At 42.1% G+C, this 72,089-nt stretch overlaps 1 protein-coding gene across 1 annotated transcript; it reads right to left on the bottom strand.

Moving 5' to 3' along the window:
- Nucleotides 1-17,731: 17,731 nt before the first annotated feature.
- On the bottom strand, nucleotides 17,732-68,306 carry tubgcp6 (tubulin gamma complex component 6). Its single transcript, XM_080760763.1, has 28 exons — nucleotides 68,019-68,306; nucleotides 65,909-66,274; nucleotides 65,517-65,684; nucleotides 64,674-65,003; nucleotides 63,517-63,674; nucleotides 61,350-61,560; nucleotides 58,622-58,780; nucleotides 57,647-57,768; nucleotides 56,480-56,543; nucleotides 55,117-55,226; nucleotides 53,933-54,024; nucleotides 50,713-50,852; nucleotides 50,235-50,384; nucleotides 48,632-48,713; nucleotides 47,777-47,865; nucleotides 46,630-46,745; nucleotides 46,338-46,476; nucleotides 45,700-45,792; nucleotides 43,642-45,363; nucleotides 42,875-43,187; nucleotides 42,476-42,652; nucleotides 41,027-41,198; nucleotides 27,904-28,045; nucleotides 27,274-27,468; nucleotides 23,372-23,504; nucleotides 21,468-21,681; nucleotides 19,479-19,672; nucleotides 17,732-18,260 (listed from the first exon to the last, which is right to left on the bottom strand). Exons 2-28 carry the CDS (start codon nucleotides 66,248-66,250, stop codon nucleotides 18,169-18,171), a joined length of 5,919 nt encoding a protein of 1,972 aa, XP_080616889.1. The 5' UTR covers nucleotides 66,251-66,274; nucleotides 68,019-68,306; the 3' UTR covers nucleotides 17,732-18,168.
- Between the last annotated feature and the right edge of the window lie 3,783 nt (nucleotides 68,307-72,089).

The raw sequence follows: 72,089 nt of genomic DNA, 5'->3' as shown, positions 1-72,089 counted from the left end.
CGGCATACTATAGCGCGCAGTTTTTCATCATTTTTGAAGATTTGAAAAAAATGACGAAATGACAAAAACGATGGGTTATAGCCCATGTTTTTTGAAATTTTGAAAAAAAAAGTTAGCCTCGTTTCTCATCATTTTGGACCGTGGGCTATAGCCCATATCATACGGCATACTATAGCGCGCAGTTTTTCATCATTTTTGAAGATTTGAAAAAAATGACGAAATGACAAAAACGATGGGTTATAGCCCATGTTTTTTGAAATTTAAAAAAAAAAAGTTATGCTCGTTTCTCATCATTTTGGACCATGGGCTATAGCCCATAATCGTACGGCATACTATAGCGCGCCGTTTTTCATCATTTTTGAGGATTTGAAAAAAATGACGAAATGACAAAAACGATGGGTTATATCCCATGTTTTTTGAAATTTTGGAAAAAAAAGTTAGCCTCGTTTCTCATCATTTTGGACCATGGGCTATAGCCCATATCGTACGGCATACTATAGCGCGCCGTTTTTCATCATTTTTGAGGATTTAAAAAAAATGACGAAATGACAAAAACGATGGGTTATAGCCCATGTTTTTTGAAATTTTGGAAAAAAAAGTTATGCTCGTTTCTCATCATTTTGGACCATGGGCTATAGCCCATATCGTACGGCATACTATAGCGCGCCGTTTTTCATCATTTTTGAGGATTTGAAAAAAATGACGAAATGACAAAAACGATGGGTTATAGCCCATGTTTTTTGAAATTTTGGAAAAAAAAGTTAGCCTCGTTTCTCATCATTTTGGACCATGGGCTATAGCCCATATCGTACGGCATACTATAGCGCGCCGTTTTTCATCATTTTTGAGGATTTGAAAAAAATGACGAAATGACAAAAACGATGGGTTATAGCCCATGTTTTTTGAAATTTTGGAAAAAAAAGTTAGCCTCGTTTCTCATCATTTTGGACCGTGGGCTATAGCCCATATCATACGGCATACTATAGCGCGCCGTTTTTCATCATTTTTGAGGATTTGAAAAAAATGACGAAATGACAAAAACGATGGGTTATAGCCCATGTTTTTTGAAATTTTGAAAAAAAAAGTTAGCCTCGTTTCTCATCATTTTGGACCGTGGGCTATAGCCCATATCATACGGCATACTATAGCGCGCAGTTTTTCATCATTTTTGAAGATTTGAAAAAAATGACGAAATGACAAAAAAACGATGGGTTATAGCCCATGTTTTTTGAAATTTTGAAAAAAAAGGTTATCCTCGTTTCTCATAATTTTGGACCATGGGCTATAGCCCATATCATACAGCATACTATAGCGTGCAGTTTTTCATCATTTTTGAAGATTTGAAAAAAATGACGAAATGACAAAAACGATGGGTTATAGCCCATGTTTTTTGAAATTTTGAAAAAAAAAGTTATGCTCGTTTCTCATAATTTTGGACCATGGGCTATAGCCCATATCGTACGGCATACTATAGCGCGCCGTTTTTCATCATTTTTGAGGATTTGAAAAAAATGACGAAATGACAAAAACGATGGGTTATAGCCCATGTTTTTTGAAATTTTGAAAAAAAAAGTTAGCCTCGTTTCTCATCATTTTGGACCATGGGCTATAGCCCATATCGTACGGCATACTATAGCGCGCCGTTTTTCATCATTTTTGAGGATTTGAAAAAAATGACGAAATGACAAAAACGATGGGTTATAGCCCATGTTTTTTGAAATTTTGGAAAAAAAAGTTAGCCTCGTTTCTCATCATTTTGGACCGTGGGCTATAGCCCATATCATACGGCATACTATAGCGCGCAGTTTTTCATCATTTTTGAAGATTTGAAAAAAATGACGAAATGACAAAAACGATGGGTTATAGCCCATGTTTTTTGAAATTTTGAAAAAAAAAGTTATGCTCGTTTCTCATCATTTTGGACCATGGGCTATAGCCCAAATCGTACGGCATACTATAGCGCGCCGTTTTTCATCATTTTTGAGGATTTGAAAAAAATGACGAAATGACAAAAACGATGGGTTATAGCCCATGTTTTTTGAAATTTTGAAAAAAAAAGTTAGCCTCGTTTCTCATCATTTTGGACCGTGGGCTATAGCCCATATCATACGGCATACTATAGCGCGCAGTTTTTCATCATTTTTGAAGATTTGAAAAAAATGACGAAATGACAAAAACGATGGGTTATAGCCCATGTTTTTTGAAATTTTGAAAAAAAAAGTTATGCTCGTTTCTCATCATTTTGGACCGTGGGCTATAGCCCATATCATACGGCATACTATAGCGCGCAGTTTTTCATCATTTTTGAAGATTTGAAAAAAATGACGAAATGACAAAAACGATGGGTTATAGCCCATGTTTTTTGAAATTTTGAAAAAAAAGGTTATCCTCGTTTCTCATAATTTTGGACCATGGGCTATAGCCCATATCATACGGCATACTATAGCGCGCAGTTTTTCATCATTTTTGAAGATTTGAAAAAAATGACGAAATGACAAAAACGATGGGTTATAGCCCATGTTTTTTGAAATTTTGAAAAAAAAAGTTATGCTCGTTTCTCATCATTTTGGACCATGGGCTATAGCCCATATCGTACGGCATACTATAGCGCGCCGTTTTTCATCATTTTTGAGGATTTGAAAAAAATGACGAAATGACAAAAACGATGGGTTATAGCCCATGTTTTTTGAAATTTTGGAAAAAAAAGTTATGCTCGTTTCTCATCATTTTGGACCATGGGCTATAGCCCATATCGTACGGCATACTATAGCGCGCAGTTTTTCATCATTTTTGAGGATTTGAAAAAAATGACGAAATGACAAAAACGATGGGTTATAGCCCATGTTTTTTGAAATTTTGGAAAAAAAAGTTAGCCTCGTTTCTCATCATTTTGGACCATGGGCTATAGCCCATATCGTACGGCATACTATAGCGCGCCGTTTTTCATCATTTTTGAGGATTTGAAAAAAATGACGAAATGACAAAAACGATGGGTTATAGCCCATGTTTTTTGAAATTTTGGAAAAAAAAGTTAGCCTCGTTTCTCATCATTTTGGACCGTGGGCTATAGCCCATATCATACGGCATACTATAGCGCGCAGTTTTTCATCATTTTTGAAGATTTGAAAAAAATGACGAAATGACAAAAACGATGGGTTATAGCCCATGTTTTTTGAAATTTTGAAAAAAAAAGTTAGCCTCGTTTCTCATCATTTTGGACCGTGGGCTATAGCCCATATCATACGGCATACTATAGCGCGCAGTTTTTCATCATTTTTGAAGATTTGAAAAAAATGACGAAATGACAAAAACGATGGGTTATAGCCCATGTTTTTTGAAATTTTGAAAAAAAAAGTTATGCTCGTTTCTCATCATTTTGGACCGTGGGCTATAGCCCATATCATACGGCATACTATAGCGCGCAGTTTTTCATCATTTTTGAAGATTTGAAAAAAATGACGAAATGACAAAAACGATGGGTTATAGCCCATGTTTTTTGAAATTTTGAAAAAAAAGGTTATCCTCGTTTCTCATAATTTTGGACCATGGGCTATAGCCCATATCATACGGCATACTATAGCGCGCAGTTTTTCATCATTTTTGAAGATTTGAAAAAAATGACGAAATGACAAAAACGATGGGTTATAGCCCATGTTTTTAGAAATTTTGAAAAAAAAAGTTATGCTCGTTTCTCATCATTTTGGACCATGGGCTATAGCCCATATCGTACGGCATACTATAGCGCGCCGTTTTTCATCATTTTTGAGGATTTGAAAAAAATGACGAAATGACAAAAACGATGGGTTATAGCCCATGTTTTTTGAAATTTTGGAAAAAAAAGTTATGCTCGTTTCTCATCATTTTGGACCATGGGCTATAGCCCATATCGTACGGCATACTATAGCGCGCAGTTTTTCATCATTTTTGAGGATTTGAAAAAAATGACGAAATGACAAAAACGATGGGTTATAGCCCATGTTTTTTGAAATTTTGGAAAAAAAAGTTAGCCTCGTTTCTCATCATTTTGGACCATGGGCTATAGCCCATATCGTACGGCATACTATAGCGCGCCGTTTTTCATCATTTTTGAGGATTTGAAAAAAATGACGAAATGACAAAAACGATGGGTTATAGCCCATGTTTTTTGAAATTTTGGAAAAAAAAGTTAGCCTCGTTTCTCATCATTTTGGACCGTGGGCTATAGCCCATATCATACGGCATACTATAGCGCGCAGTTTTTCATCATTTTTGAAGATTTGAAAAAAATGACGAAATGACAAAAACGATGGGTTATAGCCCATGTTTTTTGAAATTTTGAAAAAAAAAGTTAGCCTCGTTTCTCATCATTTTGGACCGTGGGCTATAGCCCATATCATACGGCATACTATAGCGTGCAGTTTTTCATCATTTTTGAAGATTTGAAAAAAATGACGAAATGACAAAAACGATGGGTTATAGCCCATGTTTTTTGAAATTTTGAAAAAAAAAGTTAGCCTCGTTTCTCATCATTTTGGACCGTGGGCTATAGCCCATATCATACGGCATACTATAGCGCGCAGTTTTTCATCATTTTTGAAGATTTGAAAAAAATGACGAAATGACAAAAACGATGGGTTATAGCCCATGTTTTTTGAAATTTTAAAAAAAAAAGTTATGCTCGTTTCTCATCATTTTGGACCATGGGCTATAGCCCATAATCGTACGGCATACTATAGCGCGCCGTTTTTCATCATTTTTGAGGATTTGAAAAAAATGACGAAATGACAAAAACGATGGGTTATAGCCCATGTTTTTTGAAATTTTGGAAAAAAAAGTTAGCCTCGTTTCTCATCATTTTGGACCATGGGCTATAGCCCATATCGTACGGCATACTATAGCGCGCCGTTTTTCATCATTTTTGAGGATTTAAAAAAAATGACGAAATGACAAAAACGATGGGTTATAGCCCATGTTTTTTGAAATTTTGGAAAAAAAAGTTATGCTCGTTTCTCATCATTTTGGACCATGGGCTATAGCCCATATCGTACGGCATACTATAGCGCGCCGTTTTTCATCATTTTTGAGGATTTGAAAAAAATGACGAAATGACAAAAACGATGGGTTATAGCCCATGTTTTTTGAAATTTTGGAAAAAAAAGTTAGCCTCGTTTCTCATCATTTTGGACCATGGGCTATAGCCCATATCGTACGGCATACTATAGCGCGCCGTTTTTCATCATTTTTGAGGATTTGAAAAAAATGACGAAATGACAAAAACGATGGGTTATAGCCCATGTTTTTTGAAATTTTGGAAAAAAAAGTTAGCCTCGTTTCTCATCATTTTGGACCGTGGGCTATAGCCCATATCATACGGCATACTATAGCGCACAGTTTTTCATCATTTTTGAAGATTTGAAAAAAATGACGAAATGACAAAAACGATGGGTTATAGCCCATGTTTTTTGAAATTTTGAAAAAAAAAGTAATGCTCGTTTCTCATCATTTTGGACCATGGGCTATAGCCCATATCGTACGGCATACTATAGCGCGCCGTTTTTCATCATTTTTGAGGATTTGAAAAAAATGACGAAATGACAAAAACGATGGGTTATAGCCCATGTTTTTTGAAATTTTGAAAAAAAAAGTTAGCCTCGTTTCTCATCATTTTGGACCGTGGGCTATAGCCCATATCATACGGCATACTATAGCGCGCAGTTTTTCATCATTTTTGAAGATTTGAAAAAAATGACGAAATGACAAAAAAACGATGGGTTATAGCCCATGTTTTTTGAAATTTTGAAAAAAAAGGTTATCCTCGTTTCTCATAATTTTGGACCATGGGCTATAGCCCATATCATACAGCATACTATAGCGTGCAGTTTTTCATCATTTTTGAAGATTTGAAAAAAATGACGAAATGACAAAAACGATGGGTTATAGCCCATGTTTTTTGAAATTTTGAAAAAAAAAGTTATGCTCGTTTCTCATCATTTTGGACCATGGGCTATAGCCCATATCGTACGGCATACTATAGCGCGCCGTTTTTCATCATTTTTGAGGATTTGAAAAAAATGACAAAATGACAAAAACGATGGGTTATAGCCCATGTTTTTTGAAATTTTGGAAAAAAAAGTTAGCCTCGTTTCTCATCATTTTGGACCATGGGCTATAGCCCATATCGTACGGCATACTATAGCGCGCCGTTTTTCATCATTTTTGAGGATTTTTAAAAAATGACAAAATGACAAAAACGATGGGTTATAGCCCATGTTTTTTGAAATTTTGGAAAAAAAAGTTAGCCTCGTTTCTCATCATTTTGGACCGTGGGCTATAGCCCATATCATACGGCATACTATAGCGCGCCGTTTTTCATCATTTTTGAGGATTTGAAAAAAATGACGAAATGACAAAAACGATGGGTTATAGCCCATGTTTTTTGAAATTTTGAAAAAAAAAGTTAGCCTCGTTTCTCATCATTTTGGACCGTGGGCTATAGCCCATATCATACGGCATACTATAGCGCGCAGTTTTTCATCATTTTTGAAGATTTGAAAAAAATTACGAAATGACAAAAACGATGGGTTATAGCCCATGTTTTTTGAAATTTTGAAAAAAAAGGTTATCTTCGTTTCTCATAATTTTGGACCATGGGCTATAGCCCATATCATACGGCATACTATAGCGTGCAGTTTTTCATCATTTTTAAGATTTGAAAAAAATGACGAAATGACAAAAACGATGGGTTATAGCCCATGTTTTTTGAAATTTTGAAAAAAAAAGTTATGCTCGTTTCTCATCATTTTGGACCATGGGCTATAGCCCATATCGTACGGCATACTATAGCGCGCCGTTTTTCATCATTTTTGAGGATTTGAAAAAAATGACGAAATGACAAAAACGATGGGTTATAGCCCATGTTTTTTGAAATTTTGGAAAAAAAAGTTAGCCTCGTTTCTCATCATTTTGGACCATGGGCTATAGCCCATATCGTACGGCATACTATAGCGCGCCGTTTTTCATCATTTTTGAGGATTTGAAAAAAATGACAAAATGACAAAAACGATGGGTTATAGCCCATGTTTTTTGAAATTTTGGAAAAAAAAGTTAGCCTCGTTTCTCATCATTTTGGACCGTGGGCTATAGCCCATATCATACGGCATACTATAGCGCGCAGTTTTTCATCATTTTTGAGGATTTGAAAAAAATGACGAAATGACAAAAACGATGGGTTATAGCCCATGTTTTTTGAAATTTTGGAAAAAAAAGTTAGCCTCGTTTCTCATCATTTTGGACCATGGGCTATAGCCCATATCGTACGGCATACTATAGCGCGCCGTTTTTCATCATTTTTGAGGATTTGAAAAAAATGACAAAATGACAAAAACGATGGGTTATAGCCCATGTTTTTTGAAATTTTGGAAAAAAAAGTTAGCCTCGTTTCTCATCATTTTGGACCGTGGGCTATAGCCCATATCATACGGCATACTATAGCGCGCAGTTTTTCATCATTTTTGAAGATTTGAAAAAAATGACGAAATGACAAAAACGATGGGTTATAGCCCATGTTTTTTGAAATTTTGGGAAAAAAAGTTAGCCTCGTTTCTCATCATTTTGGACCGTGGGCTATAGCCCATATCATACGGCATACTATAGCGCGCAGTTTTTCATCATTTTTGAGGATTTGAAAAAAATGACGAAATGACAAAAACGATGGGTTATAGCCCATGTTTTTTGAAATTTTGAAAAAAAAAGTTATGCTCGTTTCTCATCATTTTGGACCATGGGCTATAGCCCATATCGTACGGCATACTATAGCGCGCCGTTTTTCATCATTTTTGAGGATTTGAAAAAAATGACGAAATGACAAAAACGATGGGTTATAGCCCATGTTTTTTGAAATTTTGAAAAAAAAAGTTAGCCTCGTTTCTCATCATTTTGGACCGTGGGCTATAGCCCATATCGTACGGCATACTATAGCGCGCAGTTTTTCATCATTTTTGAAGATTTGAATAAAATGACGAAATGACAAAAACGATGGGTTATAGCCCATGTTTTTTGAAATTTTGAAAAAAAAGGTTATCCTCGTTACTCATAATTTTGGACCATGGGCTATAGCCCATATCATACGGCATACTATAGCGCGCAGTTTTTCATCATTTTTGAAGATTTGAAAAAAATGACGAAATGACAAAAACGATGGGTTATAGCCCATGTTTTTTGAAATTTTGAAAAAAAAAGTTAGCCTCGTTTCTCATCATTTTGGACCGTGGGCTATAGCCCATATCATACGGCATACTATAGCGCGCAGTTTTTCATCATTTTTGAAGATTTGAAAAAAATGACGAAATGACAAAAACTATGGGTTATAGCCCATGTTTTTTGAAATTTTGAAAAAAAAGGTTATCCTCGTTTCTCATAATTTTGGACCATGGGCTATAGCCCATATCATACGGCATACTATAGCGCGCAGTTTTTCATCATTTTTGAAGATTTGAAAAAAATGACGAAATGACAAAAACGATGGGTTATAGCCCATGTTTTTTGAAATTTTGAAAAAAAAAGTTATGCTCGTTTCTCATCATTTTGGACCATGGGCTATAGCCCATATCGTACGGCATACTATAGCGCGCCGTTTTTCATCATTTTTGAGGATTTGAAAAAAATGACGAAATGACAAAAACGATGGGTTATAGCCCATGTTTTTTGAAATTTTGGAAAAAAAAGTTAGCCTCGTTTCTCATCATTTTGGACCATGGGCTATAGCCCATATCGTACGGCATACTATAGCGCGCCGTTTTTCATCATTTTTGAGGATTTGAAAAAAATGACGAAATGACAAAAACGATGGGTTATAGCCCATGTTTTTTGAAATTTTGGAAAAAAAAGTTAGCCTCGTTTCTCATCATTTTGGACCGTGGGCTATAGCCCATATCATACGGCATACTATAGCGCGCAGTTTTTCATCATTTTTGAAGATTTGAAAAAAATGACGAAATGACAAAAACGATGGGTTATAGCCCATGTTTTTTGAAATTTTGAAAAAAAAAGTTAGCCTCGTTTCTCATCATTTTGGACCGTGGGCTATAGCCCATATCATACGGCATACTATAGCGCGCAGTTTTTCATCATTTTTGAAGATTTGAAAAAAATGACGAAATGACAAAAACGATGGGTTATAGCCCATGTTTTTTGAAATTTTGAAAAAAAAAGTTAGCCTCGTTTCTCATCATTTTGGACCGTGGGCTATAGCCCATATCATACGGCATACTATAGCGCGCAGTTTTTCATCATTTTTGAAGATTTGAAAAAAATGACGAAATGACAAAAACGATGGGTTATAGCCCATGTTTTTTGAAATTTTGGAAAAAAAAGTTAGCCTCGTTTCTCATCATTTTGGACCATGGGCTATAGCCCATATCGTACGGCATACTATAGCGCGCCGTTTTTCATCATTTTTGAGGATTTGAAAAAAATGACAAAATGACAAAAACGATGGGTTATAGCCCATGTTTTTTGAAATTTTGGAAAAAAAAGTTAGCCTCGTTTCTCATCATTTTGGACCGTGGGCTATAGCCCATATCATACGGCATACTATAGCGCGCAGTTTTTCATCATTTTTGAGGATTTGAAAAAAATGACGAAATGACAAAAACGATGGGTTATAGCCCATGTTTTTTGAAATTTTGAAAAAAAAAGTTATGCTCGTTTCTCATCATTTTGGACCATGGGCTATAGCCCATATCGTACGGCATACTATAGCGCGCCGTTTTTCATCATTTTTGAGGATTTGAAAAAAATGACGAAATGACAAAAACGATGGGTTATAGCCCATGTTTTTTGAAATTTTGAAAAAAAAAGTTAGCCTCGTTTCTCATCATTTTGGACCGTGGGCTATAGCCCATATCATACGGCATACTATAGCGCGCAGTTTTTCATCATTTTTGAAGATTTGAATAAAATGACGAAATGACAAAAACGATGGGTTATAGCCCATGTTTTTTGAAATTTTGAAAAAAAAGGTTATCCTCGTTTCTCATAATTTTGGACCATGGGCTATAGCCCATATCATACGGCATACTATAGCGCGCAGTTTTTCATCATTTTTGAAGATTTGAAAAAAATGACGAAATGACAAAAACGATGGGTTATAGCCCATGTTTTTTGAAATTTTGAAAAAAAAAGTTAGCCTCGTTTCTCATCATTTTGGACCGTGGGCTATAGCCCATATCATACGGCATACTATAGCGCGCAGTTTTTCATCATTTTAGAAGATTTGAAAAAAATGACGAAATGACAAAAACTATGGGTTATAGCCCATGTTTTTTGAAATTTTGAAAAAAAAGGTTATCCTCGTTTCTCATAATTTTGGACCATGGGCTATAGCCCATATCATACGGCATACTATAGCGCGCAGTTTTTCATCATTTTTGAAGATTTGAAAAAAATGACGAAATGACAAAAACGATGGGTTATAGCCCATGTTTTTTGAAATTTTGAAAAAAAAAGTTATGCTCGTTTCTCATCATTTTGGACCGTGGGCTATAGCCCATATCATACGGCATACTATAGCGCGCAGTTTTTCATCATTTTTGAAGATTTGAAAAAAATGACGAAATGACAAAAACGATGGGTTATAGCCCATGTTTTTTGAAATTTTGGAAAAAAAAGTTAGCCTCGTTTCTCATCATTTTGGACCGTGGGCTATAGCCCATATCATACGGCATACTATAGCGCGCAGTTTTTCATCATTTTTGAGGATTTGAAAAAAATGACGAAATGACAAAAACGATGGGTTATAGCCCATGTTTTTTGAAATTTTGAAAAAAAAAGTTATGCTCGTTTCTCATCATTTTGGACCATGGGCTATAGCCCATATCGTACGGCATACTATAGCGCGCCGTTTTTCATCATTTTTGAGGATTTGAAAAAAATGACGAAATGACAAAAACGATGGGTTATAGCCCATGTTTTTTGAAATTTTGAAAAAAAAAGTTAGCCTCGTTTCTCATCATTTTGGACCGTGGGCTATAGCCCATATCGTACGGCATACTATAGCGCGCAGTTTTTCATCATTTTTGAAGATTTGAATAAAATGACGAAATGACAAAAACGATGGGTTATAGCCCATGTTTTTTGAAATTTTGAAAAAAAAGGTTATCCTCGTTTCTCATAATTTTGGACCATGGGCTATAGCCCATATCATACGGCATACTATAGCGCGCAGTTTTTCATCATTTTTGAAGATTTGAAAAAAATGACGAAATGACAAAAACGATGGGTTATAGCCCATGTTTTTTGAAATTTTGAAAAAAAAAGTTAGCCTCGTTTCTCATCATTTTGGACCGTGGGCTATAGCCCATATCATACGGCATACTATAGCGCGCAGTTTTTCATCATTTTTGAAGATTTGAAAAAAATGACGAAATGACAAAAACTATGGGTTATAGCCCATGTTTTTTGAAATTTTGAAAAAAAAGGTTATCCTCGTTTCTCATAATTTTGGACCATGGGCTATAGCCCATATCATACGGCATACTATAGTGCGCAGTTTTTCATCATTTTTGAAGATTTGAAAAAAATGACGAAATGACAAAAACGATGGGTTATAGCCCATGTTTTTTGAAATTTTGAAAAAAAAAGTTATGCTCGTTTCTCATCATTTTGGACCATGGGCTATAGCCCATATCGTACGGCATACTATAGCGCGCCGTTTTTCATCATTTTTGAGGATTTGAAAAAAATGACGAAATGACAAAAACGATGGGTTATAGCCCATGTTTTTTGAAATTTTGGAAAAAAAAGTTAGCCTCGTTTCTCATCATTTTGGACCATGGGCTATAGCCCATATCGTACGGCATACTATAGCGCGCCGTTTTTCATCATTTTTGAGGATTTGAAAAAAATGACGAAATGACAAAAACGATGGGTTATAGCCCATGTTTTTTGAAATTTTGGAAAAAAAAGTTAGCCTCGTTTCTCATCATTTTGGACCGTGGGCTATAGCCCATATCATACGGCATACTATAGCGCGCAGTTTTTCATCATTTTTGAAGATTTGAAAAAAATGACGAAATGACAAAAACGATGGGTTATAGCCCATGTTTTTTGAAATTTTGAAAAAAAAGGTTATCCTCGTTTCTCATAATTTTGGACCATGGGCTATAGCCCATATCATACGGCATACTATAGCGCGCAGTTTTTCATGATTTTTGAAGATTTGAAAAAAATGACGAAATGACAAAAACGATGGGTTATAGCCCATGTTTTTTGAAATTTTGAAAAAAAAAGTTAGCCTCGTTTCTCATCATTTTGGACCGTGGGCTATAGCCCATATCATACGGCATACTATAGCGCGCAGTTTTTCATCATTTTTGAAGATTTGAAAAAAATGACGAAATGACAAAAACGATGGGTTATAGCCCATGTTTTTTGAAATTTTGAAAAAAAAAGTTAGCCTCGTTTCTCATCATTTTGGACCGTGGGCTATAGCCCATATCATACGGCATACTATAGCGCGCAGTTTTTCATCATTTTTGAAGATTTGAAAAAAATGACAAAATGACAAAAACGATGGGTTATAGCCCATGTTTTTTGAAATTTTGAAAAAAAAAGTTATGCTCGTTTCTCATCATTTTGGACCATGGGCTATAGCCCATATCGTACGGCATACTATAGCGCGCCGTTTTTCATCATTTTTGAGGATTTGAAAAAAATGACGAAATGACAAAAACGATGGGTTATAGCCCATGTTTTTTGAAATTTTGGAAAAAAAAGTTAGCCTCGTTTCTCATCATTTTGGACCATGGGCTATAGCCCATATCGTACGGCATACTATAGCGCGCCGTTTTTCATCATTTTTGAGGATTTGAAAAAAATGACGAAATGACAAAAACGATGGGTTATAGCCCATGTTTTTTGAAATTTTGGAAAAAAAAGTTATGCTCGTTTCTCATCATTTTGGACCATGGGCTATAGCCCATATCGTACGGCATACTATAGCGCGCCGTTTTTCATCATTTTTGAGGATTTGAAAAAAATGACGAAATGACAAAAACGATGGGTTATAGCCCATGTTTTTTGAAATTTTGGAAAAAAAAGTTAGCCTCGTTTCTCATCATTTTGGACCATGGGCTATAGCCCATATCGTACGGCATACTATAGCGCGCCGTTTTTCATCATTTTTGAGGATTTGAAAAAAATGACGAAATGACAAAAACGATGGGTTATAGCCCATGTTTTTTGAAATTTTGGAAAAAAAAGTTAGCCTCGTTTCTCATCATTTTGGACCGTGGGCTATAGCCCATATCATACGGCATACTATAGCGCGCAGTTTTTCATCATTTTTGAAGATTTGAAAAAAATGACGAAATGACAAAAACGATGGGTTATAGCCCATGTTTTTTGAAATTTTGAAAAAAAAAGTTATGCTCGTTTCTCATCATTTTGGACCATGGGCTATAGCCCATATCGTACGGCATACTATAGCGCGCCGTTTTTCATCATTTTTGAGGATTTGAAAAAAATGACGAAATGACAAAAACGATGGGTTATACCATGTTTTTTGAAATTTTGAAAAAAAAAGTTAGCCTCGTTTCTCATCATTTTGGACCGTGGGCTATAGCCCATATCATACGGCATACTATAGCGCGCAGTTTTTCATCATTTTTGAAGATTTGAAAAAAATGACGAAATGACAAAAACGATGGGTTATAGCCCATGTTTTTTGAAATTTTGAAAAAAAAGGTTATCCTCGTTTCTCATCATTTTGGACCATGGGCTATAGCCCATATCATACGGCATACTATAGCGCGCAGTTTTTCATCATTTTTGAAGATTTGAAAAAAATGACGAAATTACAAAAACGATGGGTTATAGCCCATGTTTTTTGAAATTTTGAAAAAAAAAGTTAGCCTCGTTTCTCATCATTTTGGACCGTGGGCTATAGCCCATATCATACGGCATACTATAGCGCGCAGTTTTTCATCATTTTTGAAGATTTGAAAAAAATGACAAAATGACAAAAACGATGGGTTATAGCCAATGTTTTTTGAAATTTTGAAAAAAAAGGTTATCCTCGTTTCTCATAATTTTGGACCATGGGCTATAGCCCATATCATACGGCATACTATAGCGCGCAGTTTTTCATCATTTTTGAAGATTTGAAAAAAATGACGAAATGACAAAAACGATGGGTTATAGCCCATGTTTTTTGAAATTTTTAAAAAAAAAGTTATGCTCGTTTCTCATCATTTTGGACCATGGGCTATAGCCCATATCGTACGGCATACTATAGCGCGCCGTTTTTCATCATTTTTGAGGATTTGAAAAAAATGACGAAATGACAAAAACGATGGGTTATAGCCCATGTTTTTTGAAATTTTGAAAAAAAAAGTTATGCTCGTTTCTCATCATTTTGGACCATGGGCTATAGCCCATATCGTACGGCATACTATAGCGCGCCGTTTTTCATCATTTTTGAGGATTTGAAAAAAATGACGAAATGACAAAAACGATGGGTTATAGCCCATGTTTTTTGAAATTTTGAAAAAAAAAGTTAGCCTCGTTTCTCATCATTTTGGACCGTGGGCTATAGCCCATATCATACGGCATACTATAGCGCGCAGTTTTTCATCATTTTTGAAGATTTGAAAAAAATGACGAAATGACAAAAACGATGGGTTATAGCCCATGTTTTTTGAAATTTTGAAAAAAAAGGTTATCCTCGTTTCTCATAATTTTGGACCATGGGCTATAGCCCATATCATACGGCATACTATAGCGCGCAGTTTTTCATCATTTTTGAAGATTTGAAAAAAATGACGAAATGACAAAAACGATGGGTTATAGCCCATGTTTTTTGAAATTTTGAAAAAAAAAGTTAGCCTCGTTTCTCATCATTTTGGACCGTGGGCTATAGCCCATATCATACGGCATACTATAGCGCGCAGTTTTTCATCATTTTTGAAGATTTGAAAAAAATGACGAAATGACAAAAACTATGGGTTATAGCCCATGTTTTTTGAAATTTTGAAAAAAAAGGTTATCCTCGTTTCTCATAATTTTGGACCATGGGCTATAGCCCATATCATACGGCATACTATAGCGCGCAGTTTTTCATCATTTTTGAAGATTTGAAAAAAATGACGAAATGACAAAAACGATGGGTTATAGCCCATGTTTTTTGAAATTTTGAAAAAAAAAGTTATGCTCGTTTCTCATCATTTTGGACCATGGGCTATAGCCCATATCGTACGGCATACTATAGCGCGCCGTTTTTCATCATTTTTGAGGATTTGAAAAAAATGACGAAATGACAAAAACGATGGGTTATAGCCCATGTTTTTTGAAATTTTGGAAAAAAAAGTTAGCCTCGTTTCTCATCATTTTGGACCATGGGCTATAGCCCATATCGTACGGCATACTATAGCGCGCCGTTTTTCATCATTTTTGAGGATTTGAAAAAAATGACGAAATGACAAAAACGATGGGTTATAGCCCATGTTTTTTGAAATTTTGGAAAAAAAAGTTAGCCTCGTTTCTCATCATTTTGGACCGTGGGCTATAGCCCATATCATACGGCATACTATAGCGCGCAGTTTTTCATCATTTTTGAAGATTTGAAAAAAATGACGAAATGACAAAAACGATGGGTTATAGCCCATGTTTTTTGAAATTTTGAAAAAAAAGGTTATCCTCGTTTCTCATCATTTTGGACCATGGGCTATAGCCCATATCACACGGCATACTATAGCGCGCAGTTTTTCATGATTTTTGAAGATTTGAAAAAAATGACGAAATGACAAAAACGATGGGTTATAGCCCATGTTTTTTGAAATTTTGAAAAAAAAAGTTAGCCTCGTTTCTCATCATTTTGGACCGTGGGCTATAGCCCATATCATACGGCATACTATAGCGCGCAGTTTTTCATCATTTTTGAAGATTTGAAAAAAATGACGAAATGACAAAAACGATGGGTTATAGCCCATGTTTTTTGAAATTTTGAAAAAAAAAGTTAGCCTCGTTTCTCATCATTTTGGACCGTGGGCTATAGCCCATATCATACGGCATACTATAGCGCGCAGTTTTTCATCATTTTTGAAGATTTGAAAAAAATGACGAAATGACAAAAACGATGGGTTATAGCCCATGTTTTTTGAAATTTTGAAAAAAAAAGTTATGCTCGTTTCTCATCATTTTGGACCATGGGCTATAGCCCATATCGTACGGCATACTATAGCGCGCCGTTTTTCATCATTTTTGAGGATTTGAAAAAAATGACGAAATGACAAAAACGATGGGTTATAGCCCATGTTTTTTGAAATTTTGAAAAAAAAAGTTAGCCTCGTTTCTCATCATTTTGGACCGTGGGCTATAGCCCATATCATACGGCATACTATAGCGCGCAGTTTTTCATCATTTTTGAAGATTTGAAAAAAATGACGAAATGACAAAAACGATGGGTTATAGCCCATGTTTTTTGAAATTTTGGAAAAAAAAGTTATGCTCGTTTCTCATCATTTTGGACCATGGGCTATAGCCCATATCGTACGGCATACTATAGCGCGCCGTTTTTCATCATTTTTGAAGATTTGAAAAAAATGACGAAATGACAAAAGCGATGGGTTATAGCCCATGTTTTTTGAAATTTTGGAAAAAAAAGTTAGCCTCGTTTCTCATCATTTTGGACCGTGGGCTATAGCCCATATCATACGGCATACTATAGCGCGCAGTTTTTCATCATTTTTCAGGATTTGAAAAAAATGACGAAATGACAAAAACGATGGGTTATAGCCCATGTTTTTTGAAATTTTGAAAAAAAAAGTTATGCTCGTTTCTCATCATTTTGGACCATGGGCTATAGCCCATATCATACGGCATACTATAGCGCGCAGTTTTTCATCATTTTTGAGGATTTGAAAAAAATGACGAAATGACAAAAACGATGGGTTATAGCCCATGTTTTTTGAAATTTTGGAAAAAAAAGTTAGCCTCGTTTCTCATCATTTTGGACCGTGGGCTATAGCCCATATCATACGGCATACTATAGCGCGCAGTTTTTCATCATTTTTGAAGATTTGAAAAAAATGACGAAATGACAAAAACGATGGGTTATAGCCCATGTTTTTTGAAATTTTGAAAAAAAAAGTTAGCCTCGTTTCTCATCATTTTGGACCATGGGCTATAGCCCATATCGTACGGCATACTATAGCGCGCCGTTTTTCATCATTTTTGAGGATTTGAAAAAAATGACGAAATGACAAAAACGATGGGTTATAGCCCTGTTTTTTGAAATTTTGGAAAAAAAAGTTATGCTCGTTTCTCATCATTTTGGACCATGGGCTATAGCCCATATCGTACGGCATACTATAGCGCGCCGTTTTTCATCATTTTTGAGGATTTGAAAAAAATGACGAAATGACAAAAACGATGGGTTATAGCCCATGTTTTTTGAAATTTTGGAAAAAAAAGTTAGCCTCGTTTCTCATCATTTTGGACCGTGGGCTATAGCCCATATCATACGGCATACTATAGCGCGCAGTTTTTCATCATTTTTGAAGATTTGAAAAAAATGACGAAATGACAAAAACGATGGGTTATAGCCCATGTTTTTTGAAATTTTGAAAAAAAAAAGTTATGCTCGTTTCTCATCATTTTGGACCATGGGCTATAGCCCATATCGTACGCCTGTAGGCTACCACAAAATGGTTAAAGCACTTTTTATTTACTTACAATGAAACCTTATTTTACATACAGCCCACAGGCAGGGTTGGCATGGCGCAGAGCAGAGGGCTGTTGACATTTACATATACTGTACATACATCAGCCTAGTGTTGGCAACATATTAATTTCATTTTCTAATCATCTGTCCATCCATCCAGGTTGTCTATGCCTACAACCAACCACAGAGCTCACACCTAAAGCTCCACTATGTCCCTTTTTTATAACTATAATAGAAACATTATGTCCCATACAAATAAAACAAGAATGACTCAGTCATAATTGCCAGCTGCAGAAAGCTCTCGTTTATGAACATCTATAATCAGTGTGTGTGCCGCAGCCTTTGTCTCAGTTCACGTTGCAGCGTTCAGAGTGTGCAGCCAATACGGCATCACGTTGCGGAAATGAAGGCAAGAAAGCATGACTGTATTTCACAAGCTTAATGTCCAACGTTGTTGCTTTCTGTCAAACTCAGGAGTCTTTGTAGTAGTTGTTGAAGTTGATGCGGAGCAGGAAGTCCTCTAAGTGAGGCTGGTAGCCTCTGTTTACCAGCTTGGTTACCACTGGAAGAAAAAAACTAACTTTAGTCACTACTAAGCATGAAAAACTAAACAAAGACTCACATGTACTGCCTATAAACCAACTGCAAGACGTTCGCCAGTTTGACACCCCTGATCTACTGTATACCTTGTTTTTTTTATTTTTCGAGGGGCGCTAGCCCCTCCTATATACAGGTTTAATGTTTGTTTTTAGTTCAATGTTTGTTTTAAAAACGCCATTGACAATAAAGATAATTTACTGTTTGTTTTGTCTCAATGTTTGTTTTACATCATCATGTTGTAAGATGATAAGAGCGCCCCTCACTTCACACAGGTGTGATTCTTTAAATAGCAAAAGTAGCAGATCTACAAGCTCAAAACATGTAGCTTTGTGCTGCATTTGGAGCTTGTGGATCTGCTACTTTTGATACTTGTGTGACACTGTAGTATGATCAATCAAGCCGGGCGTTACGTTACCAAAGAAAAGGGAAAATAAGAATATGGAGATAAGAGGTTTCTGCCTGACAGCAACAATATGTTCGATTTTTCGAAAACAAGCAGGGCCTGAAACTGCTCTCATCAGTAACCATAGATCTTCCACTTGAGAGAACTTCTCCTGTTTCATGTGTTTATTTCTTATTGGGCACAACAGTAAAATGTTTTATTTTGGTTTGCATTTTACCCTTTTTCGTCAACCAATTTAGTTGTTATGCCAATCCCTCCCATGATGAACACGGGCCAATTTTGTCCGTGTAGATTCTAGACGCTCGACAAAGTCGGATGCACAACGGTGGATTCAAACCCTCAGACTCTGCGGTGGTGGGTAGCTACTTTAGCACTGCGACACCCGATTTCTAATCACTCGTACCATGTTTTATATAATTGACAAAATGTAAATCACAGCTCTCTTCAGTGCCCAATTCACCCTTATCCCTTTAATCTGAGCCCAAGTGCAGTAACTACTGTACGTTTGGTTTTAATTTGTGTATCCTCAAATGATTCAAGATTTGGCGGGATAAACAGGATCAAGAACATACAATTAATGTAATATCACTTGTATAACCTATTTGGCTCACCAATTGAAACACTAATTATTTGCGTAGTTACTGCACTTTGGCTTTGTAGGGCTGTATGCTGCAGTCTGTACATAAATAAATACAAAGTTGGTTCAATGGAGAACAAACAAACAAACAAAAATCAAGTATGAATTCCAGTGAAATAAGCAGTTCAAGTGTCCTTTACCTTTGAAGAGGAAGTGAGAGTAGTACTTGAAGGTGTTGTAGGACTGCTGCATGGCAATGAAGCTGGGGTGTACTGCCTCCCCCTGCTGGCGGTCCCAGGGCAGTGCGATCAGCTGAGCGCGGAACTTGAGGATGAGACTGAAGATGCTGTGGATGATGTTCATGACGGGAGCAGCCTTCTCTGTCAGCAGACCCCTGGGAAGAGGCCGGGAGAAAGGGTGCAGATTTTAGACAACTCGAATGCTGAAATTAGAATGCCGAACAGTAAGAATTTTGTACATGATATGAGGTTTCCACTCGACAAAGACAATATTCAATTCAATTAGGGGGACCATACTTATGTTATAATTTAGCAGTGAAGTGCAACTTGGAAACTCACCTAAAGTCCCTATAAACCTGCACACACAGGATACTTACACCATCAATATACATTTAAATAAAACATTTACAGTAGAGAGGCTTCCAGAGCTTGGGAAACAATATCTAGTTATTTTGAATGCTAGACATTTGCAATATAAATTTATAGGACAATATTATACTCAAAATACTGGCGATGCAGTGTGTACATTTAGCAGCTTTCTCTGTTAGTAATGTCATAATTGTGAAGTTCCATCATAATAATGATATCTCTGCTGTAGGGAAGAAACCACCTTACTCCAAAATGTAAAATGTCAGGAAATTAAGAAAACCTTATATTTTGAAAACAAAGCAATACTGCCTCATCAAAGTGAGCGTTGTGACTTTATATATTGTCGATTTGTAGTACAGTACTTGAATGAGATTACTGAATGTATTACTTGAATGAGAGGGGGAGAGGTGGTGGAGTTAGTTGCTTTAACAGACACTTTAAGGGTCGAATGGAGGTTTTGTCCAAAGTGTTTTTTACTACTTTACTTTCTATTGTTTCAATATTTTCGAAACAACACCCAGATGTCAACATAATAATACTGATTTATGCCAAAAGAAATCAAAAACCTCAAGTTAGGAGGTTTCCTCCCGACAGCAACGAATGAAGAGAAAATAAATGTATATTGTTTAGATATGGAGTAATACGTAAATATGTTAAGACACTTAAATCATGTCACATTCCTCTCCTACCCTGGATTTGAACCCGCTTTGCTGACATGCTTGCTCAGGTGATACATTTAATCTTAACCATCAGGTCAAAATGTGTGTCAGATCCTGTGTTGAGGTGAGACATGACCTTTGACACGATCTAAAGGTCTCCATAGAGGAGACTAAATACAAGCACCTCAATTGAATAAGTCATCATATGTTAACACATATGTTACAGTGTCGCTTTAATGCCCACTGCGAATAGAAAATTCGATCTACAAGCTGAAAATGTGCAGCAGTGCAACGCATTGTGAGCTTGAGCATACATTGTACTATTTAGGATTTCCTTTTTTTTTTTTTAATTAAATTAAAACTCCAATTACTATACTGACATGCCCAAAAAGTGTCAAATGGTCCTATTGGAAAACAAAAGTAAATAGGATTTTTTTTGATCATCAACAGCAGTGGTTCCCCAAGTGGGGTCCAGGGACCCCCAGGGGTCCTTGAGAGAGTTGCAGGGGGTCCCGAGCTAAATGATAGTTAGGAATGGGTCTAGAACTCTGAGAGTGTACACTCTCAGAGTTAAATTAACAATATACAGTATTGTTAGTTAGATTTTACAATATACATTGGGGGTCCCAGACCCAGAGATAGAAATGCGATTAAATCGGGGACCGTAGCCTAATTCAGGTCAAACCGGGGGGCCCTTGAAATGAAAATGGTTGAAAATCACTGCTAGAGCTGTAAAAATCTTCTCTTATGGGGGTCCCTGGCATATATTTTCAAATCTGGGGGTCCGCAGGCAAATGAGTATCATTTTGGGGGTCCTTGACATGAAAGTTTGGGAACCCCTGATCAACAGATCAAAATGGCATGATGGATGGATGGACGGATGGATGCATGGGTGTGGTGCACGTGCGCTCCCTGGCCTCACCTGAAGATGGCTCTGTTGAGGTAGTCTGCGTGCATACGGTGGATGGCGTCCAGGTCGCTGGCGGAGGCCAGCTTGGCCGTGAACTCGCTCCAGGACACCTGCAGGATCTGGTTGGCGAGGTAGCCCTGGATCACCTTGACGAAGTGCTGCATCTCGTGTCTGTACAGCTGCAGCTGGCGGAACTGCGCGGAACGGCCGGCGCCTTTCACCAAGGCTGTGTGGCGGGGGGGCAAGGAGAACATGGCTGTGATTATAAATAGAAGAGCACTGGTTCTTGAAACCTGTTTGGCTTCTGTACTTGTTATTCAGAATTTTGTCTGTTTGTATTTTAACGCTACAGATCAGTAGGTTCATTCATGCAATGTTTGGTAATGTTTTATCATTAAATATGACAGTAAAATATAGTTTTTCCATTTTATACACATACACACTCTCACATAGTACCTCTGAGTACATGTACTCCTATTTGAGAAACACTGGCATAGAGCACTGGTTCTTGGCACTGGAAACGTTTTTAATTTCAAAGGATCCCAAGTTTGCAGGACACAGACCCCGAATTGATGCAATCTTCTGTCTCAGGGACACCAATCTACACTGTAAAGCCCTAACTCTGCACCACTGGCATACCTGTATAGCACTTGTTTCATGTCAAGGCCATTCACCTGTATTTGACAGCAGACGACTGATCTGAAAAGCTTTTGTGCCATGAGGACCTCCTCCGATAAGAGAAGATCTGTGTTAAAATAATACAAATGACCGTAGTCTTACCGTGCAACATGAAAATTCATGTCGGGTAGTCGTTAAAAGTTGATTTCTCCCTCTGCCATTTCCTCGTATTTCTAGTTTATTTAAAAAATGTCATGCAAAGTTGTCCAGTGCATAGCCTACTGCAGGCCTGGTTGACAACATTTAGAAGACATTTTGATGCTCTTGCTACTGAAATGATCGATTATGTATCTCTATGGGGGAGAAGGACAGCTTGACCCGTCTCCTCGCTGCTAACGTGCCTATTGGACAAGGACGGGTTGGGGAGGGACTTAGTGAAGGGCCTTCTAAATTGTCATGTCTGATTGTGGCCCTCAGATGACTAAATTCACAGACATTTTGTCCAACACTGTTACTTTTCAGGATTCAAATTCAAAAGTATCAAAAGTAGCAGATCTACAAGCTTTTGAATCTGCTACTGTGGATCCGATGCTTTGATACTTTTGTGTTACGCTGTAGTGTGATCAAGGGCTTTAAATTACGGAAAAAACACTAAAGGTTAAAATACGGAGATACTGTAAGAGGTTTCTACCTGAGAGCAACGATATAGTAGTATGTACAGATATAGTAGTATGTACAGTAAAACATTATTTGACACTTTTGGTTGTTGAAAAACAGCTTCTAACCATTATTTGACACTTTTGGTTGTTGAGAAACAGCTCCTAAAACATTATTTGACACTTTTGGCTGTTGAAAAACAGCTTCTAACCATTATTTGACACTTTTGGTTGTTGAGAAACAGCTCCTAAAACATTATTTGACACTTTTGGCTGTTGAAAAACAGCCAAAAGTGAAACTTTAACCCAATTAGACCTGAGGACGATTCTACAAATGCCTTCTAAATCCTGACAGTTTTCTGGAAAAACCTATATTTCTATGTCAGTCGTTCTCAAACATTTTCATGTCAATCAAGGGACCCCCAGAATTATCTGTATTTGGCCGCAGACTCCCATCTGAAAATATATGTTGTTCCAGGGACTTGAACATTTGAACATTTGAAGATTTGAGTTAAACACGTTCGCTCTGAAAGAATATACAGTATATTCAAAGATTTGCGCCACATTAAAAAAAAAAGTGCTTGTAGATCTGCTATTTTTCAACAGCTAAAGTATAACATAACACCAAAAGGGGTTCCTCACCCGTCCTCTTGAGGTGGAACCACACGTCCCGCAGGCTCCACACCATGTGTTTGAGCTGCAGCAGGAAGGAGAACAGACGGTTGTACTTGTTCATGCAGCTGTCTGTGATGATGATGTTCAGCGGCCAGTCCACCTGGGAGAGAGAGACAGAGAGAGAGACAGATACAGAGAGAGAGAGAGAGAGAGAGACAGAGAGCGAGAGAAGAAAACTTTAGAGGTGACGTGTTCTCTTACAGTGAATCCCCCGTGGGAGAGGGTTATCGCACCGTCTCGCCCTCCATTTATTAAAAAAATATTTTTGCCTTTTCTTTTCTATTCTATTTATCACTTCCTTGCGTTCAGTTATGCAAATAGATTTTAAAAAAGCAGACGGAGAGAGGGAGAGTGAGGGGGAGTGAGAGGGAGAGAGGGGGGGAAGAGAGAGAGAGAATACATTGGGGGAAGGCAGAAGTAAAGTGATAGGTGAATAAATATGGGGAATTGGGTGGGGGATGGTTTAAGGCCTTGCACGGCAGCATAGCATTGCCGATCTACAACCTCGCATTGCGAGCTTGTAGATGGTCTATTTCCCATTATGCGACACGACGGGCAAACCGGTGTGTCCGAAGTACAAATCAGGCACAAGGAGACCGTGATGAAAGGGCAGAGCAGAGGAAACGTGAAGAGGAGAAGACAGAGTGGTGGTGAGATTAAAGAGCCGAGATGGATGCAAGATAACATGTACAGAGAGAGGAAGATTAAAAACACAGTGTTGAGGTGAGGAGAGGATAGCAGAGAGTCAGACAGTAGTGTTGAGGTGAGGAGAGGATAGCAGAGAGTCTGACAGTAGTGTTGAGGTGAGGAGAGGATAGCAGAGAGTCAGACAGTAGTGTTGAGGTGAGGAGAGGATAGCAGAGTCAGACAGTAGTGTTGAGGTGAGGAGAGGATAGCAGAGAGTCTGACAGTAGTGTTGAGGTGAGGAGAGGATAGGATAGCAGAGAGTCAGACAGTAGTGTTGAGGTGAGGAGAGGATAGCAGAGTCAGACAGTAGTGTTGAGGTGAGGAGAGGATAGCAGAGAGTCAGACAGTAGTGTTGAGGTGAGGAGAGGGTAGCAGAGAGTCAGACAGTAGTGTTGAGGTGAGGAGAGGGTAGCAGAGAGTCAGACAGTAGTGTTGAGGTGAGGAGAGGGTAGCAGAGAGTCAGACAGTAGTGTTGAGGTGAGGAGAGGATAGCAGAGTCAGACAGTAGTGTTGAGGTGAGGAGAGGATAGCAGAGAGTCAGACAGTAGTGTTGAGGTGAGGAGAGGGTAGCAGAGAGTCAGACAGTAGTGTTGAGGTGAGGAGAGGGTAGCAGAGAGTCAGACAGTAGTGTTGAGGTGAGGAGAGGGTAGCAGAGAGTCAGACAGTAGTGTTGAGGTGAGGAGAGGATAGCAGAGTCAGACAGTAGTGTTGAGGTGAGGAGAGGATAGCAGAGAGTCAGACTTACAGTAGTAGCCTGGTAAGAACAGTCTGGGAGAATCAAAAATGTTCACAAAAAACACACTTTTTCGCAACTTTTCCCACACTGTTTTCTAATTCTCACAATTTTGCCACATACTGTAAATTCACATTAAAACTCCTGTATATTTCCATATTCCATCGCAAAATCAATTATCTTTTTTCTGGGAGGGACTGATAAGACATCGACCACCAATCTGATCACGTAACACGTCAGTCAGATGGGTGGACCGTCAGGACACGTGGGTACTGATCCAGAAATGGTTGGGAAGAGGGACTGTTGAGAGTCAAGAGGTTGTTAGGAAGGAAGAGATAAAAGGGAGGAGGGAGCGATGCCGAAGGACAGACAGGATAGTGGAGAGAGAGAGAGAGTAAAAGACAAAGTGAGATGAAGACAATGTGTGTGGGGGACATTACTCACTGTTCTTGGCACCCCAAACTCCAAAATCCAATCAATCTGAGAGTATCAAGCACTTTACTTGACAAGCTCATTTTCACCCCCACGGTAGTCCGTCACTATGTGACAGCTTGTCACATTAAAGCCGTCACTGAGTTTCATTCATGGTGGGGGGGCTGGCGCATTACGCTGGCATGCACACACACACACCAATCCATTTCAAACTTTTTATCTACTCATGCCAGGGCAGGGGCAATACGTCTTCAAATCAATATCACGATTATTGCAAGCTTTTGCCTCGATCGCGATTCATGGATGATTATATAAAACTATCAGATCTACAAGTCCACAACATGTTGTGATGCAACACATTGGGAGCATGTAGATCGGCAATTTTCTTTTTTTAAAGATTTATTTTGAAGCTTTTATGCCCTTATTGACAGTAGGTTGACAGGAAATGGGGAGAGAGAGATGAGGAGTGACACGCAGCTAAGGCCGTCGGGATCAGGAACCTAGATCGGCTAGTTTCGCATGCCACAGAGTTACGTGTTTTTTTTTGGCGATAATAAAAAGGGCCGTTGCCTTTTAACGTCTCACCAGATCCCTATGGGGCGAGACAAACATCTATTAGGACTTTTTGAGTCGATTCTTTGATATATAATAAGGGGGAAAATATCAAAGAAAAACCGGCTTCTCGATTAACATACAGGAGGATGTCGATTGTTGATTCTAAATATTGGTTACTTTCAATATATTTCCCATTAATAACGTAGTTCCAGGCTTATAACGTAGTTCCAGGCAGTGCAGTGAGTGCGTTTTTACCTTGTAACATAGTTCCAGGCAGTGAGTGCGTTTTTTATCCCACAATTTTGTAACCAATTTTTTCACCCCTGTGTCAATTATCTAATTGACACCGCCAACCTGGGGAGAGCAACGGACTTAACTCATGCTTCCTTCATGCTTGAGTGTCCAAGTTGCTCCTTTACACCTGACAGGGGGGAGTTTCCCTGGTTGGACGTAGCGCGTGGAAGGAACACGTTATTCCAACCAGTTCCTTTCCCCTCCATCAGGCGCCCCGGCTGGCCAGGGGGAGGCAGTTTAGAGACCAGGATTACTGCATGTTTTTTGTGAGGGTACCTACTAGGGGACACGGGGAGAACATGCAAACTCCTTTCACCAACCCCGCCTTGGGTATGGAGGAGGAAACACGCCGCCAGCACCCACAGTGCCCCGAGCGGGAATCGAACCCAGGACCTTCTAGCTGTGAGGCGACAGCACTACCAACTGTGCCACCGTGCCCCTAGTGAGTGCGTTTTTACCTTGTAACGTAGTTCCAGGCAGTGCAGTGAGTGTGTTTTGACCTTGTAACGTAGTTCCAGGCAGTGCAGTGAGCGTGTTTTGACCTTGTAACGTAGTTCCAGGCAGTGCAGTGAGTGTGTTTTAACCTTGTAACGTAGTTCCAGGCAGTTCAGTGAGTGCGTTTTAACCTTGTAACGTAGTTCCAGGCAGTGCAGTGAGTGCATTTTAACCTTGTAACGTAGTTCCAGGCAGTGCAGTGAGTGCGTTTTAACCTTGTAACGTAGTTCCAGGCAGTTCAGTGAGTGCGTTTTAACCTTGTAACGTAGTTCCAGGCAGTGCAGTGAGTGCGTTTTAACCTTGTAACGTAGTTCCAGGCAGTTCAGTGAGTGCGTTTTAACCTTGTAACGTAGTTCCAGGCAGTGCAGTGAGTGCGTTTTAACCTTGTAACGTAGTTCCAGGCAGTGCAGTGAGTGCGTTTTAACCTTGTAACGTAGTTCCAGGCAGTTCAGTGAGTGCGTTTTAACCTTGTAACGTAGTTCCAGGCAGTGCAGTGAGTGCGTTTTAACCTTGTAACGTAGTTCCAGGCAGTTCAGTGAGTGCGTTTTAACCTTGTAACGTAGTTCCAGGCAGTGCAGTGAGTGCGTTTTAACCTTGTAACGTAGTTCCAGGCAGTTCAGTGAGTGCGTTTTAACCTTGTAACGTAGTTCCAGGCAGTGCAGTGCATTTTTACCTTGTAGCGCAGTTCCAGGCAGTTGAGGGAGTCGGGGGCGTGCGGATGAAAGGTCTCGGGCAGGAAGCGCAGAGCGAAGGTGAAGTTGGCGGCCTGTGCGATGTCTCCGTGGAGGCTGTACTGCAGGGCCTTGCTCAGTATGTTGTTCAGCACCAGAGGAGTCAACAGCTCGCCTGGAGTCTGACCGCTGGCCAGCTAGGGGAGGCCACACACACACACAGACGAATGAACGCTAAAATATATGACACAGATGCATTCCCGTTTTTAATGGGTTGTTAATAAACCATTTACTGTAGACCTGAGGCTCATTCTAAAAATGTCTTCGAAATCAGTTTTCTGATAAAGTTATGTTGCTATATCAGTGGTTCATAAACCTTTTCAACATTATATAATTGTTTAAATTAGAATTCCATTACAAAATGTTATGAAACTCTTTTTTGTCATTCTATGAATTGCCCACTCAGGGGAAGGAGAAGACAAGGACAGACATTTGGTATCCTCTCTCGTCTTTCCCCTGGATGACCATACACTTAAAAACCACCACCACATATTCTGCAATGCAACCTTTTGACACTGGCAATGGTGACGCCGGAAACAAAAGTAAGACGGTGGAAACAAACGGTGCCTCACCTTCTCAAAGAGCAGGTCACTGAGGGACTGGGCGAACTCTCCGTCCTCCATCAGCAGGAAGTGACGCAGGGCCTCAAAGTGTCTCTCCATCCCCAACTCCACAAAGAAGTAGTCCACCACCGCCTTGTTGACCAAAGACACGCTGGAGAGAGAGAGAACAGACAGAGGGGGATACCGGTATATATGTGTGTGTGTTAACCCATTTAGGCCTGACCTTGAAATTAATAATAATAAATAATCTTCTAAATCCTCCAGTTCTCTGAAATAAAAATGTTCACGATTTTTCAAAAATAGCAGACCTACAAGCTCGTAACACGCCACTCGGCGCCCAGCAAACAAAGTGCCCAGTGGATGGGAGCTTGTTTTCTGTGTACACATTGGGGACCTCATGTTTTGTGATTTACGGTTATGTGTTCTTATAGAAGCAGTGACAACACATAAATCTGTGTGCTGAGGAATCAATTGGCATAGCGAATAAAATTGGGGAGAAAGAGGGGTAAAAAAACCCTATGTTAATCTCTATTTTTGGCCCCACTAGCAATATCCAATAAGCTCACGTCCCACAGGCGGCAAATGGGTGAGATAGACTATACTGTTAGTCTAATCCCTAGATTAGATCCACCACTATGTATTAAGGATAATAAGGGCTTATAGCACATCGCAGTATTAAATTGCTTTCCGGTTTATTCAAGTTTTGGTATTTCCCACAATATAGATTACAGAGTGAGCGAGCCACATGTATCAGATCGACTGTGCTGAGAACTTGTTAAAAGGCCTGACCTCTGTTTCCGGTTGGAGGGAATTTGAGGGATACAGACAAAAAGCAGCGACACCACTAGCCAAATGCCAGTACTCTAACGCTAACAGCAGTGGTGTAACGTTAAGTAACATTTACTCACATACTAGTGTTTCCAATTTTCAGTACTTTTACTTCTAATCCGCCAGAGGGAATTGAGTGACACACAGAATAGAAGCAGTGTGACACCACTAGCCAAATTCCAATAGTCTAACTCCGATTCTACAAATGCCTTCTAAAACTGTTTTGTGCCAAGGATCCCCCAACTCCAGTCCAGAGGAATTGAGCAGGTTGGACTCATAGCCACAACATGATGCCAATACAAACATGTTCTGCCTACTTGCGTCCTCCCTGCTCTACATCATACATGGGCAACTGGCGGCCTGGGGGCCGCATGTTCTGACCTGAGATCAGATTCTATAAATGTCTTGTACATCCAGACAGTTTTCTGAAAAAGCTATGTTTCTATGTCAGTCGTTCTTCGATTTTTCAAAAATAGCAGACATACAAGCTCGTAGCGCGCCACTCGGTGGTGCGCTATGAGCTTGTAGATCTGCTATTTTTCAATAGCTAAAGAATAACATAATGCATAACACCAAAAGGGGTTCCCGCCCAAAATGGGTTAATCCATTTAGACCTGACAGTTTTCTGAAATACCTGTTTCTATATCAGTGGTGCTCAATATTTCATGTCAAGGACCCCAAAAATGATATGTAATTGGCCGCTGACCCCCATCTGAAAATATGTAAAACATTCGCTGTGAAAGAATATATATTGAAAGATTTGCCCCACATTTTCACGATTTTTCAAAAATAGCAGACCTACAAGCTTGGTGCCGCGCTATGAGCTTGTAGTTCTGCTATTTTTCAATTTTTAAAACACCAAAAGGGGAAAGTGGGCCGCAAGTTAATATCGTAATACTGAAATAGTATTGATTCCAGTTGTTGCTTAATGAATAGAATAGTATTAATAATAGTATTTTATTTATGTCCAATGTATTTGTATTTAGTTCATAAAGTTAACATAACTATAATTTAAGGCATTTCAAAAGCATTTGAAATTAAATAACTAATATATGTACATTTTCAGGATTCCAATTCAAAATTAGCAAAAGATTATTTAGAATTTCAATTCAAATATAGCAAAAATCGGCTATTTTTGCTACGACATGAATATGCAATGTGGCCCTCTGGAGTTTTGTGTAGAAATGTAGTGGCCCAATCCATGGTCAAAGTTGCCCACCCCTGCAATATATGTTGTACTGGACTCTGTATCTTCTCTATGGACTGAGCAGTTTGACATACATTCTCCCACAGGCAGTCACCCACGCACTATAAACTGTGTGCTTGTGTAAATACAGATGAAATCATTATTTTATGTGTTGCTTCAGTTGCTTCAGTTGAGTTTAATCAAGTGGGACACTTTCACTCTCAGACCGTTGGTACAACCGTTATGTTTACATGGTCAGGAGTGTCGGAAACCAGGGCTGTCATGATTACACATTTGTTGTCAATTAATTGTCACAAAAATAATTGTGATTAACGATTTAATTGTGTTTTTGGCATTCAACATTGGAATGTGAATACAAATTTAATTTCTGGTTTTTCGGTTTCTTCATCAATTAATCACAAATGGGACAGGGCCGATATGACAAATAACTTGAATATACAAATAAATTAATGACGCATTTAATAGTATCTATTAAAGATCTGATATTTCCGATATTTCTTGGAAAGATTTTGAACATGGAAACGATGATGACAATTACGCACAATAATTATGATTATCTCAAATAATTGATTAATGTATCCTAAAATAAATGCGCCACGTCTCTGCGTACGTGCGTCCGTCCGTGCGTGCAAAGCAATGAGACGAGCCTAGTAGGTGCTCACTATTACCTGTATTTAGAAATGCCAAAGGAGGTGAGGTGTGTATAGCCGGATGCTAGAGTAGGAACCATACAACACACATTGGTTGTTGTAGCACAATTACGTTTACAGTAAGGTCAGAAGCCATAGAGTCTCTAGACAACGAGAGACAACTCATTGAATTTACCTGTAAACAATGTCTGAGAGAGATAGTCAGATGGAAGGAGATAGTTGAGATATATAGATAGGGAGAGAGGGAGAGAGAGAGAGAGAGAGAGAGAGAGATGAGAAAGAGCTGAGCACACAGCATCCACAGAGGCTTTTTGGATGATTGAGGTCAGCACTGCAGAAAACTGCAGCCAATACAGCAAACACGCACACGCACACACACACACACACACACACACACACACACACACACACACACACACACACACACACACACACACGACTATTTCTAACATTTCCACTCACATGACAGTGCGGCACGATTAAGGTGAAGTCTTTTGAACAGAGAGATCAGTGATAGCAACACGGTGAGTTCACAGTGTCAAGTGTTCAGATGAAAAAGAGCTGCCTAGTGCATTTTGCTGAAAATTAAAGGCGCAACATCCTCCAAATCTAAGACCGCCCAGACAGCGGTACAGGTCATATCATAACCTCATTACTTCAGGCTAAGCAAGGAACAATCATCACTTGAAGACATGTGGCGGATGGGTTGGGTCAGCAATCTCGAGACGACAGACACGATTTATCGCGATTGATAAAAGTAGCCCACGCATTCATAAGCCTGGAAACCAGACGAATCTGCCAGAGCTAAGAAAATAAATAGCAGCGATATGTTGTCTGGCCATGCCAGGCTAACACGTCAGATGCAAATTATGCATGCACTCAAAAAAGTTTAATTATTCTCAACTTTTTTAAAGTGGTCCCGTCCGCTCATCCCCAAAAAGCACACAGGCCAACAGCTCCGTCCTTTTAAAGGCCATTTATATATTTCTTAACAAAGAAAATCAACGCCTGTTGATCCCAGGATCCACACGGATACGTTGTTACTCAAATGTGGATCTCGGACTTCATTTGGCCTGCCACTTACATCAGTCATCTAAAGTATGTCGTATCTATGATGTACGTCGTGTACCACTACACATTTGGGCAAGGTTTCAGTTTGTCAACATGACGAACCATGTCAAACCCTGACCGTATTGATTTCATTTAAGAAGGTACAAACTGATAGGACCTCATCCTGTACTTCCTTGGAATGCGACACAAAAGTGACTCTTTCGCATTCTCAAAAGAGACACTTCATGGCATTCAATTAACTCTGTGCCAGATTGACATGGGCGGCTGACAGCAGGATATTATTTTGTCATGAGCTTGAAGAGATTGGATTGTTTTTAGCAAGCAAAAATGTGATGCGAGTGCGAATTAACTTAAGTTTATGATATAGTTTGTCTGATATATCAGACAAAACTGTCAACTTGTCACACTCCATTTTAATCTTCCATCTGTCAACTCCAGTGGAGTGGGTGGATTTAAAAAGGTCTGTCTGGACCCTGTCAAATGACAAGTGGAAGGTAATGAGAAGTCTAAAGGTCTGTCTGGACCCTGTCAAATGACAAGTGGAAGGTAAAGGTCTGTCTGGACCCTGTCAAATGACAAGTGGAAGGTAAAGGTCTGTCTGGACCCTGTCAAATGACAAGTGGAAGGTAAAGGTCTGTCTGGACCCTGTCAAATGACAAGTGGAAGGTAAAGGTCTGTCTGGACCCTGTCAAATGACAAGTGGAAGGTAATGAGAAGGTAAAGGTCTGTCTGGACCGTCAAATGACAAGTGGAAGGTAATGAGAATCCTGATCATGCATTGTGTTACACTGCAACACACACTGAGCAACAGCATCGGTGGCTTTGACGTGGTAGAAAAATAGCCGCTAAAAGCGAAAACACCAGTATTTCCCCTTCAAAACCAGGTGCTTGCTTCTCTTTGAATGACTCTTAAGGTGACTTCAGACCAAACAAACTTGTTCAGACTAGTTCAAGACTATACTTAAAACTTCCAGACTAGCATTTTTGTATCAGCACAAAACCAGTCTGCAGACGAAACATTATTTTTCCCCACGCAAATTGCAGAAAGCAGCCTGCAGCGCTGGTTTGAAGTGTTGACAGTAATGCTTATTATAGGGCTAGTTTTCCTGTAACTTAATATTCATAGTTGCCCGTTGCTTTAGTTTGTTATTTCTGAAGTGTAGTTGCTTATTTGGGCTTGCTTTCATGATTCTTTTAACAAGTAGCTGATGTAATACGGCTCAAGTAGTGAAACTGGTTGCTTCTTTTGGATTTGTTTTCATAGACCTGGTCACTTGTTTCACTCACAGAATCTGGCAAAACAGAGCTTCTCACCAAAACAAACAAAGATAGCTGTAGAGGCAAACTCAAACTTTACTTTGCCTCTCGGCTGGGCACATGCATACAGAGACTGTTTGTGACGCGTATATATTATATTGTCCAGGCATTGACTGCTGTATAGGGTGAGGTTCCCATTTATTGTACAGGTTCTGTAATACAGCAGTTTTGTTATGCAAAATACAGTGATACGGTAAAAACCGTGTGATCTCTTGTGCCCATACCTTCCAAACCATTCAACCTGGCTTGTTGCACCTGTGTCATTATGTCAATCCTGTGTGACACACACCCCCCATGGTGAACCCGCCCATCAAACGGGTTAAAGGCACAGACAGGCAGAAATGGCTCCTTCACCCCGGCCCCTAATTGCGAATATGAAGCAATTATCAAAAGGGAGCCATAGTTCAATATTAAGTCATGTCCATTATTACAGTGCTTCTTGAAGCAGGAAGAGCTTGGATATGGGCCGCTCCAACTGCCCTGTCCTTGTCTTCAACTGTACTGAACGTACAAATCCTTTCTTGTCCGGGAAGGTCCTTGTCACCTTTCCCATGATCCATGATCCACGAGGAGCATTTTGGTCCATGACAACAACAATGTCCCCTGTCATGTAACTCCTGTGAGGCTTCGTCCACTTTTGTCGTTCCTGCAGTAGCGGCAAGTACTCCCTTGTCCACCTCTTCCAAAACAGGTCAGACAGATACTGAACCTGTCTCCATCGTCTCCTGATATAAAGATCGTTCTCTTGAAAGAGTCCGGGTGAGAGAAGGGGTTTCCCTTTGAGCAACAGGATATGATTTGGAGTGAGAGCCTCTAAATCATTGACATCATCAGAAACTTTGGTTATGGGGCGGTCGTTTAGAATAGCCTCAACTTCGCACAAGATAGTGTGAAGGCTTTCATCATCCAGTGATTGTTGTCGTAAAACAGAAAACAATACCTTCCTAACCATTCTGATGAGCCGCTCCCAGACACCGCCATGATGGGACGCGGCGGGGGTGTTAAAGGTCCAATTAATACCCCTTTTCAGGAGCGCACTTTGAATCTTGCTGTGATCTAAAGCAGTGACGGCCTCTCTTAACTCTCGCTCTGCTCCAACGAAATTTGTGCCGTTATCCGAACGCAAATGCTGCACTTGGCCTCTGCGACACATGAACCTCCTTATGGCATTAATACAGGAGTCTGTAGTCAGAGTGTAAGCAATCTCCAAATGTATGGCCCTGCTAGCCATGCAGGTGAAAATCACCCCGTACCTCTTGACCATAGCACGCCCTCTCTTGACCTCAATAGGCCCGAAGTAGTCCACTCCAACATTGGTGAAAGGAGGTAGGTCTGGAGTAATTCTTTCAATTGGCATGTCAGCCATTTTCTGCTCACTTGGCTGTCCTCGATACCGTCGACAGACTACACAGTCAGATATCACCTTCCGACAGGCAGAGTTAGCATTGGTGATCCAGTATTTCCGTCGCAATGTTGAGAGCATGTGGTTTCTACCCGCATGTCCAAGTTGTCTGTGAATGTACTGCAGAATGAGGTGTGAAATATGTGTACCTTTGGAGAGTATTGCAGGATGTTTCGACTCTTCCGGTAAAGCTGCCCGACTGAGTCTTCCACCTACTCGCAGTAGACCATCCTTTAACACAGGATCCAATTTACAGATGGTACTGGTTTTCCTTACACCAGATGCTCCACCTTCCAATGAAGTAATTTCTTCACCAAAGGATTCCTGCTGACTGAAACGGATGATAGTAGATTCTGCTCTGTACAAGTCACTTACGGACAGCGACTGACCTCCAACTGCAGCTCGAACCTTTCTCATCGCTTCTTCTACCATTTCTGGCTGTGTGGAAGTTCCATTGACAGATAAAGAAGTAACAACTTCATTCCTCTTTTTCCTCAACTCCAGAAGAATGCCTTTGAGCTTAAGGAACCAAGCGACTGAAGTCCTGAGTTTAGTCCACCCAGAAAAGTACTTCATGAGCTTGATAGTTGCACCTTCGGTTTCTGTGATGACAGCATTCACTATCAGCTCTCTTTTAATCTCTGGATCATCTGCAGAAATAGGCCGTGGTTCAAAAGGTCTTGGCCAGTCCGTCTCTGGCTTTCGCAGAAAGTCTGGGCCTGAAATCCACCTTTTGCATGCTATGAAGTTATCAGCAGTCAAACCTCTGGAGGCCTCATCAGCCGGATTATTCTTTGACCTGACGTACCTCCACTGAACGACCTTTGTTGCATCCCTTATAGCAGCCACTCTGTTTGCCACAAAGGTGTGGAACCGCTTGATGTCATTATGAATGTACTTCAGCACTGTCTGACTGTCAGTCCAGAAGCAGGACTCCTCCAACTCAAGTGGCAATTCGTTCCTCAGCATCTTGTCAACTTTAACGGCTAACACAGAGGCGGTAAGTTCAAGACGAGGGATTGTTGTCTGTTTTAATGGAGCAACTCTGGCTTTGCCCAACATGAAAGCAAGGTGAACATCTTCATCCTGGTTCTCCATCCTGATGTAAGACACTGTGCCATAACCATGGTCACTGGCATCTGCAAAATGATGCAACTGCACCTGTATGGGTCCTCTGAAGCCATGTGGTTTAATGCAGCGATCAACCTTCAATTCTTCCAACTTTTTCAGGTCCAGCAGCCATTCGTTCCACTGCTGTGAGAAGGCCTGAGGAATAGGGTCATCCCAGGACATGTTTTTTCTACACATTTCTTGCAACAGTAATTTTGGTACCAAGGTGAATGGTGCTAAGAATCCCAGTGGGTCGTAGATGGAACTAACAATTGAAAGGATCCCACGTCTTGTGTGTGGTCGGGTTTCCACCGCTGGCTTGAACATGAAAGCATCACTTTCAGCGCACCAATTCAAACCAAGTGCCGTCTCCACTGGCAAATCTTCTTGCTCCAAGCATAGATGTCTGGTTATTTTTGACCGCTTTGCTTCAGGAATAGATGATAGTACAGCCCGACTGTTGCTTGTCCATTTAACTAACTGAAATCCCCCTCTTGAGCATATGTCAGTTAGGTCCATTACCAACTGGGTTGCTTGTTCTTCTGTGGGTTCGGATTTTAGACAGTCATCCACGTAAAAGTTGTTATGGATGGTATTTGTCACCTCTACATTGAATTCGTCCTTGTTGTCCACTGCATTCCTTCTCAAAGCGTAGTTGGCACAGCTTGGTGAAGAAACTGCTCCAAAGATGTGAACTCTCATTCTGTGTTCCGCTGGGCTCTGTGAGGTGTCTCCTTGTGGCCACCACAGGAAACGCAGAAAATTCACATGCTTTTCTGACACCTTTACTTGATGAAACATGGCCTGGACATCAGTCATTAGGGCAATGTTCTCTTGTCTAAATCTTGTCAAGACGCCAAAGAGAGAGTTGGTGAGATCGGGACCTTGCAAAAGCCGACAGTTCAATGAGGTTCCTTTAAACACTGCCCCACAGTCAAAGACTACCCTCAGGGTTTTCTTTTTTGGATGATACACCCCATGATGAGGGAGATACCACAGACTGCCGTCCTTGCCTTCCACCTGGTCTTGAGGTACCACTTCTGCATATCCATTCTTGATCATATCCGTGAGGAATGCTGTATACTCCTCCTGGTATGCTTTATCCCTCATGAACTTCCTTTTGAGACTTTGCAGGCGCTGTTCAATTACACACCTATTGTTTGGCATGTTGACGTGATCTACTTTAAAGGGCAAGTCCATGCAATAATGACCTTCCAGCATGCATGTTGATTTCTGTAGGATTTCCATAAACTTCAGGTCCTCTCTGGACATCTCCTGCTTTTCCTCCAGTACCTTCTCATTGAAGTCTTGGTTATACTGGGAAACCAACAACTCCTCCAGCTTGACGATAGAGATCCTGTTGGCATATATGGTTGTACCGTTTCCCTGGCAACCATTATTGCCCCTCAAAGGGCCGTTGATGACCCACCCCAATAGGGTCCTCACTGCATAGGGTCCGTCACCAGGGCTGTTTATTACTTCCCAGGGTTCCATGAGTTTTGACGCATTCGTCCCGATCAACATTTCAATGTCAGCGTCTAATTCTGGGATTTTGATGGCCTTTAGATAGTCCCATTTGTCTATATCTTTCTGTGTGGGAATATTACTCCTTGAAACAGGGATAGTATGATGAGTGAACATCTCTGGGAGCTCCACAAATTGGTTGCCATCCAACCTAGACACCTCCAGTCCTGTAAAGATTTCACTCTTAACAGCACTATCCTGGCCCATCGTGCGCAGTAGGATGTTGGTTTTTGTACCCTGCAAATTCAATTTTTCCATTAGGTGATTTGTGCAAAAGGTTGCTGTACTTCCAGGATCCAAGAAAGCATACGTCTGCAGCACCTTATCTCCCTTCTTAGATTTTATTTGCACAGGCACGATGGAAAGTGTGCTGTCTTGGTCTCCGGCCCCAGTACAACCATATGCTTGGAGGGAGACAAGTGCGCTACTAACTGGTCTTTCCTGTGTCTCGTCTCTGTGGATATGCAGAATCGTTGGATGTTTTAAATTACACTCATCACAAGTCAGACGAGCTCTACATTGCTTATTTATATGTCCTGCATTTAGGCATCCGAAACAAATTCCTTTTATTTTTAGAAATTCTATTTTCTCCCTTTGAGAAATTGCATTTAGTGTTGAACACCGGAATAATGGATGTCTCTCTCCACAGTACAGACAGGACTCTGAGGCTTGCTCCTGTGATGTTATGGACTCAGGGGTTGCAATATGGTTGGTAGCTGTGATTGTTGTTGCAAAACTGCTTTCTTTTATGTAACTCCTGGGTAGCTGTCTGCTTCGGCTTACAGTCTGTTGTGAGGTGCTTGGTCGTGCATCTGAAATATCTCCAAAAAGGGGATGTGTCAAGACCCTTACTTGGTTCTCCAGAAATTTCACCATGTCGGGAAATGTGGCCCTGTATCCTCGTTGGTCCTGAATCGCACAAGCCTGAGACCTCCATCTTTCCCGCAGCTTATATGGAAATTTCAGCATGACCTGCCTCATGTTTGATGGGATGTCCATCTCCTCCATATATTGGATCTCCATCATAGCATTGCAGCACCCTCTTAAGAACAATGCAAATTCCTGCAGTGCTTTAACATCCTCAGCTTTAATAGGGGCCCATCCAAAAGCTTTATCCATATAGGCTGTGGCTATTACATATTCATTGCCAAAGTGCTCTTTCAACAATGCCTTTGCCCTTTCATAGCCTTCTTGTGGAAGCATATGTAGGCAGCTCCTCACCAGCTCTCTGGGCTGCCCCCTGGTGTACTGCTCCAAGTAATGTAGACAGTCTTGGTAACTGCTTGCCTTTGCTTCGACACAATGTTCAAAGGTCCTGATAAATGAAGTACACTGTAATGGATCACCATCAAACACTGCTATGTCTCTTTGTGGTAGAGTGGATGCCATTTGTTGTTGTACCAGCAGTGTAGTTATTTCATTTTGGCGTTTCATGATTCCACAAAGAGTCTCCGGGTCAACTGAGTTTTGTAATGACTGTACTGGTGTTTGGTTTTGTGCAGACAGGGACCTGTTTATGGGTTGTTGCTGTACATGAGGTTGTATAATTGTATTGACATTCTGAATGGTGTTCCTTGGGGTGATGGGGATGTTTGGTTGCAGCAGTTGTCTGACAGTGGGACGTTTTGCACTTTGAGGGTCCATAGTATGATAACCTTTGACCTTTGGTCGAACATCAGGGGCGGATGAAATAGGTGGTGCTGTTGAGCCTTGGGCGTCCATCTTTGGTACAAACTCTTGTGCTTTTGGGTTAAATGCAAGACTTTGCCCTTTAAAACCTTTTCTCACATAAGAGCTCATTCCATTTGAAGGGGCCTTTCCTCCAACATCACTGCCCTCCAACACAGAGACCATTGCATCAGCAGCTGCTATTTGCGTATTGAGGTCCAGTTGCTCCTTACTTTTCCTCAATTTTTCCTCTTGTGCCTCTATTTCATGTCTCTGTTCCAGAGCAGCCACCTTTTCCAATAAAGCTGCCTTTTCTGCCTTGGCCTTTAAGCATGCAGATGACACCCCAGAACCTTTGCTAGAAGACCTTGACCTTTTTGACCCCTTTGACACATGAGACACAGATACATTAGACACACTGTCCTCAGGATTAATGTCATCTTGACACGGTACATGTTCACCCCAATCATCATTTGCATTATCATATTCATCGACCTCATTTGAAAAACCATTTTCCTGTAACCATTGTAATGTGTCTTTAATGAACGCGTTACTCTTTGTCATCACTGAATGGAGCCATGCATTTTGTTTACTTTGCTCCCCCTCGGGCATAGGAAAATCAGTGAACAGGGTGTTGTGCTGTTCTTCAGCCTTTTCAAATAGGGTTTTGATCTTTCTCAGATTTTGATTGACAGCAGAGACATTTTCCTTTGAAGCCATGAGAGCAGTGGTTTGTGTCTTTAGTTTGTTTGCCTGTTTAACCTTTCCATTCCTTTCCATTTGAAGCCGTTCCATTGTCATTTGGATTCCTTTCAAAGTTGGCGTTCTCATCCTTTTTTCAATATCAGAACCCATTTGTATTTCTGCAGACCCGGTTTGTTTGGTACTGCTCATTTGCATTTCTGCAGACCCGGTTCGTTTGGTACTGCTCATTTTCAACCAAGTGAGCCAACAATAAATCAGTGCATAAATTCGTTTTTACCCAAAAATAAAATACACATTAATTTGCAACCAACGATAAGACTGTATTAAATGCAACAATGAACAATAAGACCCAAACATTGCATTCGTTTGCAACCAATAATAAGACCTTTAAACAGTGTAGTTTCATTTGCAACCAAACAATAAGAACCAGTTAGGCGTGTGTGTGCGGATATTGTGCAAAGATGCTGCGTTAGTGCGTTGTGCCGTTTTGTCAGAGACACGCACTCTTGTGGTCTTGATGTGCGCGTGTATGGCAGAAAGGGGGGGGGGGGGTTGTTTGTTCATCAAACAGCGGCCGTGATCCAAGTCATTTTACGGCGCGATGCCGCTCCAAACAAAAATTAATGTGTGGGTGAATATGCACTAACCAGCGATAGCCTGCAGCATTTTGCATGTGTCGGCGATCGGTGCGCTCCGTTTCTTTCACAAAGGGGGGGCGGGGGGGGGCGGCCCGGGGAGACGCCGTTCTCAGATGAGCGAAATGTTGAAGTTGTGTTGTGTTGTCCAGTCCAGTTCGGGAACGATCCAAAGCTCTTCTTCCATCCAGGGTACTTCGGGAAAGGAGCTCAGCCTGCTCAGGATCTCCAGATCAGAATCTCCAGATAAGACGAATCGCGATTGTCTTCCTTGATCAGGTTTTTACTTGTGTAGAGGCAAACTCAAACTTTACTTTGCCTCTCGGCTGGGCACATGCATACAGAGACTGTTTGTGACGCGTATATATTATATTGTCCAGGCATTGACTGCTGTATAGGGTGAGGTTCCCATTTATTGTACAGGTTCTGTAATACAGCAGTTTTGTTATGCAAAATACAGTGATACGGTAAAAACCGTGTGATCTCTTGTGCCCATACCTTCCAAACCATTCAACCTGGCTTGTTGCACCTGTGTCATTATGTCAATCCTGTGTGACACACACCCCCCATGGTGAACCCGCCCATCAAACGGGTTAAAGGCACAGACAGGCAGAAATGGCTCCTTCAATAGCATTATTTTCGCTAGCCTTGCTTTGGATTGATTGGTATTATATATATATACATTGAGAGTTGATATTGAGAATATGGTATCTAGTTCACACTACACCAGTAGTCAGCCCTGAAACATGACGAGCAGACTAGAAGTCCACACTACAACATGGACAGGATCGCTCCCGACATCGACTGGACATGTTCGGTTCGTGTTGTTTGTGTTTACACACTTTTGTCTGTTTACACAGACCCTCAAAGCTGGACATAGGAGGCTCAAATACTGAGTTTTGTGGAGAATTGTTACGTGCCGGGCCGGCAGGTACGCAACAAAACCTGTCAAACCTCCCATATACATTCATTCTCCCGGCCTCTCGCTCTCCGCCGCCTTTAAAAGAACACTCACTGTGTGATGAGAGGCGTGGTGACCGAGTGCTTCATCAGGACCGGCAGGGAGACCATCTCGCTGAGCTGGATGGTGGTGGTGTCTGTGGCCCCGTGGAGCGTAGGGTCCACAGGAGGCAGGCCCCAGGGGCCCCGTGTCACCTGCTTCAGCAGCTGACAGTCCGGGGTCGACGCTGAAGGAGAGAACACAGATAAGATTAGAGTGAAACAGGAAAAAGACACGACGCCGGCAGCTGTTTGAAAGGAAAAAAAGACATGCCGTAACTCCCAGTTACAGTGGTGATGAAATGACCTAGCTCAAGTGGCTTAGAAGTTTGTTAGTTTTTTTCATCAGGGTTTTCTTTTTCCCCAAGTTTCATCAGGGTTTCCCCTACCTACAGTATATGCATTCATCGTCGGTCTCGTCTTGTACTATGTTTACTTACTTGTATTTAATTGTATTGATGTCTGTTCAGTGTTCACCACTTTTAACAGCCTGCTCAGGGACTACAGATGAAAACTTTCTCATTTACATGGATGTGAAAACTGAAATGTTGATCATTAGTGGGCACTACTGGCCCTGGTAAAAAAATAAATCAATACTCTCTCCCGGCCTCAATAGCCCTGGGGATCTGTTTATTTGGGCTTGAAGCTTCTGTAATGCCTCCGTGTTGCTCATACGTGTTTTGCCTGAAGGCGGTCCACAAGGCAACAGTGGCTCTGTGACCTGTCAGTCTCAAAGACACTGAACTTCTTCAAAAGAAGCTAGTATCCATCTATCTACAGTATTAAAATATATACAGTATCAATCAATCTCTATATCTATCCATCTATCTATAAATCAAATCGATCAATCCAAGTATACAATTTTGAGTCTTACTCTAACAGCGTCTTAATACAAAGCCTCAAAAGTGGACTAAAAACACAGATCACATCCTGAATGGTGCAGAAGTAATCCCTTCTTTCCGCTGTGTGCTCTGAGCCGTACTCACACACTCACAGCTACAGTAAGGCACAAAGTACATGTACTACCATAGTACCATTCCTCCTGGGGGAAACACTGTCTGCTTATCAAAGCAAGTCTGGTCTCTTTCAATGCATTTACAAAAGCGTTACAGTACAGGCTAGAAGAAAAAAGATTGTGGTTGTCGGGCAGAAACCAGCTATCTCCATTGTGGTAGAAAAGGCACAAGCTCTACCAGATGAGCTACCCGGACACTTCTATCAATCTATTTACAATATCCATCTATATAGTATCCATCTATCTACAGTATTCATATATCTACAGTATCAATCAATCCCTATATATCTATCTATAAATCAAATCGATCAATCCAAGTATACAATTTTGAGTCTTACTCTAACAGCGTCTTTATACAAAGCCTCAAAAGTGGACTAAAAACACAGATCACATCCTGAATGGTGCAGAAGTAATCACTTCTTTCCGCTGTGTGCTCTGAGCCGTACTCACACAGGTTGTAACCGTCCTCATACTGCTCCACTTGGTAGTGAGCAGCCAGAGAGAGGACGTATTCCTGCTCAGAGCGCTGGGCGGGGGACAGGACCCAGCTGTCTGCCCAGGACCCCAGCATGCCCTCGGCCAGCTGCTGCTGCTGCTGCTGCTCAACGGGGATGTCTGATTCCCCACCTGGAAGGGAGATGGTATGAAATGTTTCAATATGTCCAAACCTTTCAAGATTAAAATGCTAAAGTAGCAGATCTGCATGTTCAAAACGTGTCACGCTGCAGTATGATCAAGTAAGTAAGTATCATTTACGAAAAAACATAAAAAGTGGAGATAAGAAATGTTTGCCCCAAAAATACTTGGGCCCCTTAAAGTAAAGAAACTGAACTTTAACTCATACACCACCTTGATTGCTTGGCGTGTTGTCGTCAGGTTTCTGCTCCATCACCTGGCACCCTCCTCCCAGTGCAGAGTCTGACGAATGGCCGTGGGTGCCTGGTAGGTGCAGAAGCTGAGGCTGCACCCCAGACACCATGCACCCTCCGCCCAGAGTCGAGTCAGAGGAGTGGCCGTACGCGCTGCCCGGCAGCGCGGACGGCAGCAGCAGAGTGCCGGACACCACGCAACCCGTCTTTAAAGCGGAGTCCGACGAGTGTCCGTAAGCACTTCCGGGCAGAGGGGACGAGACCGGTTGGATTCCAGACACCAAACACCCCACCTGGAACAGTGGTGATTTTGACAGAATATTTTTATTTAGCTTTAGTCATAGTCACTCCATATCCACCCCTCCAGCTAAATACTCTATCCACCCAGCTATTTTTGCAGTCTTAAAGAATAGGTCATCTGTTCAAGGAGATGCAGTTGTTTCACAATGTTGATAAATAGGTCAGCAGTAGGACAATTAGTCAGTCTTTTGAACACATTTTCAATTTAGTCATCTGAAATGTTTTAGTTTTAGTCTAGTTTTAGTTGACTAAATATCATATCATATCAAGACTTTAGTCGACTAAATGTACAGTTGATTTTGTCAACTTAAATGTATTTTGATAGGTCTATTTATTTTGGTCATTAAAAGAGGAAAACAGATGAATACAGTGCCTGCGATTGGTTGCATGCTGAAAATAGCCGACCTACAAGCTCTGCCAAAATCTGCCATTTTCATTAACACTGACCTGGAGGGTGCAGTCGGCGGCGTGTCCGTGCTTATTCCAACGAGGACTCGCTTCAGGCACGTCGGACACGAACCCGCCCACTTTGATGTGTGCGTCCGATGAGTGACCGTGGACGTTTGGAGTGGGCAGGTGGCCGGTCACTTCAGAAACGTGCTCTCCCACCCTGATGTGTGCGTCCGAGGCATGGCCGTGGATGTTGGGAGAAGGAACAGAGGCGACGAATCCCGAAATATTCTCCCCGATTTTAATGTGTGAGTCGGAAGCATGGCCGTGTATGCCGGGGGAACGCAGAGGGGCGGTCACTTCAGAAACATGCTCTCCGACCTTGATGTGAGCATCGGAGGCGTGGCCGTGGATGTTTGGAGTGGGGAGGTGGCCGGTCACTTCAGAAACATGCTCACCGACCTTGATGTGAGCATCGGAGGCGTGGCCATGGACGCTCGGGGACAGTAGCGGAGCGGCGACGTCTGAAACAAAGTCTCCGACCTTGATGTGAGCATCGGAGGCGTGGCCATGGACGCTCGGGGACAGTAGCGGAGGGGCGACGTCTGAAACAAAGTCTCCGACCTTGATGTGAGCATCGGAGGTGTGGCCATGGACGCTCGGGGACAGTAGCGGAGGGGCGACGTCTGAAACAAAGTCTCCGACCTTGATGTGAGCATCGGAGGCGTGGCCATGGACGCTTGGAGACAGTAGAGGAGCGGCGACCTCTGAAACAAAGTCTCCGACCTTTAGGTGTGCATCGGAGGCATGGCCGTAAATGTTCTGCGAGGACAGCGGTGCACTGATTTCGGACACATGCTCCCCGATTTGAATATGAGCCTCCGAGGGGCGAGCGCGGGTGTCTGCCACGGACGGCTCTCGCAGAACGGAGCCAGACGGGGCGGTCAGTGTTTGGTGATCACCAGACGGGGCGGTCAGTGTTTGGTGATCACCAGACGGGGCGGTCAGTGTTTGGTGATCACCAGACGGGGCGGTCAGTGTTTGGTGATCACCAGCAGGGCCTCCCTGCTGCTGCGGCGTCGGCGAGGGGCCAGCAGCTGCAGGAGGACGAGAAGGACATTCTTCTCCTTCCGTGAACACAACAACAGATTGGACCTCTTCCTGGTTTGACTCCACGATATGGTCGGCAGTCCGAGTCGTGGTGACGCGGCCACCGGCCTCTCCTTCTGATGAAGATGCAATGGCTTCCCTCTTGTCTTCAGTCGCGGTGTTTCTTGCGTCCACTGTAGCCTGCGAGGGGTGACCGTGCAGGCTGGCTTTGGGTGCAATATCCGTGGCCATATCCGGCGTATACCGGCCAAGGGGGAAACTGGACTGAGAGGCGTGGCCGTACGGGGAGGCTCTGGGCAGAGTCTCCTGGGTCTCGGACACGTTCTCCCCGATGGGGATGTGAGAGAACGAAGGATGCAGGCTGGAGACGTCGGGCTCGACGGGCGGCCCCCAGTGAGGCCGGGGCTGGGCCGGGACGTCACCGCCGATGCCCTCCAGAGGGCAGAAAGGGGTACTGAAGTCATAGTCTACAGGTGGAGGAGGTTTGCAGGAAGCGTCGGGGAGGTCAGACCCGATTTCCTGCAGGGCCTGGTCCACCTGCTCACTGTCGGGGCCTTCTGGGGAGTTGGGTAGAACGTCCTTGATGTTAGCATCCTCCGAGATGAGAGCAGGGCTGACCGTGGGAGCGGGTGGGAGCTGCCGTGCAGACGACTCCTGCATAGGAGATTTCTGAGTGAGGAGAAGAGGAGGAAGGAGTTTCCTAGTGATTATTCCATTGATTACTTTTCGGATTAATCGAATAATCGAGAAGCGCATTTTGGATAATTGCATAATCATCAGTCTGATTAACCCCTTAAAGCCACTTAAAGCCCAAGTTTTATACTTTCTCGTGCAATAGTGTCAATCCACAATGGGTAGTGAGCTTTCAGATCAATATTTTCCGTATAATTTTTATATTCAATCAAATCGATTGAGACAAACGAGACAAGACGAGACAAACATTATAAACAGAGGTTTAGACTGTACAGAATGTTCTATACGCTCTGAGACCAGGTCAGACTGTACCTGTGGAGTGTTCTGGAGCTGTGCTGATGAAGCAGGTGGTAGTGCTTCTACTGGCGGTCTCTCCAGGCCTAGGGGATATTTCTCCAGTATGGCCTGTGAATATGCCGGTACAGAACTGTAAACCTTGGGTTGTTTAGCTAATGAGTCCAATTGTTGTTGATTGTATTCATCTGTTGCTTCTGCGCTCATATGAGTGAGAAACTGAGAGTAGCAATTACGTTACTATGACCAGGTAACACAACACACAACCTCATGATGTGCTACCAAACATCAACACAACACACAACCTCATGATGTGCTACCAAACATCAACATATGTAACAATTTAACCTCATGATGTGCTACCAAACATCAACATATGTAACAATTTGTATCATATTGTTGCTGTTGGGCAGAAACCTCTTATGTCCATATTCTTTTGTTAAATGCTGTACTTTGTCTACTTACTACAGTGTCACACAAAAGTAGGAAAAGTAGCAAGCAAAGTGCTGTGCATCACGACAAGCTCTGCAATTTTTGAATTCTGAAAAGTTACAGTTTTGGACATAATATAATACACCCTACAGCAACAATAAATATTTATTAGCATTTCCATTTTCTTCCACTGTGTGTATTTGGTGCTAATGGCGTCTACTGACCCCAATTTGCAGATTGTCCTGCATTATGAATTGCGCTCGGGCTTCGTCGAGTCTCATTCGCTGGACCCTCCACAACGCCCGCCTTTCTCTGCGAGCGGCCTCCTCTGATAGGCGGCTGTACCGGGCAATCAGCTCCTTCCTACAGACAAAATGGTGACACATCATGTCAAGTTATTACCGTTTTCACAACCAAGCTTCATAAATAAAACAGCTGTGTGTGTGTGTGCGTGTGTGTGTGTGTGTGTGTGTGTGTGTGTGTGTGTGTGTGTGTGTGTGTGTGTGTGTGTCAAACCTAGCCCTCTCCTCCAGTTGCTCCTCCAGAGTTTGTAGTCTCTTCTCTCGATCCTTCAGCTCCCGAGCAAAGCTGTAGTCATCCTCCTCTTGCTTTCTCTGGGCCACATTTCTCCACTGTTACACACACACACACGCACGCACGCACGCACGCACGCACGCACGCACGCACACATGCACACACACACAAACACACGCACGCACGCACGCACGCACCCACGCACCCACGCACGTTACAGCAGTGGTTCTTTGGCATTATCACGTCGGAGACCCCCATATTGATTGATGTATTTGAAAAGATTCTATGCCTTACGGGAACATTTGTCATCATTCTTCAAACACAGCCGATCTATACAAGCTTGTAGATCAGCTATATTTTGAATATCCCCCCCAAAAATAAAACAGGGCTATAAAGGGTTTAAACTGTATCGCTGTTAAAATGTATCGTTACACCCCTAGTGAAGATAATATCGACCAGCCCTAATTCACGTACACCACTGTCTCATCCTGACTGTTTAATTCACGTACACCTCTGTCTCATCCTGACTGTTTAATTCACGTACACCTCTGTCTCATCCTGACTGTTTAATTCACGTACACCTCTGTCTCATCCTGACTGTTTAATTCACGTACACCTCTGTCTCATCCTGACTGTTTAATTCACGTACACCTCTGTCTCATCCTGACTGTTTAATTCACGTACACCTCTGTCTCATCCTGACTGTTTAATTCACGTACACCTCTGTCTCATCCTGACTGTTTAATTCACGTACACCTCTGTCTCATCCTGACTGTTGAGAGAATGCTGATGAATGTTAGATTGGATTTTAATATTTAATTTGTTTTAATATTTAAAGAAACACAACAACTAGACTAATGACTAATCGGATGAACCATGCAATAACTCAACTCAAACTAATGGAACACAGGGATGAAGATTCTTTCACATTTATTAGTACTTAATGTGCACACACACACACACACACACACACACACACACACACACACACACACACACACACACACACACACACACACACACACACACACACACACACACACACACACACACACACACACACACACACACACACACACACACACACACACACACACACACACACACACACACACACACACACACACACCTCCTGCTCATGTTCCAGGTTCTGTTTCAGCTCCTCAAAACGCTCTCTCTTTCCAGCCTCCACGACCAGACGCTGCGACACCTGGCGCCCTGCAGGGGGCGAAAAAGAGCACAGCAGGTCACTTACTCCTCCAGATTACACATGCACACCCACACACGCCCCCCCCCCCACACACACACACACACACACAGAGTAACCATCTGCCTCAACGCAAACCCATGTTCATATGCGCCCCCTCGCCGTGCACGCACGCACACACACACACACACACACACACACACACACACACACACACACACACACACACACACACACACACACACACACACACACACACACACACACACACACACACACACACACACACACACACACACACACACACACACACACACACACACACACACACACACACACACAGAAATAGGCCTGAGATGCTGCATGTCTTTTTGTAGTAATAAATGATATGAGGAGTTAACCAAACTATGTGAGTGATGATTCGATTTCACAGCCTGCAGTGCTGGAAGCCGTTCAAAGCGCTTCACCCCCGTGAACCCTCTCTCTCTCTCTCTCTCTCTCTCTCTTTATTCTCTCTCTCTTCTGCTCTCAACTCCCCCTCAGAGGAGCCGAGTTTGAGTAAGATTCTGGCAGTCACGAGCCAACAGCCAGCAGTGTGGGTTATAATCATTTATAATCAGTCCTGAGCCATGTGTTAAACAGGTAATATCAGTGAGTTGGTGGCGGGAACATGCCTGTGTGGGTGTGTACTGTGATTGCGCCCCACATCTGTGTGAGCGAGTGCAGTGCGTGCATGTGTGTGTGTGATAATGCACGGCACGTGCGCGTATCACTCACCACGGATGCTCTCCAGGGTCTTGGCTGCAGACTCTCTGACCTGATTGATCAGCTCCCGGCGTGCCTGCTCCGTGCGCAGCGCCTAACAGAGAGAGAGGCAGGGAGCATCATTAACAAAGATCTATTGGCCTGCCCTCTGGCTTACCTCGCCACCGCCCCCCCCCCAACCCGCCACACCCACCAGCCAATCATCAGCCAGTCGCGTTAGAATATAGACTGCAGAATGCGGGCCGCCACACCGTTAAGATGATGGCAATGTATCAGTCTAATGGGTCTGCCGCTGAAATTCTCCCTACTTGAGGCGCCAAAGTGTCATGCTCATTTATTAAATGATTGCAATACAAGTTTCTGTCTTTCCCATACACAGACACGTCACATTTTATTGTTAATGTCACATTTAAGACAAGTATTGGGTTGAATTTCAAATACAGTACGACATACGTACAAGGTGACTCCACTTATACACAATGCATAATAACTGCCACTCCAGTCAATGTGTCACACGGGAATGGCACGTGTGTGGAGGATCTCGGCGGGCGGCCTGGGATGTACTTGACAAATGACTCCATATTCTGGCATGGTTCCAGCCCGAGAACATATACACACACGCACGCATATAAATGATAAATACACGCACACGTACGCACAAGCACACGCACGCACACATGCACACACGCACACACACACACACACACACACACACACACACACACACACACACACACACTTTTGTTCCTTCTTTAACCCATTAACACATTTTGTACATAATACGTCCTGAAACGTCATAAGGATTGGAACCGAGAGGTGCCTTAGACGTCTGTGGACGTCCTAGCGACGTCCAAACGACGCGGGGCGAGATAATAATATTCAGAATAATTACTTTTAGTAAATAGTTTCTTTTTTTTTGGCATTTCGCTTTTCGCTTGCCGTATGCTAACGCTCTGTGAAACTATTAGCTTGTCATTGACTCCCATGTTAGCGCGGCGGAAAGAATGACTCGTATCTCCTCATCCAGGGCGCTCTCCGTGGTGATGAATGGATCGATATGCTGGCGCTGCGTTTCTGCTCCTCATCCGTCTCTCCCGCAAAATATGAACTCTTTTTGGAGCGTATATAAATATATTAAGATGATCGGAGATTGTGATGGCACTTTGTCAGTCAACTTTTTTAAGAAAGTATTTCCGGTTCATGGCTTTCAAAATAGAAGCGATCACTACTCTGGCGATTACTCTGGCGCAAGCAGAGCCTTTATTTTGATGCAGTTCCGGTACTAAATGTGTTAAGACCTGGAACGCATACTGTACAGTGTGTGTTGCCTTAGCTTTTAACCACTTTAACCATTATTTTGAAACTTTAGCTATTGCAAAATAGCAGATATACAAGCTCATAGTGCCGCGCTACGAGCTTGTAGATCTGTTGTTTTTTTTAATCGTGAAAATGTAGTGCAAATCTTTGAATATATATTCTTTCACGGCGAACAATTTTAACTCAAATCTTTGCTTCTGTGGTCCCTGAGAAGTGAGAGGGGGGGGGTTGTTGGCCAATTATTACATAGCATTTTCGTTGTTCCTTGTACGTAAAAAATCAGTATCATCCGCAATACCTGCTCCTCCCTGCTGATGGCGCTGTGCTTGGCGATCCTCTCCATGCGGCCGCGGTACATGGCACAGTCCCTCTCGATATCCTCCACCTCCTGCAGAGAGAAGGTGACGGCGATGCGTGGCACCGGCAGCTCCGACCCGCAGATGTAGTGCTGTGTGTGTGTGTGTGTGTGTGTGTGTGGGGGGGGGGGGGGGGGATAGGAATTTCAGCTCATTAGACCGGAGAGAACTCTGTCAACGTGGGGCAAATGTGCAAAAAACGATTAAATCAAAAGGCTCAGAAAAAAGATGAAAGACATGACCTTCAAATGAGTTGATGTTTAATTTGACTTCATAAGCCTTGACAGGGCATTTTAAAAACAATGGGGGCTATTGTTTTTAAAATGCCCTTTCAATTTTAGACAGAAGGCAAAGCTTTGCTCCACCTGCTTTCAAATTGTCTGTCTGTCTGTCTGTCTGTCTGTCTGTGGGTTAAGCTACCTGTGGGCAGCAGATCTTGAGGAGGTTGATGGTCTTGCCACAGACGTACACGTCGTTGGCAATGTGTCTCAGGAACACGGGGACACAGTCCTCCACATCCTTGGAGATTAAGGTGTAGCCTTGCACCCAGAAGTGCTTGTCTGAGGAAATATATGAGGGATTAAGCTTGTAAGATAAGACAAGATTAAATAAACATTTATTGATCCCCCGGAGGGGAAATTTCAGGTGTCAGAGCCGCAACAGCAGTGAGAACGAATTAAAACACAGGAGAGAAGCAAGATAAACAAGAATACAAATAGAAAAATGATCAAACTGAAATAATGAGCATGGAGGCTGGCCCTAGAATTCTGCATTTTATACACAAATACATTAAACTTTATATACTGCGACGTGTTTGAGCTCGTAGTAGGGGTGGAAAATAACATGGATTCTTAGAATAGTCATGATTAATTCATTGTGATTATTAATCGATTCACAGATATCAAAAATCTATATTATTAATTTAAAAAAGTATTATTTGATATAATTTTACTCTTCCTGTGAGTTTTCTGGTGATGTCAAATATAACCTTCCAGTTGACAGTGACACATCTCTTCCATTTGTTTTTATTAGCAATACAAGATAATGGAAGTAAATGAATGTGTTCTCATTATGGATCATTAGAAAGCACTTTGTGTATTAGTCACACAGTGAGGGGGAAATAAATCATGTATTGGCTTGGCGATGCCAATACATGATTACATGACGGATTGTTGCCCAATTAATCGAAAACAAATGGAATCGCAGCCCTCTGAATCGGAATGGAATCAGTCAGGCACCTTGCGATTTCCGCCCCTAGCTTGTAGATAGTTAAGATTAAGTAAGTAAAGATTTACATTTTGAAAACTGGTGAAAAGGAACCTAAAAAGTGCTTTTGATGATTTGAAGACTGTAGATGATGAGTGCTACATTGTGCTGGGTTTGTGATTGGTAAATAACTGGCCAACAGGACATGTTGTTAGATACAGTATATAATCAGCATTTATTTGCCCTTGCTCGTGTTAATTCAGCATCCTCCTCAGTTGTTTTGTTTATTTAAAAGATGATCTATCACTAATACTTTGAGCCACTTTTGTTGTCCATTCAACATCATTATATAAAATGTATTCATGCATATCCATATTATTATTATTTTAATTCACTGCACTGTATGAGGGCATGCTTGTTATTTTCTATTTTATTGTCGGCTATCGTATTGTGTGCAAGCATGTAAATGACAAATAATGTTGATTACGTTGATTTAGAGGTACAGTACTCGTCTCTCATTGGGTAGGTCTCGTGTGGTATTGCAAAGCTCTGTGGCTTGAATTAGCAGTTGGAAATTGTTAAACACTTAACTGATCCTAAGCAAAAAAAAGCACAGTGGGGACGACGCGAACGTGCAGGAGGGGGCTTTCCACAGCTCTTTAGGCTGAAAGCCTGCGGCTTTGCCAAAAAAGCTTAGCTGCTGATTACTTCTCTGGGCGACGGTCTTGGAGGAGAACAGTGACATTTGTGGAAAGAAAAAAAGGAAGAGCGGGAAAAAAAGCGAGGAGCACACAGGTTCACTGCAGGAGTTGATGAGGTGTAGCCGATGGGCAAATGAACCTCTAAGCCATTTAGGCCTGACCTCAAAATGTATCTATCTAATCTTCTAAATCCTCCAGTTTTCTGAAATAAATATTTTCACGATTTTTCAAAAATAGCAGGCCTACAAGCTCGTAGCGTGCCACTCGGTGGCGCGCTATGAGCTTGTAGATCTGCTATTTTTCAATAGCTAAATTATAACATAATGTTTCAAACACCAAAAGGGGATCCCGCCCAAAATGGGCTAAGCCAGACAGAGATGAGGTGACGTGCCTGACCTTGAGGTGGCGGCTGCTGTTGTATGATGGGCAATATTTTAGACAGGAATTGGTGTCACATTCACAGGCCTGTCTTCCCAATTTTGGCTCATGTCATATAGATAAAAATGACATTCTTAAATAGCAGATCTACAAGCACACGGCGTGTTGTAAAGCTTGTAGTTTTGGCTGTTTGTGAAATAGATTTTGGCGGCACAAACAGAAGTGGTACAACGCTTCTTTGAACCGTTTGCCTTTTTGATGGACACAAATCACTGGCTGGGTTTATTTTACAGGACATTCTAGCTATATTGCATGCACTTAAAATGGGAAATGTGGCACAATAGGAAATGTGCTTCTCACGGCAGGCTGGAAAGGGTAAAAAAAAGAAACTACAAAAGCCTAGATAAACGCAACAAATCGCTGAGGGAGAATGTAGAGTTTGTCTGTGTTTTTAAGCCCTGTGAGCCCAGCCTCAACTCTCCCCTTTTCTCCACTTTGAAGTCTCTCAAGTCATTAATTAGACTCCTAGTCTACCGCAGCCAGAGTTCTTTTATATATTTTTTTCTCTACCGTGAGCAATTATCAGTGGAAACTAATTTATTTTAGGAATCACCAACAAGGGGAAATGGTTCGAGAGTCTAGACTCTAGAGTGAAAACAGAAGCAAAGAAACATAATTTCAGCGAGAGAGAGAACAGCGCAACAACATGCACGCCATCAATTATTAGTTAATTTGTGCCTGCAAACAGCTTAGCGAGGGCAGGCCCCTCCTTCACCCCCTGCAAACCTCACTGAATTATTATCATCCAATGATGAGTGTCGGTGTGCACCACACAGTGTACAAGGACAAAGTCCAACTAAAGATGGAAGGGTCCGTAATTAAATGAAACGGCTACGTTTTGTGCTTGACGGCTTGACGTCTGTCTGAGAGGCTCTCAATTTCCATAGACAGTTATTATTTTTTACAAGGCTAAGACCTGTGCAATTACTGCCTGTTCAAAGCAAGCTGTGATGTGATGTTCCGGAGTATTTGCAATGTTTTGGTACTTTTACTACATCTCAGAGTCAAATACTGCACTTTTACTCCACTACATTATTATTACAAAACAACAACTTCAGCCATATTTAAACTTTGGCTTATTTAAGATTTTTAGACATTTGAAACCTGTAAAATGGGGACATTCTGCATGAGATGAGTACTTTATAAACGTTTGGTAACTTTAAGTACATTTTTATGTCTATACTTTTGTACTTTTACTCAAGTAAAAGTTGAATTCCGGACTAACTCGTGCATGCGTGCGTGCGTGCATGCGTGCGTGCGTGCGTGCGTGCGTGCGTGCGTGCGTGCGTTCTTACCTCTGATACTAAGGTAGTCCTCATTGACTTGGATCATGAATTCACCGTACACGTCGCGGAACACACCGCTGTACACCCAGTCATAGACAAATCTACCAGTGACAGAAAAGGAAAATGTTAAAATATATATAATAATATAATTTTAAAACATCTTGTGTGGCACTGTAGTATGATCAAGCAGGGCGTTAATTTACAACAAAAAAACCTGTGTCTATCCTGTGTGTGTGTGTGTGTGTGTGTGTGTGTGTGTGTGTGTGTTAATCTCTCCTGCTCTTACCTCTCATGCTCTCTCTCCTCATGGAAACAACATATTAATAACAGAGCGAGCACATAAAATAATTATCTCACCCACGTCGTTACACGTGTAAATGTGAGCTGTGACACTGACGTGAAGCGACTGACCGTGTGTAGGGCTCACAGCGACTGACTGTGTGTAGGGCTCAGTAACTGACCGTGTGAAGGGCTCACAGCGACTGACTGTGTGTAGGGCTCACAGCGACTGACTGTGTGTAGGGCTCACAGCGACTGACCGTGTGTAGGGCTCAGTAACTGACCGTGTGTAGGGCTCACAGCGACTGACTGTGTGTAGGGCTCAGTGACTGACCGTGTGTAGGGCTCAATGACTGACCGTGTGTAGGGCTCAGTGATTGACCGTGTGTAGGGCTCAGTAACTGACCGTGTGTAGGGCTCAGTGACTGACTGTGTGTAGGGCTCAGTGACTGACCGTGTGTAGGGCTCAGTAACTGACCGTGTGTAGGGCTCAGTGACTGACCGTGTGTAGGGCTCAGTAACTGACCGTGTGTAGGGCTCACAGCGACTGACTGTGTGTAGGGCTCAGTGACTGACCGTGTGTAGGGCTCAGTGACTGACTGTGTGTAGGGCTCAGTGACTGACCGTGTGTAGGGCTCAGTGACTGACCGTGTGTAGGGCTCAGTGACTGACCATGTGTAGGGCTCAGTGACTGACCGTGTGTAGGGCTCAGTAACTGACCGTGTGTAGGGCTCAGTAACTGACCGTGTGTAGGGCTCAGTGACTGACCGTGTGTAGGGCTCAGTAACTGACCGTGTGTAGGGCTCAGTAACTGACCGTGTGTAGGGCTCAGTGACTGACCGTGTGTGGGGCTCACAGCGACTGACTGTGTGTAGGGCTCAGTGACTGACCGTGTGTAGGGCTCAGTAACTGACCGTGTGTAGGGCTCACAGCTACTCTTCAGCAGGGACAGCAGAACGGGGTAGTTCTCATTGCTGCAGTTGCTCTGGGCTTCGTTGTAGAGGTAAGACAACAGCTTAACGCCCTGCAGGGGGAGCCAAAGAGCACTGGGCTTGACACTGATTCCATCTGTAGCTGCTGAGTTGTTCTCAACCCGTTCCAGTCTTCCAGACGCCCAACCCCCCACCCCGGGACGCAAGGTTACAAACATTACATGAATTCATTACTTAAGCCTTGAACTTGAAACTGTGAGAAATGAATAGCAGATCTAGCTTTTTAAAAAAGAGAAAAAAGTTGTACTTATATAGGGCCCTTTGGAAAACCCTACTTTTTAAGTGGTGCAACCACTTCTACAACCAGCTCGCAATGTCCATGTACCTGTTTGTGTCGTAGGTACGTAGGTACGTCAATGAGCACGAGTGGTGTGCGCATGCGTGCGCGTGCACCACTGATGTGCGCACGCACCCGCACCCGTGTGTGGATGTTGTTGCGCTTGGACGCTGTTGCTACATAATTAGCGCCAATGCTAGCGAGCTAAAATATAGCCATCCTTGCTCTAGAAAGCACCAATGTTTCCATCTAGACCACCGGATTATCAGCAAAAACCTCCGAAAATCGCGCTAATGGACCAAACCATGAAGAGCTCCGTAGATTAGGAGTTATTCAGCTTTTAGAGAGGGGAGTTGCACCACTTGGTTCACACAGGTGTGATTTATTTACTTAAAACGTGCAAAATCGGTGTCATCTTTTAATCTCTTCTGAAAACCCATTTTATGCCTGCTATTAAATTCACTGATCTTTTGTTGTAGTTGCCTTCTTTTACCCTGTTTTGTAAAGAACTTTGTGACTGAAAATGTGCTATATAAATAAATATATAAATATATTCAATATCATTATAAAAGCAATTGAACATTTTTTTTTTTTTTTATCGTTTGAAGATAAAGATAAAGAAAACTTTATTGTCCATTACATTGACATAAAATGGAAATTCGTCTTTGGTACACCGGCAGTCAGTTACTGTACAACAATAAAACATTACAAAAATTACACAAGTGCATTAAAACACTATAAAATGCATTGACATTAACACAGCAACAGTGATCGTGAGCAGTGGGGATTAGACTTATTTAAAATGTCTACAGCAGTTGGCACAAACTAAGTTTTGTAACCCTTCTTTTTAGCTAAAGAGAAGACTTCCTGCACACTCGACTTACTAATAACAGCAGGTGCGTCGGTGACAAAGCAGCAGACTGCAGACACATAGTCTCGTTTCAAATAATAATTGTCAAAAAAATAAATATATATATATAGGAAAGAGGAAGGAAGAAAGCCCCTCACCACGGGAAACGTAGCCTGGCCCACACCCGAGGGTCCGTCCACACAGCACAGCTCTGACAGGTACCTTGGATTAAACACACGCACACTTGTCATATTTAAACACAGCTACTGGTTGTAAATATGTAATTTATGTCAGCAGCAGGTCAAGGGTCCAAAATACACAGCAGAGCCTCCAGCACGTAACTATGATACATTTATAATAAAGGTTCATATTGGTTTAAAATGCATAATTTAGTAGCGCATGAAGTGAATGAGTCATCTCGTCTTGTTTATGTTTCTAGACTTCCTCTAACAAAGGGAATATTTACAGTGTAGAAGAAAACAATTACGCAATCCGTTTGATAGAGCGGGGTTCACCATGGGGTCTATCCATGGCCTACTCACCCCCACCCACCCACCCACCCCCCCAAAACAAAAACCCAAACTCTTCACCAACAAAAGCCCACATTGCGTCACATTGATGTTTTGTTCGCTTTAAGTAATAGTGTTTCCCTATTAATTTGTTTGTGCATTTGAAGTGGTTGGAGGTGATTTCCCCACTCTTCCATATTTTGACCATGGTTTTGGGTAGGAGTGGGACATCTTCTGTCGGACAATGTTAATAAAATTATTTGAAGATGACAGTTATTTAGACTACTGTATATGTGACAAATTTTGACTGAGGGGCTGCCATTGGATTTTTTTTTTAATTTTGATAGCTTCAAATTGACATATTGGTTCTTCAGTTTGACCCACCAGTTTTGGAGATATGGCTTATAGAGTTGTCTTGCAAAAAACAGCGAGTTGAGAAAACAGGCTTGAAAGGTTCACTTCTGTGGTCTCTAATATTACACCTAGCTACATCTTTAAGCATTTATTTCATATTTACATCCATTTACGTCCATTTAAACTCTGACACTTATTTCAGACATGCTCTAGTATGTGAAGAGTCTGCCTGTGCTATTAACTCATTTAGAAAAATAAATTAAAAAAGTTTGCGCGATGGCAGGCTCTCAGTCAAATCTGGTCACATACAGTATGTGCTGCCATCTGTACTGTAGTTCAAAGTAGTTGTAGTTGTAATTACCTCTCTCCATTGGGAGAGGGATTCAACAGACATAAAATCTACACGCGGCTGATATGATGATAATTGGTGCTGACAGTGCCAGGCATGTTCTCAGTTCTCACCTGAGCTGCCGGCCCACTTTGCGGAAGAGGAAGCCGATGGTGATTAGGGTGAGGGTGGGTGGCGTGCTGAGGACGCAGGCCCTGTAGTAATGCAGATACTTCCTCAGACCACCTGTGAAAGCCTTGGGAGAGACATTTTTCATTTCCGTTATCTACACACTGCAGTGCACCCTGGTTGAATGCATAGTGTATAACCAATTTATTTTGTACCGCTCGTCACAGTCCCAAACCATTCTGTGGCTTTGTTCAAACTAAGTGAAGGCAAATTCTATTTGTTTCTCAAAATATAACCTTTAGGACTGACTGACTGAATGCACAGTTATTATAAGTAATCAGACAATATTTGTGTATTCAGACACGTAGAACTATCCGCAGTGATTATTATCTTTCCGAATCCAAGTACTTCCATTGCACAACTGCAACATTTTGCTTAGACAATTATTGACATCAAAAGTTCAGCTTTTAATGTCAACAACGGCAATGAAAAACGGCATAACAGAAAATAAGTATTGCTTTCTTGTAGTCTAGCATGTGTTAGTGTACACAAGGGTTTTAAATGTTTTATCATGAAACGTAACATGTTGCGTGCGTGCGTGGCTGCGTACATGCATGCGTGCCTACTGTGTGCGTGTGTCGTCCAGGTGTACCTGGAATACGAGGACCTTCTTGTTAGCACTCTGCTTGTAGTCTAGCATGTGTTAGTGTATGTACACAAGGGTTTTAAATGTTTTATCATGAAACATAACACATGCGTGCGTGACTTTGTGTGTGTGTGTGTGTGTGTGTGTGTGTGTGTGTGTGTGTGTGTGCGCGTGTGTGTGTGTGTGTGTGTGTGTGTGTGTGTGTGTGTGTGTGTGTGTGTGTGTGTGTGTGTGTGTGTGTGTGTGTGTGTGTGTGTGTGTGTGTGTGTGTGTGTGCGTGACTGTGTGTACGTGACTGTGTGTGCGTGTGTGTGTGTGTGTCATCCAGGTGTACCTGGAACACGAGGCCCTTCTTGTTAGCACTCTGCAGGGCGAAGCGGCTGAGCCTCAGGTAATAGGTGCCATACTGAGCCAGTTCACCCAGGAGACGAGACACGCTCTCTGGGGACGCTCCGGATACACACACGCCTGGCCTGACGTCGAACTGCACACACTGCGGAGAGAGAGAGAGAGAGAGAGAGAGAGAGAGAGAGAGAGAGAGAGAGAGAGAGAGAGAGAGAGAGAGAGAGAGAGAGAGAGAGAGAGAGAGAGAGAGAGAGAGAGAGAGAGCGACACAAACGTTTGGTGGTGATAAAAACAGGAGAGGGAGGAGTGGAGCCTATACCAGTGGTTCTCAGACTTGTTTATTGTCTCTCAGGTCACCCTTCTAAAATAATAACTTTTTCATCCACTATTAATTGATATTAAAGACACTGTGACACTTTACCAAGAAAAAGAGAAAGTAGATATACTCCACAACTGGACCTGTACACCAATACACTGGATTGACCGTGTGTAGGGCCCTACCACGATTCTGTGGTTTAAAGGGATAGTTCAGATTGTTTTAACTTAAGTTGTATGAAATACTTTCCATGAATATAGTGGTTGCAACTGTATTCATTGATTGCACAAGTCCTGTGGTGATTAAAAGAAAATTAATTCTCAAAACTAGCGTCATTTGTATTGTTGACCTAAGTGCCCCACCACAAAATGACCGGAACTACTTAATATTCACCAAAACCAGAGCAGTATTACTGTACAAGTCATACGGCACAACTTAAGTTAATAGAGGTGTTAGGGCATTGAGTGTTGTTATGCAACAAAGACAAAAGACAAAAACTGAGTAAACAATTTTGTACTGTCACCTCCAGACAGTCTGGGTGACTTGATACATCTAAAAGTCAAATTTCTCCTCCATAAATACATACGTATTGGTAGTTATTTTCCATTCTAAAAGAAAGATTGTCTCTATCCTTACATTATCATACAGAGATAAACTGCCATTCATCCGGCGACAATTTATTCGGAATACACAAAAGAATATGGCAAAAAAGAGCCGATGCAATCAATTTGGGCATTATTTGTTACATAACCCATCAAAACCGAGAAAGCATCCATTCCGTCTCATTTCGGATTGGTTTGGTTATTTAAAAATAGCAAGATAAGAAGATACAGTATACAAGCTCATAGCACGTCACTTCATGTCGCACCATGAGCTTGTACTTATTGTACTATTTTTGAAAGAGTTTGCAAATCATTGAAAATGTATATTTAAAGTGAACGTTTAACTAAAATCTGTGCTTCTGGGGGTCCGTGAAACAAACTCTTTTGAGATGGGGGTAGGCAGCCAAATACATGTCCTTTTGGAGATCCTTGACATGAGAAAGATGAGAACATGTGTTTTTCAGATAACTGTTTTATTACCGTTATATTTATCAGACGTTTGTAGAATCAGCCTCAGGTCTTAATGGGTTAAGACGATGACAGATGGACTGGCGTGGAAAAATTCAAATTAGCTATGAATAACAATAGCTGGAAATGTGGTAGATCAATAGGAGATATTTGCTAAGCACAACAGCAGACGGGCGGTAAACAGGCCATTTATGTCTGGAAGGAAATGCTGTGGCATGAGATTGGATTCTGACTGGCTGTGCATTTTACTGTACCTCCGACATTTCCTCAATGGAAGAGAAAGTAATCTATTTTTCTGCTTTCCTCCAACATGTTTTGATTGATTGAACACTTTTATTATGTAGTCACATTAGAAATGTAAACAGCAAGTGGTAACAAAATAATATTTGATTTAAAAGGCATTCTACAAATGCCTTCTAAATCAGCAGTACTTCTTCGTGTCAAGGACCCCCAAATAGATACTGTGTGTGTATATATATAGACGCAGACCCCCTATCTGAAAATATTTTGTGCCAGGGACCCCCAGAAGAGTGACCCTGTGTCCCTGGCTGTGTCCGAGCACGAAAATAGCGCTATACCGTTTGTTCACCACCAAGTGTCACTGTTGTACAGCCTAACAAATGGTAAATGGTGCATTTATATAGCACTTTTAACCAAGGTGCTTTACAGAGATTGTGCATTACATTCACCCATTCACACATTATTCATACACCGATGGCAGCGGAAACCATGCAAGGCACCAACCAGCACATCGGGAGCAATTATTAGGGGTTCAGTGTCTTACTCAAGGACACTTTGACAGTAACTCTGGGGGAGCCCGGGTTCGAACTGGCAACCTTACGGTTACCATCCAGCCACTTTACCCCGGAGCCACCGCCGCCCCAGACACACACACACCAGGGAGGAGGGCTTGTACAGTACAGTACAGTACAGTACAGTACAGTACAGTACAGTACAGTACAGTACAGTACAGTACAGTACAGTACAGTACAGTACAGTACAGTACCACTCACTTCAGACGGGACTGATTTTTTTTTTTAAATAGCAGATGTACAAGCTCACAGTGCGGCACGAAGTGACATGGTGTGAGCTTGTATATCTGCTATTTTTTAGAACGACTGTTCTAATCTAAACCAATGTTCTTAATTCTAAGGGTTTTCTGAAAAGGTGCTTTCACCGGTTTCAATGGGTCCAATGGATGTTAACATGGCAGCGGTGTTGGCATACAGTCAATGCGGCGTTTATGAATGCTACAGTATGATCCCATATGCCTCATCGGCAGATGCCTGCAGAAAACAAGGAGGCTTTGTGATGAAATAAATGCACTGTACCTGGTTCAGAGGGAACGTTGTAGACGCCACTCCAAGCAGGACATTGAGGAGGTCCGTTACCAGCTGGGTTTGAGAATCCAGGGGCAGGGGAATTAAGGGAGATGGGGTGGCACTCACCACCCTCATCTCTCCCTCCCAGAGTCGGTAGAGTTGATCAAAGGCTTCCCTGCCTCCCTCCGTCAGGTAGGGTAGCTCCCTTTTCCCTGGTGGACTAAGTGGGAGAAAGATTGTTTGGTGTTGTGTTGTTGAGAATGTCAATTCTGATTCAAATTCTGCCAACAACTATTTTTTAAGACATTATTGAGAATCATTATTGGTCACGGTACAATTCTACTTCATGCAGGTGAAACCGCTGCCTTCACACACGTGCACTGTGTTATTTTTCAACGCTGCTCATGTGTCTTAGTCTCTGGCAATCAACTACAAAATGTTTCACTTCATGAATTTAGATTGTCTAGCAAGCATCACTTTGTATTATATTAACTTCCAGCCATAACAAGCTTCATGAAAGTTGTTATGAGAGAAACACAAATACGATTCTATTTGACTGTTTTGGTAATCGCATCGCAACCTTAAACCATTTGAAAGGAAAACAGCAAATTGCAAATGTAGACTACACAATTGCACCTTATCCTCATAAAGATGAGTTCACAGCTCCCTATCCTTTTAAAATACGTTGGGTGAATAAAATAAACCAGCAGTGTTCACGGGAGGGCAAAACACAAAACACGCGCGCGGCGTGCGCGTGTTTGATGCCGATGATGGCTTCTGAAACGAGTTTGTTTGTTCACTGAAAAACAGACTCTTCAGCCATAATATTTTGTCACTGTAAGCTAACCTGCCCATGTTCAGCTGTAATTATTCCCCATGATGAATGATACACACTGCGAGGAGGAGAAATGACCTGTGTCGCTCTGGGACCAAAGCGTTCACTCATGCCAGGACAGACTGCAGGGTTGAGCGGAATGTGTCGTTAACTACCAGCGTATATTGTTTTCTTAACAACAACACACACAACCAAGCTGTGTGACAGACTGCTGCAGTAGTGAGACAGGGCAGTGATGAGAGAACGGCTTGAGATCAGCTGTCGAACAACAGACACACAGGCTAATGAATCATGGTGAATTATTGTATTCTTCTTCCCCAAATCATCTCGCCGTATTGGACACCCCAATAATAAGTTAATAGTGAAAACAGCTGAACTACAAGCTCCCGATGCAAGCTCCGAGGATAGGAGCGTTGTTGGAAAAATGTCAAGTGGCATTTCTTCCTCAGCCTAGTGGGAATATGCGTGCATAGTTTCACTGCAAATCGGACGCTGTGTTCATGATTTACGGAATTGTGTACAAAACGGGCCACTACTGTAAACTTTGGAAGCAAATCGTAGCCAATCAGCATAGAATATGAGAAATCAAACAGACCTGTCTTGATCACATGACTATAGAGATCAATACCAATTCCAATTTGCGTGATATTTGGATAAAATCTGGAGTAATATCAAAGAATGTATTTTACATAAGTCGGCCTCCTGGTGGTGCTATAAAGTGCATAATGTAAAAAATCCAGGTCAAAGGTTTTTCCTTTGCCTCTAGGGAGTGTGCATACAACATTTTACACAGATCGGTGCAGTTATAGGTAAAAACACGAATGGGCCAGTTATAGCGCCACCATGAGGCTGATGTGTACATTTTCAAGTGGCATTTCTTCCTAGACATAGTGGGAATGTGCATGAAAGATTTCCCTCAAATTGCACATTTTGTTCAAAATGGACTAATCGTGCAAACTTTGGAAGGCAATGGGGATGGAATATGGGGAAGTGGTCAGGTCCGTGTTGATCACATGACTATTAGAGATGGTGTATACCGATTTACGTGATGTATGAATAAAATGTATACGAGTAATATAAAGAAAATCTGCCTCATGGTGGCGCTATAACAGGCTGTTGTGAAAAAATTGGGGCAGACTGGTTCGTCGTTGGCATCCAGTGAGTTTTAATATTAATATAATTTGAATATTTAAAAAAAATTAAAATCTTTAGAAATAATGAAAACAGGGATATTTACTCAAATGGGTCTGTGAACCCAAAAATGGGGCCCGGCCCGTTGTTTGGGTCTTTCCAGACTGCTCTGACTGCATCTACGGACACCACCGACGACACTAAACTCACCCGCCGACAGATTCCCAGCAGCGACGCCGGCGTGGCTCAAAGGTCCGCAGGGCCTCCCACACATCAGCCTCCGGGGTGGGACTGGGCACCGAGTCTGGGGTCAGGTTGGACGCTGACAGGAACCCCTCGTCCTCAGACTGGTCCAAGCTGGAGGGAACCTGCAAAAAGAAGACAATGAACAAAACACAAAGGCATTTGGGCATTGTTAACGGTTAGGATTAACCCATTAGGACCTGAGGCCGATTCTACAAATGCCATCGAAAATCAGTAGTTCTCATACTTTCAAAGACTTTTTCAGAAACTTTTACAAATGGCAGATGTACGAGCTTGCCTTACCTTGTCTGCCTTGTATATCTGCTATTTTTGAATAACCAACGCAAAAAGAATTACACAGATGCTTTCCCGGGTTTAATGGATTAATTAATACAGGGAATTGGGGATTGGTGTGAGTTATTTTTCCAAGCTGAACAATGAGGGAATAAATCCAAAAAGCTGGAGAAAGGAAAGCTCAACGGGCAAAAGATCATAAACAATGATGAATAATGGAGCCTCCGTCTGTGTACGAAGGGAATTTTGTCGGGAGGAAAAACATTTTTTTGTTTTTGTTTTGAGTTTGAATCAATGCTATTGAACACCCTTTACGTCTGTGATAACAGAAATAACAGACCTGTCTGAAGTGAGTGGTACTGTACTGTACTGTACTGTACTGTACTAGCCCTCCCCCCTGGCCTGTGTGTGCCTGTGTGTTAGGCTGTGCAACAGTGACACTTGGTGGTGAATATGGCGCTAGCCCCTTCTATAAACAGCTTTTGTCCCCGCCCGTCTCAAGTTTTGCCATTGACGATGAACAGAGAAAGGACGTCAGAATTCCTCTAAATATGACACAAAACATTAAACGCCATTGACATTGAAGCAAAAATGTATGTCATATGTAAACGAGCAAATCAGCTAACCAATCACAGGCAACAGGCATTCTGATTGGCCAATGGCCAGTAGAGATGATGCATGATGTATGGTGATAAGAGCTGATAATTCCGCTAAATATGACGTAAAAAAAAGCAACAAAACATTAAACGCCATTGACATTGAAGGAAAAAACGTATAATTTACGTAATATAAATATATCGGAGGTGTGAGCGAGGCTGCAAGACTCCTACCCTGATGACGAGCCCGGTGGCGTCGGCGTTGCTGGGGACAGGAGGCAGGTCCAGTCTGACGTCCAGGTCGGACGTGCGGCTGTGCTGCAGCGCTCCGAACAGGGAGGTCCTGGTCTCCTTCTGGAACCTCTCCTCCTGCTCGTGGCCCTCCGTCCTGGTGGTCCTCATGGCCAGCAGCCCCGTGCCCGGCGGGGCGTCCATCAGGCTCAGGGTCCCGCACGCCCCGCCCAGCAGACCCCACTCCTCTCTGCACACCAGGCCCCAGGCCTGGGCCTCCAGCCTCTGCAGGTCCTCACTGATGTAGGAGCCCAGAGGAGGCCTGCGCAGCACCTGCCTAGAAGGAGGGTTTGTTTCAGCCATAGTCCATGATTAACCCATTAAGACCTGAGGCAGATTCTACAAACACAGTTTGTACGTATATAGCTAAAATCTAAAATGCATTCCCGGTTTTAATTGTATTCTTAGTTGTGTTTCATGGGTTAATTGTCATACACATACGATTGCGATTAATGATTTAGTTGTGTTTTTGGCATTGACCATTTGGAATATGTATTAGCAATTACATTTCTGTTTGCCTTAATTAAAACATTAATTGTATGAGGCAGATATGACAGATCATCTTATAATAGAAAGAAATGACTGGCAATGATCGGTGCCAAAATACATAATGTACTATGGCCAAATCAGACTTGATTAATGATTTGAATAATGTTATCCTTTCAGATGTCTTATGAAAGGAAGCGATCTTATACCGATGGATGGAAAATACTATGCTAAAATAACTGTCATCATAAATAATTAAGACCGGCGATCATGTAGTAATGGCAAGGAGGTGTAAACAACATGCCTCTCTCGTCTCATGTAGTCCCTGCTGAAGGAGGTGGGAGGGAGGGGGGAGGATCCAGCCAGCTGCACCAGGAGCTCCAGGACGGCGTCCATCTCCTTCAGGCCGGAGGCGGAGGGCTCCTCGTGCAGCACGCCCAGCAGCTCCTCCAGCCTCTCGGCATCCTCCTGGCAAAACCATCGTGAAAGGCGTGCGTTGACGATCAATTGTCAGACCAAATAAATTACGGTTAATTTGGCATTGAACATTGCAATATATCCTATGTTAAAATTGTCTGGCTGTTAAAACAGCTGGCGGACCTCTGGATTAATTTATACAGATGCATGTGATTAATTATCTCAAATAACTTCAACTAGGCGATTATTAAATTAACAATTGTTAACGGGCCTACCTGGCAGCCCGCCACGCGCAGGTCGAAAGAAATCATCAGGACTTTGTTTCTGGCCGGCGTGGCGTTGTTGGTGGCGGTACCTCTGAAGGCCAAGCCTTTAGAGGTACCGTCCTGGAAGAGTTTGGAGAGCAGCGCACCGTACGCCCGCTTCTTCAGCGCTCTGCGGACTCCCTCCCTGGAGACGCTTCCCAGAGCACGGCGCTTCCATGACACGCCGGTGAGGCTGCAGTCGCACAGAGCAGCCAGCAGGTCAGTGATGCTGCCACTGGGGCTGGGGCTGTCGGCTGCCTTGTTGTTGTTGTTGTTGTTGTTGGTGTTGGACTTGTGAGGCCTGAGGTTCATGTTGGCTCCAATCTGCCCCTCAGCCTGTCAGGAGAGGAGGGACAAAAGTGACATTGGATTGGGGCATTTCTGTACCTATTTGCACACACCTCGACAGTGGGTGCAATGGGCCAATACGGCAATCATGGAAGGAGAATTACATTATCTGTAATTCTGTATGGACCCAAAAGAGAAATTATCACGTTTGCCCGGGACCCAAAATTAGTTTAAAAATGTTGGAATTGATTTTAATTGATGAAAAAGTGGATATTTTCACCTTAAAACTTGAGTGACCTGATTCAGGTGTAATATGTATCTGTCTGTGTGTACAGGTGTAATATGTATCGCTGTTGAACACAAGAACACAATTAGATTTTTTCTGTCTCATGAATGGGCTGCCAATGGCTTAAGACGAGCAAATGAACTAAGGGTCCATTTGGTTCCATTTGTACATTCTCTGAGTTACAGTTTAAACGTTTAGATTGATTGAATAGTACTAAATCAATGAATCTAAATACCTCTCAAAAAGCCACCTATGGATGGCTGCAATTTGAAACTGGCCCCCGTAAAATCTGAATCTCCCACCCCCCTCTCCCACCTCCCCTCACTGTATATGTTTTCTTTTCCATTTTTTACCTCCTTAATGATGATGATTTCCTGTTTTTTGGCTATATAGAAGTGTATATTTGTACGTCTCTAAATGTTATGATGAATTGAACAAGGTGGACCCTCTTGTAAACAAGTGTAATGCTTTATTGGGTTGTCCAATCACAGTTTTTTTGGATCGAGTTGTGCTTGAAATGTACTGTAATTCTGCAAACTGGTAATAAATACTTCAATCAATCAATCAAAAAAACCTAAAGGGCACGCATCCGAGATCTAAGGGTGTCAGCGGGGGCAGTGTCTTGAGTGTACAGGGTTTGATGAGGGCCCGGGTAGGGCCGGGCCTGTTGAGAACTCTAGTTTTCACCGGCTGCCGAGCACGGCTGCACTAAAAACTTTGGGACAGGCCTGTCTACTTTAAATGGACATGTATAAGTCAAAAGGGAGACATCGAAGAGGAAGGATGGACGGGGAATTATCAACATATGGAATATCAGAACAGATAGCTGTTGGTGTTGATCTAAGGGTTTGAGGACAGATGTAGAGTTGCTGGCCAATATTGATTTGATTGATTGAAATATTTATTAACAGTTTGCAGAATTACAGTACATTTCAAGCACAACTCAATACAAAGACTGTTAACTGTGAGTGGACGACCCAATAAAGCATTACACTTGTTTACAAGAGGGTCCTCCTTGTTCAATTCATCAAAACATTTAGAGACGTACAATTACAGACACTTCTTCTATATAGCCAAAGAATGACATCGGGGATCTTCATCCCTGATGATGTCTGACCATTATGATCATGCCTGGGCCCTGGGGTGAGGGTGACCCATGAGGTGACCAACCAAACAAACAACTGACGGGAAATGCATAGTTATAGTTAACTGTGACCGGCCTGCAGTCGCAACAACAACAATGCTAAAAGGATAACACACAAAAAAAAACGAGGGCTTGTTTACATTGACCGCCTGCCTGGAACCCCCATAGACCCTTGGCCCCTGGTTCCTTGAGGTGGGGGTCCGTATCAAGGCCAGGGGCCCCTCCTGGACCCTCAACTCAAGACCCACTGCATTAGCACTGCTAGCTTGCCATCTAGCTATAGTGCCAGTGTGTCAGCTAACATGACACAATCTTGCCTCAAACCGAGATGGCGTTCTTGATACCAATCATATATTATTTACCTTAACGATCGGTGAAATGTTTTCTCAGTCAGTGGACAGTTCCATCATCAGCCCATTTCACTCATTCCCATTCATGCTAGCTAGCTGGGCTAGTATCGATAGCTGATGACCCACTCGGCATCCCACACAATGATCCAACCATTGGTTTATAGTGGCTTATAGTGTATAAGAGTTTAGATTTATTATGGCAAAGATTTATTCCAGTTTATATGCTGAAATGTAGCACTCAGTGGCTAACAATACGTTTAACAACAACACAACAACAATCTGCTCTGTGCCTCGACTCCATTCATCAACAACACACCGCCGCCGCGAAACAACCAAGTCTGGATGGTTACGCCCCTATATGGTATATGATTGGATAGTAGGGTAAGAAGGGCGGTTGTGATTGGCCGAGTGTGGTTGTCAACCATCGGGTTGATTGTTATTGGCCAGCGTGTTACTATGACAGGCGCGCGAATGCGCGCCTGTCATAGTGCCATAGCGCGCGCACACGCACGCACAAACACACACCACGGGCACGCGCCACACCATGAGAGAGAGAGAGAGAGAGAGAGCTGCACTTACACAGTAGAGTAGTTTCCAGGAAATAAAACGTCTGGGTTTCCGAGGCTAGTAGAGTAGAGACCCACAGTGCAACTAATAGATGGGATGTTACACTGTGTGTGTGACTGTGTGTTCTACTGGATTTCTAAGATTGTTCAATTTCTGAAAATGTAGGTATATAATATATAAATATATAATAAAGTCGCATTGGTTTTCAAAGTGGGGTCCATGGGTCCACTTTGAGGGGTCGTTGAGGGGTGCTAGGTCACACATGGGCCACAGCGAAATGGAGTAGCCTATGCCTATGGTAGCTATTATTTGAGGCAAGACAAGTTTATCTGTAAAAGTTAAAGTACCACGTTATAATGTAACAGAAATGGTTTTGATGAATTGAACATGGTGGACCCTCTTGTAAACAAGTGTAATGCTTAATTGGGTCGTCCACTCACAGTTAACAGTCTTTGTATTGAGTTTGTGCTTGAAATGTACTGTAATTCAGCAAACTGTTAATAAATATTTCAATCAATCAATCAAACCCATGTCCTTAATATGAAACAACCCAGCTAACAAAGTTTTTCTCCCGGTGTGAGTCATGCCGGGACAACATGGCAGTAAACGTAAAAGGCCGATCCAAGAACACCTGGCGTGGACCAGTGGAGGGAGAGCTGAAGACCCTGCATTACACCTGGGGTTCCATGCTGGCCCAAAACAGACCCTATACTGTGGAGCGGCAGGCCATGTCAAAGTGTCCATGAGCAAGGCACTGAAGTTACCCCTATTGACCAGGTTGGTGCCTTGCATGTCCTCCGCATGAATTAATGTAGGTATGCGTATATATAATATATGTCGGTCGTATGTCGGTGTTGTCCGGCCAATCAGGGAGTGGCTGATGACGTAACCAAGGTACGTGTGCGTGGCGGGCGTGCGTGCTTATCATTGTAAAGCGCCTTGGAAAGGAACTAAACCATTACCATTCTGTACATGCCAGCCAGCATAAAGGGCTCAACTGCCAATAAATAAAAAAGGAGATCTCCCTTTGACTGTATTAAATACCAATCCCGTTGATATTAAAATACCAGCGGCATGCCGCATGACACTGGAATTCTAATAGTGTAGGGGCCTCTGGCTCTGTGGAAACATTTGGCACTAATTTGGCTCAGGGTCACAGACAGGGTTAAGCATGCAAATATCAATGGGGTTGGTATTTAATACAGTTAAGGGAACAGTCCCCTCCTTTTTATTTGGCAGTTGCTTACTTATAAATAAGCGACCGCCAATAAATAAAAACACTGGTCGACAGGACTGGAATGGCATGCCAGCTGCCTGGCTGTCATGTAGGGACAAAGGATAACAAAGGATCTTCTCCTCTCGTCTGTTCTGGGCCAGTGTCTTTATACTAGAACCCCAGGTGTGATGTACAGTCTTCAGCTCTCCCTCCACTGTCCTACGCCGGGTGTTCTTGGGTCGATCGGCCTTTGGTTACATCTCTGAAAATGTTGGTGATATAGATGATAATAACTGTAATAGCAGTGGTTTTCAAAGGGGTCGTTGAGGTGGGTCCCAAATAACCTACAGTAGGCTAAGTACCTATGGAGTAGCCTATGGTAGGTATAATTTAAGGCAACAAGGCAAGTTTATCTGTATAGCACATTTCAATAATAAGTCAAATCAATGTGAAAAAGTACCATGTTATAACAGGACATTTGAATTTGGTAAAGATTTAAGAGAAGTTGTTACACCTATCTACTTAACAACCCAGCTAGCAAACTTTGTTTTCTCCTGGCGTGACACTGGTATTTATTTAACAGTGTGGTGCCTCGCTCTGTGGAAAGAGTGGAGATTGTAGCATATTATAGCATAAATATCACATAATGATATGATGTGATAATGCCCACGTATTTAAATGATCCAACCATCTCCAACTCTTCCATTTCAACACACTTTGCTAATTTGGCACGGCTCAGGGTAGCAGACAGGCTAAAAACAAATACCAATGGGATTGGTATTTAATACAGTCTACAAAGGGACAGTAACCGCTCCTTCTTTTTATTTGTTGGCACTTGGCAGCAATGCTATTGAAAGAGATTTGATCTTGCCGCTTGTTCTGTCTCAATGTCAATCTCAATGTCAATCTCATGGTTCCAAACATTGGAACCATGACTGGAACTTCCTCATTGAGAGAACGAGCAACTCTGCATTCCATTCTTACAATGGGAGTCTAATAATGAATTGCAATTTTATAGCACTTTTCCAAGTGCTCAAAGCGCTTTACAATGGTTCATTCATTCATACATTGGGAGGTGAAGCGGCGAACAGTCGACGCCAGCATCCTCACTTCCGACATTCACACACCAATGGTGGCAAGCTCACACCAACCGACTCATTGGAGGCAATGTAGGTTTCAGTGTCTTGCCCAAGGACACTTCGACATGTAGACAGGAGGAGCCGGGATTCGAACCGCCGACCCAGGGATCATTGGACGACCTGCTCTACCTCCTGAGCCACAGCCGCCCTGTCTTTGTCTATGCAAGTGATGTAACTCTCTTTTCAACAGGTCTGATTGGCAGTTGCTTACTTAATACTGCCCTTTAAGCCGGCTGGCATGTAGGCACTAGGCAGCAACAAAGGATCTCCACTCCTGTTTGTTCTGCGCCATGCAGCATCTATGGAACCCCAGGTGTGATGCAGGGCCGATCAGCTCTCCCTCCACTGTCCCACGCCACGAGTTCTATAGGCTCGGCCTCTTTTACGTTCACCGCCTGGTGTCCAGGGCAGTTTGGGTGATGTTGTCCTGCTCTCTACGGATTAATTGCCCAATCCATTTCCACTGCCTTCTCATAAGGATGGTAGCCATGTTTTCCTGTTTACACAGGCTAGGTGTTGATTGGAGATGGTTTGTAGGCAAATCTTCTTTCGTTCTCCAACATTTAGAACCATATAGCAGGGTAGACAGTCACAGGACCCACCTCTGGTACGTGCAGTCTCAGCTTGGTGTTGGATCTGTACTGTGCCGACATTGTTAAGCCTCTGTAAGGTGTTTCTGGCCTGCAATTGTGAATGATGTTGCTGACTGCACCTCCATCGTGATTGACAACGCTGCCTAGGTATGTATTGTATGTGAAACTGATCTGTTGTGGGTAGGTTTATCCTATCCCACCTATGTTGTATTGGTGAGGGGTTTGGGATGTTCAACATCAATAAAAAACCTCAAGTAATTGTCCGACCTCTGGTTAGAGGCCCTCAGTAAGTAGACAGTTGGATACAGAGCAACTTACTATCTAAACTGAAAGATGGATACAATGTATGTAACCTAGATACCATACCCTGATGGAAAATACTATTTATTTTATTATTATTTTATTTTAATTTTATTTTTTGTTCATTAGTACTTTCAAAACTAGTTTACTAATTACTTTTACTGTCTTGTACTGTCTGTCTTTGTTTTATTTGTCTTGTTCTGACCTTGATTTGGGGGGAGGGAGGGATATTTACATGTCGGATTCAACAAAATGTACACATATGTTT

The sequence above is a fragment of the Protomyctophum bolini genome, assembly GCF_963924005.1.
Source record: "Protomyctophum bolini genome assembly, chromosome: 4".
NCBI classification, from domain to species: domain Eukaryota; kingdom Metazoa; phylum Chordata; class Actinopteri; order Myctophiformes; family Myctophidae; genus Protomyctophum; species Protomyctophum bolini.
Note: the sequence above shows the minus strand (reverse complement) of the source record. Positions and strands in the feature narration are given on the sequence as shown.

Coding starts and splice junctions, on each gene's coding strand:
- tubgcp6 (XM_080760763.1), bottom strand. CDS start 66,250: ATGAACCTCAGGCCTCACAAGTCCAACACCAACAACAACAACAACAAC. Junction 46,477..46,629: donor CAACTGGAGGAGAGGGCTAG/GTTTGACACACA, acceptor TTTTGTCTGTAG/GAAGGAGCTGATTGCCCGGT. Junction 23,505..27,273: donor GCCTGGAACTGCGCTACAAG/GTAAAAATGCAC, acceptor TCTCTCTCCCAG/GTGGACTGGCCGCTGAACAT.